At 41.5% G+C, this 72,089-nt stretch overlaps 1 long non-coding RNA gene across 2 annotated transcripts; it reads right to left on the minus strand.

The window, feature by feature from the left end:
• Window positions 1-5,414: 5,414 nt before the first annotated feature.
• Window positions 5,415-37,763, minus strand: LOC120372644. 2 transcript variants are annotated; one of them, XR_005585088.1, is made up of 4 exons: window positions 37,631-37,763; window positions 35,224-35,294; window positions 29,093-29,189; window positions 5,415-5,743 (listed from the first exon to the last, which is right to left on the minus strand). It is a non-coding gene; the product is annotated as an uncharacterized LOC120372644 (long non-coding RNA). The 2 variants fall into 2 exon arrangements; XR_005585087.1 differs by lacking the exon at window positions 5,415-5,743 and adding an exon at window positions 23,159-23,417.
• Window positions 37,764-72,089: the final 34,326 nt, after the last annotated feature.

The following is a 72,089-nucleotide window of genomic DNA, read 5'->3' on the forward strand; positions in this document are numbered from 1 at the left end:
AGGTCAATTCCTCCTGTGTTTGATCAGGAGTTGGGAGATTTGGGGGGAACCCAGACCTGCCCTCTACTCAGGGTTCCAGCCCAGGGCCCTGTGGACTGCACCTGTCTAGAGTGCCTCCTGGTACAGCTGCACAACAGCTACAACTCCCTGGGCTACTTCCCCATGGCCTCCTCCCAACACCTTCTTTGTCCTCACCACGAGACCTTCCTCCTGATGTCTGATAACGCTTATACTTCTCAGCCCTCCAGCAGTATGCCTACTCACTCTCAGCTTCTTGCACGCCTCTTGCTCCCAGTTCCTCTCACGCACTTCCTCTCCCTGGCTCCCTTTGGCCTGACTGGAGTGAGCCCTTTTATAGCATCAGAGGGGCCTTAATTAGAGTCAGGTGCTTAACTGCCTCACCTGACTCTTGGCAGGTTAATTGGAGTCAGGTGTTCTCATTAGCCTGGAGCAGCCCCTGCTCTGGTCACTCAGGGAACAGAAAACTGCTTATCCAGTGGCCAGTATATCTCCCTTCGACTACTCTGCTGTTCCCAACTGGCCTGGGTCTATCACACTATGCATTTCTAATCAGCATCCCACTGTACCAGGGAGACAACCCAAATGCAAGACTTAGCAGGGGTGTTATGTGTCTGACTGGGATGCATTCTGTGTTCCTCCCTATTGTGTCATTTTCCTAAAAAACAAAAGGTTTTCCAGATAATACTGAAAGGAAACACTTTGCTGTAAAGTGCCTCTCCTCCCCTCCCAACTCATTCCTTTCAGCTGGGGGTTCCACCACTAACTTGCACTCCAGGACCCACTCCTCCTCTTCCGCAGTCTGTCTTCCCTCTTCCCAAAAGTGAAGGCAATTACAAAAAAACACGTTAAAAGTAAAAGGAAAGAAAACCAACATAATTACCAAGTCCCATGCATGACATAAAGAAACAAATACACAATATATCTGAACCCTCATCCTCCCCTTACCCCTACTGTCTATTGTTATCACTCTCTGTGTTATTGTTATTACTTCAGATCTGTTTATAGAAGTGCCTATCCAGGGCCTGAGGTGCTTGAACACACATTACAAATATACAAAACATATATCTAATTTTGACCATACACTCCTCAGGACAAGGACTATGTCCTCTGTAATATACTCAGCACACTTAGAGCATGAATAAATTGTAAACAATAGTAATAAAGAATCGCCTGTGCTATATTTATAAGTTTGGTCTATGAGGCTGCTCCACCAATGACCCTGAAAATTATTGATGAGACAGAGGGTGGTAGAGTTAAAAAAAATCAAGCTATTCTTTCTATCTTTCTTCTAAAAAGTTTGAATCCAAATCCCAGGAGAGGTGACACAGAGCAACCTTTTTGCTTTTGATGTGGATGGGAAGGGATTTGGCTTTTTATATCAAAGCTAGTTGGGAAGAGGAGGTGGGTGGCCATGAAAAAGAAAAGCCAGGCAATTATGTGCACTGGTTTATAAGAAATGCACATTCTATGATTTTGGGAGGTGGAACACTCTGGAACATGTGCTAATGTGATTCCTCTGGAGGCCAGCAGATGTGAGCCAAACACTCGTATCAAATAAAGGGGGTGGGGAGTTCCTGTCCTAATTGAGAACACACTTGTCTGCAGGGTTCAGTGTTGGGAATTCTGACAGTGCTTTTAGAACAGAGATTATTGTGTAGGTGTCGGTATTCACGAGGCAAAACAAAAGCTGATGGAAAGAGGCATCTGTGACAACTTATCCCTTAGAATACTGTACTCTCTCCTATTCTCTTTCTTCTCATTACCCCACCACCTTGATCTCTGTCTTCCTATTAGCTGCTGCTCCCTCTTCTAGCAATCTGTTCTTACTTCTCTAACCCTCTCCCCACTGACCACTGTAATATGTTCCCCCTCGAGCAAGCCAACAGTCTCATGCTGCCCACGCACTTTTCACTGTCTCTAGTCCCACCTCCCTACTCTTCCCATGGCTGGCTTCCATGTTTGTTACTCGCTACCCATAAAATGAGCTCCAAAAGGGATTCCCTACCTATTGCTGACTCCTGGCCTGAGGGAGGAGTCAGGACCTGGTAGCATGGGAGGCTGAGTCACATTAGGAGTGACAGGTGAGGAGGAAAGTTTCTGGCAGGGAGAACCATGGCAGGTCACACTGTATGGCAGGCTATCAATGTACCTTGCCTCTTAGTGGCCAGGAGTCTTCAAAGCTTCCCAGGACACCACCACTTAGTGACACCACAAAAGTCATAGAATTTCCTACATATTAATAACTTAAGACTTAGCTATTTTTCACAGAGTTTAACTCACAAGTTTCAAAATGATATTTTGTTAATGTGCTGAGATTATATTACAATTCTTTCATGTTCAACCTCAGGGGACCTTTTTATTTAAAGATGAAGGTAAAGGGATGAAAAGATTTCTGCAAATTATCTATCTGCTAATGGTTCACTCAGTTCACTCAAAATAAAAATAATAAGATTTCCCACTAAAAACTAAGGTAGAAAAATCACTTAAGAGCCTGATCCTGCTGTTGTTGCTAGGAGAAAGCCCCCATTTTTTCTTTTCAGTGGGAGTTTTGCCTTCAGAAGGTCTGCAAAATCAGACGCTAAAAGTTTGGCTGAAAGGAAAGAGACTATAGAAAGTGTCTGTCAGCTTCAATCACTTTTTCAGAACCACCTCTCTCTTCTGAAAAAAAATTTGACTTTTCTCATATATGGGGCAATATTATGGACACACAATAAACCCTGATGATGAAACCCCACCTTATAAATGATGTATTTGGTAAATATGAAGACAGAATACCAACCTATGACTGTATATATAAATGCTTGATCCAAAGCCATTGATTTCAATGTGCTTTGGATCAAGCTCTATGTATTTAGAAGAATTTGGTTGATTCTTTCTTAAATTATTTTTATTGGTGGTGGTTTATAGTGCCAAACATACAGAGACTCCTGGAACTCTTCAAGGTCAATGATGATTTTTGAAGATCCTTCTGCTGCCAATCATGCTGCACTGAACTAGGGGATTAAGTGCCTTTTAAGCATGACATACCAGGCTCGGCTGTCACTCCATCACAGCTGTCTTAGCTTTTTGATGCTTTTCATTTCAGGCACTGCCATGTAAACCCATGCATGCAACCATGTCAGCAGGGAGGAAGAAGTAGCACAAGCAGATGACCATATTGAGAATATACATGATAATTGTGAGAAAACTGGATTAATGTCAAAAATCAGAGAGGAACAGCAATGTAAAGTGAGAACAACTAAAGGGGACATTAGGAACTCAACACAGAAATCTTTTCCTACTTTTAAAATTAGAAGATATGCCCTGTAGACATCATGACAAAGACAAGGGGTGGGTGAAACAATTCAGATAGAGTAACAACTTGCATATAATTTTGCCCAAAACTTTAAACAAATTTTATTTCAGATCCTAAAAAGTTTGGGTAACTTCTTTGCCTGTCCTCCAATACTTTTCTAGGTCATCTGCTATCTCTACACATCCAGATTATGGCCATGAGTGGAAGTGCCAGTGCCAAAATGCCTTGAGAAAGACTGTTCTTATTAGATTCCATGGCCAGATTTCCAGAAGCAATAAGTAAAGTTCTGATGAGCACCAGAAACCAGTCTAATTTTTGAACCATTTGTAATTCACCATGAAAGAGTTCCAGCACTAGACAGAAGAAAATGAGGGGAGGGAAGCATTGGATTTACAGAGCAGCTGAAAGACGATCAGCCTCAGAACAGTATGATTTTTTCCTATCCAGTATTCCTCTAGTTCTTGCTCAGATGCACTGCCAGATCAGAGACCTAAGATCCATTTACACATCTGGAGTAAAATTCTGACCCCTTTTTGAAGTCAATGGCAAAACTCCCATTGACTTCAGTGGGGCTAGGATTTCATCCTGGACTCTTGTTCCTCTGGGCCACCAAGGGTCACTTTGTGTTTCTGGAAAAGGGGAAAAAAGGGATTGAACACCTTGTGTTACTCTGAAGTGAATTCTTTCTTGAAACACTGATACAACTTGGAGCCTTGGGGATAGTAGGGAAGAGATACAAACTGGGAAAAATTGCAGGAGGTGCATTCACAGAGCATTGGACCCCCAACAAAGAAAGTGTGTGTGTGTGTGTGTGTGTGTAAACTGCCTTTAAATTAAAAATGAGATTGTGAAAGATTAAATCAAGAATCTGAACCCTTCATGAATAATGAGGGGATCAGAGAGAAGAATGGAGCCTAATTTTGGGGTTATAGACCAGAATTGTTCCAAAATTTCCTCAGAAAGTGCTGAGACTCTGTGTGTCATCACACAGTCACTGATTAGGTAGACTGTTTCCCTCAACCTTCCCACAAACACTCTGTACGGACCTTTATTCAGCTGAAAAAATTACTTAACGGAGTATAAGGGATCAAAATGAGAATATCTGACTTTTCAAATAGCTGAATAAAATAGCTATTTCTCTCAGTACGCTTCTGCATCCTTGCCTCCTTAAGCAGAACAAAGGTATCCATTATCAGAACCAATGCTGATCCTAAAGTACAAAGATAACATGGTAACAAATATTAACTTACAGTTAAAAAAAGAGAGAGAAAGAGACAGATACTGGTATGTTAAATGAGTACTAACAGATGATGCAAAGACAGAGGGCCAAATTCAGAGGTGATGTAAATGATGGTGTTTATTACACATCAGTAAATCCCTTTATCTTACACCTTCTTACACTTTCCAGTTGGCAGTATTTACATCTACAAACCTAGCCCTTCTTCACTTTCAGCACACAATTTAAAATGAACATATCAGCACATAACTTATACTGCCCCATTTATGTCACCTCTGATTTTATCTCAGAGAAATAGGAGGAGACATCCTACAACTGTTCTAATTTGTGATTAGCACAATTTTACATAACACATTATATGGCTATTGCTTTTGACATTCTCAGTTATGTTATGACCCACCACCAGAAATCCCCAGTGCTCAATGCAAGATAACTCTGCCTGCAGTAATGGTTGAGGGCAAGAAAATGTAAATTCTTGTGGTGTTTATTACACAACTTAGATCACAACTGTTAAATGGACTCGTATCATGTTGCACAGCCCTTGGCCTGAACACATTTTGCTTATATAGCACATACATTGCCAGTCAGTTGGAGACAGGTAGGATATGTTACTACTGAAAACTGTTCTGTGTAATCAGGGTTATCTATACAGCATTAAAGAGATTTTTTTCAGTCATCTTCCAAGAGATCGTACTGCATTATCCTTGGGTTAAATGTTGAAATAAATAGGCTGAGTGGTATTATGGCATCCATATAGAAATGCTATAATATGCCCACACTTGACTGATGATATAAAGAAATAAATAGCAGCAGCATAGTTCCTAATATAAATATTAATTGTCCAAAGGTATGTCTACACAGTAACCTCCTCCTGTGGTTTCAGAGCCGGGTCAACTGATTCGGGCTCCTGCTACAGTGCTAAACAGCTGTTTGGGCGTGGGCTGGTGCCTAGGCTCTCTCCCCACTTTCTGGGATTCGGAGCCCAGGCTCCATCCTGAGCCTGAAAGTCTACGCTGCTCTTTTTAGCCTTGCAGAGCAAAACCAAGTCAGGCTCTGAGATTCTCTGCCATGGGTCTTTTTTTGCTGTGTAGATGCACCCACAGGAACTTAAGTTTTTGTGGGGGATGGATTATCCAGTTGAATTCAGCATCAGTGGTCACAATCTGTAGATTTGATTCTTGGCAACAAATCTAAGTTTCCAAAAAAAACAGGAAGTTGATGCGTTTGTCATCACTTACAATCAAATGTCTGGTGTTCAACATAAGGATCACATTTGAAGCAATTTCTCTATTTTTGTTGATTTCTTTCAAAAGTAGGAAAGAATTTCACAACTTGTTGTGGTCAGCTCAACTGCTGGAAAAGAATGTTATGACTGGTGGGAGTTAGGGTTGCCAACCCTCCAGGATTGTTCTGGAGTCCCCAGGAATTAAAGATTAATCTTTAATTAAATATGTCATGTGTGGAAACCTCCAGGAATATGTCCAACCAGAATAGGCAACCCTAGAGTGCTAGTTTGAACCAGTTCTATCTTGACTGTCATGCCATAGCACTAAGATATGTGGAAGAAACTGGTGCGATTTTGCACATATACTCAGTTTGATTTGGGAAGTTTGTGGTTTCATGGATTCAAGCATAATTATCATTCAGATATAACAATCAAAAAGAGGAACTGCTCAAACTGACCCTTATAAATAGAATTCCACTGTAATTAGATGATGGAGAGATGGGTTCAAATCAAACTTGGGGTCTGAACTTGAACTTCTCATCCGCTAAGGGTAAGGCTGGAGGATCTGGATCTAGATCTTAATTTTGTGGCTTGGTCTCATCTCTAGTTCCATGGAAACATGTATGTCAAGCACTCCTGGAGTTTTTCTATAAATCTAAATTTATTTCAATACTAATTTCCAACAATTCCTGTCCCATTCCCCAGAACCCTAGAATTTAGATGGCTGCATTGTGCAAACATTAAAAACAATTAAATACAAGTATTTGAAAGATGCAGAAACAAATATCAGTGGAACTGTCTTTTCTGCATTTTTACAATATTTCCATACCACTCGGTTTACAAGATGCAGCATCTTTACTTTGGGTATGTACACACCAAAAGTACAGTTATGTATAGATAGAGCCCTGTGTTATTTGTAAATAAGAATAACATGAAATAAAGCAAAAAAAAATCATGCCTAAAACAAGGTAAAATGAAAAACTCACCCCACAATGGCAACTCCTGGTACTCCTGTCCCGTGAGACTGGGCCTGGCTCCCAGCTTCAGGCTTTGAAACCTGGTGCACCGGGTTGCAGCACCATTCATTCAAATTTGGCTCAGTCACCCAGGCTTCCGCTCCCTGGGAAGCAGGACCATGCATATCCCCTCCCCAATCAGGTGGATAAAATGAAACATGAAATTCCCCCAAGAATAAAATGAAAAATTTCAGACATTGAGGTTCCATTCCTGGCTCTACCACTGACTCACTGTTTGATCTTGGGCAAGTTAAGTACTAAGTACTATGATTATAGGAGCCAATGTCTATAGCACGTACGTATAAACCTTCATAGAAATGGCTAATTTGACTGACTTCTGAGATTAACCACTTTTTTAAAATTAAATATGTTCTAATAAATGGTAAATGTGGATACTCTGATCCGAGTTTTTCTGAAGAAAATGTTCATGAAGTAGGTCCTCTTCCTACTGACTTCAGTAAGAGCAAGATTGGGCCACTAATCTTATAGTAACTACATGTGCTAGATGCTATCTCTGTACCATATGTAAAGAAATGGACCGGATACTTAAAGAGAAAAAGTGCTCCTAATTAAAACATTTAGCTTATTTATTTATCCACATAGTGAAAAATAATAAAAACAATACTTTGCACTTCCCAAAGACCCATCATCTGAGGATCTTAAAATATTGTATAGACATTATATTACAAACCTCATTACACTCTTATAGGTATCAACAGGTAATGGATAATAAAAAGAAGGACATTTCTTTTACCACAGAAATGCATCTGTTTCAGTGTGAAACTCGGCAGCTGTTTAATATTAAGAGTTTAAGACAGGAAGTGAAGGTTCTTGTAGTCAGCTCAAACGGCAAGACAAACTGTAGGTAGGAGGAATTTTAATTACCTGGATCATTAAAGTGAGAGCCATAGAAATGTTAATGAAAAATAAAGTTGGCAAGATTCTATTGCTAACATTTCTACCAAAAGGCCAAAAATCCTTTAAAATTGTGTCTAAAAGATGTTCTCAGTTACCCCAGTGTAAACTGAGGGCTTGTCTACATGGGGACTTTGAGTTGGGTTAATCTGGTTTGAAAATGATAGCAATTAATTATAGCATACTAACTGCATTTCTCATGAATTCTGGAGGCCTCTTTCAATGTTAACTGAGTTTGATGCAAATTGAATTAGTTCAAGCTATTGCTCATGTGCACGCAATGCTACTGCACACTATTTTGGCAGTCCTTCAATTGCTATCCCACACTGCTTTGTGAGTGACAGTTACCGACCTGTTTACCCATGTACCCTTCACTGCTCTGGTGTTAAGTTTACTGGATGTCTGCTTCCTTGTTTAAAAACAGGTGCTGGCCAGAATTTGCCTGTATGTTCCTGGATTTGAGTATATCAGCATTGCTGTGATTACTCCAGAAATCTTACAACACGCCTCAAACATCTTCTTGGAGCTATGCTGGGACCCTAACTTGCATTGCCAGATGGGGAGATGCATTGATGCAACAAGCTCTTGTGGCCAGCGACTGGAAAGAAGATCTTTTTGTGGACATTGCTAAGCAGAGATCCGCAAGGAGTCACAACCAGGATGCCTATCAGTGCAGGATACAGCACAAACAGCTCAAGAGAATGTACATTAAAACCAAGGATACCAGAAAAAGTTCTGGCAGTTGAAATGTAACTTGTCCATTTTTTCGGCCAGCTGGACAGGATTTTGATCAGTTACACCACAACTAAACCTAAGAAAGTTGTGTACCCTGCTGCCCTTCTGCTGTCCCCACCTCTTCCCCCCAAGGAAGGAGGAGGAACACGAAGAGCTGTCCACTGAAAGCCAGGATCTCTTTGGGACTCAGAATCCTGACACCAGCCAAGGAGGAAACAAGCCCAATTCCTGCAGTGCAGGAATCGAGCCTACTTCCTAGCTAGAAACCCAAGCTGGGACTGAGGAAGGAGATCTTATTGAGGGACCCTTGCCATGTAAGTATCTACTGTTCCTGGTGCTCAACTGTGGCGGCCATTATTGGCAGATACAAGTTGGAGCCTTTTCAGGTATCCAGCCCTTTTCCTCCCTCCCTCGGCCCACGCTGTCCATTTGGCACCACACTCTACATGTTTTCAAAATGGTGGCTGCTCCCGCTAAAGCCCTATTAACTATTTTCAAGCCCACACCATGGAGGGTACATGTCCATCTACCTATTTTCCTTTCCCCTTCCTGTCCTGCCCAGCAATACCCCCTGCTCCAACTCCATTCACCAGCTCAAAATGGGGACTGACAGTATGGCTCTGGCCCTTCCAAGGCATATTCAAATTGTAACTCTTCTGCCAGGTGGAGCTGGCAGCGACAAGGGCTGGGTTCAATATCTGCAGGTTCCTTTTTAACAATACAACAAAGAGCTGGCTCGACCCCCCCAGCCAGTAACCTGGGAAAATTACACACCACCTGCTGGGTGCCTCTAAGAGGCAATACTTCCCCTCTTGCAAGCACTGAGTCTGTGCATAGAAAAGAAACTTTTAATAAAAAGGGGAAAGTAACCTGGCATTAACTTGGGAAAATGCCACCAGCACGATTCATAAGTATAAGACCACGAGCAAAACACCCAACCCAGAATACACTGGGCAGTGTCATTTGCCTCAGGTCCTCACCTTGTAGTGAGGAAGTCCAATAAACAAAAGTTCCTTTAATGTGTCCCTCCCCGTCCCTTCACTGCACCCCACTCACAGTTGTTCTTGGTCAGTGAAGACCCAGAGTTCAGAGGTGCATTCACGTTAGTTCACCTCCCACCTGGGGAAGCGGGGAGTCACCTTGCTTGCTCTGCCAGCTGGCCGCTCACTCCGCTGTCAGTTGCTTGTTCTGCCAGCTGCCTGCTTGCCAGTCACTCGCTCCGCCGTTGGCCCCTTTGCTGCCCGTTCGCTCCACCAGCTGCTTGGCTATGCCGTCAGCTGCTCTGCTGCCTGCTCGCTCCACCCGCCACTCACTCGACTGGAACCTATGGGATGTCTCGAGGTCCCACCACTTAACACAGCTTTCAGTGATTTCAGCTGTTAGTGGGGGAGTCTCACTGCTCACGCAGTCTGGGCAGTCTCTTTCACCAGAGACATTGTCCCATAGTGCTTAGACCTGGTTATCAGGGATAGCAGCTTTATTGATCTGCAACAAAAGAGTCTCAAAGGAGTCTTAATCAGCTCTGTCATTACATAGTGGAGAGGGGGAGTATCAAATGATGTCTAGAACCCTTAGGCAGAGCCCACACCACCAGTACAAACGCCCGACCCCACCCTCTGTCATCTCCATTGGGCTTTGGTACTCCTGCCTATTGAGTGCAGTTCAGCTGAGAGTGAGTCCCTCAATCAGGGCATGCCAAGCACAGTTTTGCTGTCCTTTATTCACATGACAAGGCCAAAACACTTTGTTACCCCTGCTCCCCAATAACAAAGTGACTTGAAGCACCCCTTCCTCCCATTGTGTTCTGCCCTCTGCTGCGCTGTGTCACCTTGAATTTTTGTTGCATTATTGTTTTAATTAAAGGTTTAATTCTGGTTATTATGTAATAGTTTGTTGTTTACCAATAAAACATTACAATTTAATTCATAAAGAATCATCAAAGCATTTTATACAGAAAACTCAAGCATCTTAAATAATCCACAGGCCTTACAAAGCACAGACACAAGGTAACCTAAGGATTGCCACAACTTGCCATCACCTCCAACCATAAGAGAGACTGAACCTCTTACTATTCATCCCACCCCCTCTGCCAACCCCCACTCTCTGGGTTAACAACTGGATGCACTGCTGCACATTTTCAGCCCAGAGATTCAGAGCAAGAGCAGTAGACATCTCAGACAGTATTGTCCTGGTTGTTTCCATTTTCTATTGGACATCTTGCTGGCTGCTCAAACCGCTGTTCAAGGCTTGCACCTCAGCCCCCTAGCCATCATTAAGGCTGTCTCCCTTCATCTCACAAATATTGTGTAAAATACAACATGCAGCAATAATGTAAGGTATATTTTTTTCTGCAGTTTCCTACCTTTTCCTTTCATACTCTACTGTCATTCTGCAACTACTGAAGTGATAGTTAAACAATTCCTTCATTCTGTCCAAGTAGCCTGTGGATAGTTTCATTAGCTAGGGCAGCAGAGGAGAAGACAGGTCTCCCAGGATAATCAATCTCCACACTATTAAAGTCTATAGTGATCCTGGGGGCAAACTGTCCTTATGCATGAAGGTTAATAGAGCTAAGTTCCGAAAGACCCTAGCACAATGGACCTTTCCAGATCACCCTGCATTTATGTTTGTAAACCTGCCATGGTGGTCAACCAGCCTTTGAATCCCATGGAGGAATATTCCTTTGCATTTTAAAATTCTGAGCCCTGACTGGGTGAAATAATAGCCCCATCAGTTGCCCCAGTACAGTTCAGGTACCTCACGCGTGCAAAACTGTCAATGTCCTGAGTGTTACCACGCTTTATAACCTGGTTATATGCATAGCATCACAAACCTGCATGACAATGGCCTGAACAATTGATCTCTCTATGGTAAAATGGCTGGCTGTGGACTGGTAGCATCTGGCAGTGGCCACCATGCAGATGAACACTTCTCCATGGGTATGGACCAACTTCTCCCTGGGTATGGGGCACAGCACATTGGTATGCTGCTGCTACAGCTGTGGGGCTAGTTCATTACATAATTCAAAAAAGGTTGCCTTTGCCATCCTGAAATTCTCTTGCTACTGCTGGTCAGCTAAATCTGCAGAATGATCCTTTCCCACCAATCAACACTGGTTTCCTGAGTCTGGAAACAGCAAAACATGGTGTGATGCTGCTCCGGGAACGGCTCCTGTAGTAGCAGTTGCTCAATGTCATGCTCTTCCTTGTCCTCTTCCCACTTCCTCTGCTGCCACTGACTCTACTGCTGCTGCTGGAGGAGATGTTGCTTATGCCACACCCAGTGCTCAGTGGTGCGACAGGCAAAGTCCAAAACCAAAACCACCTGGCTTTGAGAGATGAATTACAACTCAAGAAGCCTCTGTATATTCATGGTTGCCAGTGTAGTGGCGCAGAGCATTGGTGGTTCATGCTAGCTGAAAGCAATTTGAAACTGGCATGAACCCACCCTGCAGGGGCGGCTCCAGGCACCAGCATGCCAAGCACGTGCCTGAGGCAGCAAGCCACGGGGGGCGCTCTGCCGGTCGCCGCAAGGGCAGCAGGCAGGTTGCCTTCGGCAGCTTGCCTGCAGAGCGTCCGCTGGTCCCGCGGCTTCGGCGGATCTCCCGCAGGCATGCCGCCAAATCCGTGGGACCGGGGACCTCCGGCAGGCAAGCCGCCGAAGGCAGCCTGCCTGCCCTGCTTGGGGCGGCAAAATACCTAGAGCCACCCCTGCCACCCGGAATGAAAGCATAGGACATCGTGGAATTTTAGGATTTTAAAATTTTGGCTTCCGCTGTGCACCCCATTATGCATGGCAAGAAAAAGCCCACAATGCACACCGCTCTGCAACGAAGCAAAGGACCATGGGTTATCCTCCAAGAATGCCATGCACTTGGTATGCAGCAAGTAGCCATTATATGTACACAATGATGTGCACTCATCCCATGTGCATGCGATTAGTGCTGTTTGTGTATTGTGTGTTAACTAACCTGCCGAAGTCTTTAAAGTCATAGACCAGGACCCCATGGTACTAGGCACTAGACAAACATATAACAAAAGGAGAGTTCCTGCCCCAGAGAGCTACAGCAGTTTAAGTAAGTGTGTCAGTGGCTTTTAACACAATATTGAAGCACCGATTCAGTACTAACTGTGAGGGAAGAGTGCCACCTACTGAAACACCATCATCAATTTTTGGGGGAAAGGGAGATGAAGTGGATGACCTACTAGGTCTTTTACATCCCTATTTTCTATTTATTATTCAAGTCTTTGGAAGTAAATGAAGGAGGAACTGATTTTCAACTTTTAAAATACGCACAGGCACACATGCATGTCCAATCTTGCTCCCACTGTAGTCAATGACAAAGCATCTGTCACTTCAGTACAAGCAGAACTGGACCCCACAACTGAGATAAAATCACCTGTTGCTGACTGTTCTTTCCAACATCTAAGATTAACAAAAAATTACACCTCTACCTGATTTGTCACACCATGAAAATAAAACAGTCTAGGATGGTTTTATCTGAGGCATTTAATTCAGGGCTACAGTCATACTCTTTTTCAAAAAGTTCAGCTGGATCATAAGTTCCTCATTGGCACAGGCAACACAGAACAGCCAAATAAATAGAACAAACTCGTTGCCAACATGGCCTCTCATCCAACAGCTGTGCAGTTCTTATTCTTTTAGCCAGTGGAGATACAGTATAATGTATGTACAGAAGATGACTAAAATTTAATTTGCACCAGTTGTAGTATAGAAACATAAGCCACTACACAGAGTTGAAATAATGTGGATGGTACCATCTGTATATAATTGTTAGGGTTACATTTTCCATTACATTTTCTTCTGGAGGAAGGGGAGGATATACAACAGGGTAGCAATCATAACAATCATGCATTACAAAACATCAATCAAAAATCATACTTCCATTTACTACAGGGTGATCTGCATTTCATTCTGACACGTACAAATGGTCTATTTCTAAACAATGTCACAGAAAATTATATGGAATTAAATTTTTATTCCAAATATTGTAAAGCTATAGGCCAAACAGATGGACAGGTATGGCATTACTTCATTTGTGGCATGCTAAGCTTGGCTAAGGGCCTACAGAGCACAAATGTTTCAGTAGTCCTTAGGGGTTAACAGGCATTAAATTCAATGAGGCCCAGAAATTAAGAGATCTGGCAAGTGTTGCTCTTTGTTTTAACCCTGGAAGAGACTGCTGGAGTGGGAAAATAGCTATTCTTGATTAATCAACCTGTCATTTTCAACTCTTTTAAACAGTTTCTTTAAAGGGGAACTACATAAATTATAACAAAACCAAAAATAAAGCAAAAAACAAACAAAGCAAAAATCACAACAAAAATTGTTTTAAGAGCCTGAATTTTGTGTCTTTTTTGCAATGTAAATTAAAAAAAACTATAAACATATATAAAGAAATACTTCAGACACACCACTTCCAAAATCACCTTTCATCATAGGTCAGTTACAAAAAGCTGAAAAAAGACACACATCCACACCTTAAACAGTGTGGGACCAGGGCCTTATTAACACTTGCAAACCTGTTTAACTTTAAGCATGTGAGTAGTCCCAGTTAAATGTGGGCAAAAGTATTTGCAAGATCAGAGACTAATTCTGCAGATTAAAATGAAAATGAAAAACCATTTGCCTCTTTCACTTACCTGCCAAGTCCTTAGTTTGGGTTTTTGCATTTCCCTGCAAGTATTAATGAAATTACCAACATGAAATCTGAATGAATTCAAGCTTCTCAAATCTCTAATTAGAGCTACTGTTGAACAGAGTATTTTCCTTTACGATTCCTTGATGGCAACAACTCCTGCAAGGGAAATATCGACTGCTAAACGGGGATTTTAGCAGGGAAGCAAAAGAAAATGTGATTTTTAAAAAACGTTTCTTATTTGGTATATTTATTTGGTGGTTTAAAAATATTGTTATGAGATAGGTAAAACCTAGTTATGGGTTGAGTTAAAAACCAATTGAGATTGATAGGTGTAAAGTCACTCTTCAATTAATGTAGATGTAAGCATAAGCTCCTACACACAGGATAAAAGGTATGTGTGGACCCACCCAGGATCTCTGGACTGAGTATGGTTTTGGGTCATGTGAGTATAGGAAGAGAACAACAGAAACTGAAAAAGACAAGGACAGAGATAGAGGCAGAGGCAAGAAAGCCAAGTAGGAGCCTGTAAGAAAAGTGTAACACTGGCAAAACCTAGGGAAAGAGCTTTTGGGTCCAGTGTTTGCTAAAGAGGCAAGGGGGCTGTAAGAAAAGAAACTGCTTTTCTTCGTGGTTCCTTCTGCGTTCAGAGACACAGGACTTCATACATCCCTTCTCAATAAACAAGATTGCACCCAGGAAAATACCTGACTCCATCAATTTCTATTTGCAACTGGAACACTCCCAGGGCCCTGAACTTTGACTAGCCACTTGGGTCGAAAAGGGGCAACAATATGCAAGTAGAGCCCAAAATGTCAAAAGCAGCCTCTAAAATTGCCCCCAGAGTTTTGTGCAGCCACATTTTCTCAGTGATCATTTTTCTATGTCTGCAAAAACTTACATTTGCACATGCCATCTACAGCCATACTCTGAAATTGAGTAGAGGACTAACCACCTGCTTTGCATGAGCCAGTGCAGTTGCTGGGGCAACTTGGAGCTTTGATACATAGAAACAGTTGGGTGCAAAATAAGGGTGCAATATTAGGTTAGGGACTGGCTCCTTTGAAAATCTGACCCTTAATATTTTTCCTACTGATCTGGGAATGTAAACAGTCTGGGGGAAAATATTCTAAAAACCATTTGCAGTTCATCTTCAAAACTACAGGGAATATTTCTGGACATATACCTGTCTGCATATGGCACTTCTGTGATGTCTTTCAAGAATACAACTGCAGCCAATTGCTGCAAAGCAAGGAACAGTTAGAAAAATCGACATAAAAAAGGCTTGCCAGCATTTGCAGATCCATCATTTTAAAGTATGAAATCTCTGGAAAAACTGCTCCAGACCAAGACTTTGATGGATAGGTACTGGATGCCCTTCCAATGAAATCAAAGAACTGAGCCTTAATTGTTTTAACTATTAGAAACTGATCTGGCTTTTTGGCAAATGATGTTTATGAAATTCTACAGGAAAATAATTTATTGGCCATCATTTTGGTGTTCAGGATGAAAATATTCTTTAGAATCCTTTTTGAACCCACAGATTCCTAGAATGAAATTCAGAGCAGTGGTACATGGGTTATGCTCCTGTCCCCTTGTTCTTAAAATGTTAAAACACTGTTCAGCTTTCCACAGAACTTGGAACTGTAACAGTGCAATGCATACTTAAAACTAATTGGCAGTGAAGTGTTGCTTTAGGCTTACAAACACTGTCTTTTTCACTTCTGGGGCCTGGGTTTAGTCCAGCTTAATCCAACTAAAAATTGTTGTCTTGAAAAGTCTGAGACTGCCTTGAAATGGGAGACGTTGCAGTTGCTTGCCTAAAAATCTTCCCTTGTCAAAGGAATTGATCCACATATTCTCAGTGTGGGTTGTCGCCTTATGCAGCTGTAGGGGGCAGAATCAAAGCTGACTGCACAGTTAACTAGGGACTAGCCCTCACCTTCCAGAGACGACCTCAGTTTCGAGATGCTTCCAAAGCTAGTCCCTCTGGACTGTAAAACAAAGAATGAATCTCTCATCTGCATGTTAATACTCAACAAGATAACATTATGAACAAGAAACATTTAACTACTGCAGAGAACTTTAACAACATGTTATACAGATCTTCCTTTTTCAGGGAGGACCGGATCTAGCCCTTTGAAGAAAGGAAAATTTTTAGGTAAGCAACCACAAATTCTCCCACTCTCTTCAAAATCCACCATGTGGGACTTTCTCAGAAACAACAAAATTCCTAGGGTGGGAACAAAATAATGTCATTGAGAGAAAGGATTCCCTCACCCTAAGGAATCTCCATTGTGTGCAGGATCCAGCTGCCAAAGACGGCATCATCTGAACACTGAGTATCTATCTTGTAAAACTTGGTAAATGTATGCAGGGATGACCAAGCTGCAGCTTTACAGATTTCATTGTAAAGGGCCTGCCCTTTCCGAGTCCATGATGCTGCCAATGCTCATACTGAGTTGAGCTCTGGTGCACACTGGAAGATTGAATCCTTTGTCCCATATGCCTGTAAGGATCTGACAGTGCAGGTCTAACACCCAAGGCTATAGGCATCCTGCATCTCTGACACTCCCTTGTTGCCAACAGGGGAGATGGGTGAAATAGCATCTTGCCAGTCCTGGAAGGTCAGGCTGCATAGGAAGTCCTATTGGAACAACCAAAGCCTGAGGCTGCCTGAACGGTTCGCTCCCACTACAGGAAGTGAGCCACATGGGCCATCTGAACAATTGTGCAGACTCCCGGCTGCTGCTGTGTTGGGCCCTGCACTTTCCTGCCTCCTGCAATCCACATCCAACCCTGTTCCTGACTCCTGCACTATTCCTGTCCTCACTCCTAGCTCCTACCATGCTCCTGACCTGTGCCTGACCCATGCCTCACTCCTGACTATTAGCTACTATTCCTGTCTCTGACACCCTTGGCTCTGGCATTTGGTATCTGACTCTGGTTCTGACCCCTGTTCTTGTTCCCCAACCTAGACACCCACTCCGCCCACTAGATCCCACTCCTGCTTAGGGTTGCCACCTTTCTAATTGCTGGTAACTGGACCCCAATGGCCCTGCCCCTGTTCCGCCTCTTCCCTTGAGGACTTGCCCCCTTCTCTGCCTCTTCCCTCGAGGCTCCACCCTTCTCTGCCCCCAAGGCCCCACCCCCTTTGCTCGCTCTTCTGCCTCCCTTCCCCCATTGCTCGCTGGATTGTCTCCACCTCCTCCATGCTCCAAGCTGGGCTCCCTCTCCTCCAGGGCTGGGATGGGAGCTGCTGCAGCCTGACAAGGAGCCTGCCTGCAGGTAGGAGGCAGCCCTGACTGAACAGGGACTGGTGAGGGTTAATTACCCGGCGGCTCTCCCCGCATTGTGGTATCTGCACTTTGGGTGTCTGCATTTGACCTGACACTAACAGGCACCCTTTTCGACCAGACTTTCTGGTAAAAAAACAGGCATCTGGCAACCCAAAAGGGCACCTGGACACAGAAGCCAAAAACTGGACTGTCTGGGTAAAACCTGGATGGTTGGCAACCCTACTCCTGCTTTGACCAGTAGGCCAGACCGCTTATGTCCCAGTTCCTAACAACCCCTCACCAAAGCACCAGCATAGTCATTGTGAGACTGATGATTCTGATGCCTTAGAACTTCTTTTTCTTGGATAAAATAAGACCAGAAAGGCTGTTTTACTTACGCTCTCAATTCTTTTCAGATAAGCCTTTAAGGCTCACCTTATGTCCAGCAAATGCCATAGCTTCTTGTTTGCGGGAGAAGTATGTGGACAAAAAGAAGGCAACGAGATCTCTTATGCTGGATGAAAAATCTAATTTACTTTTGGAATAAAGGTGGGATCCACTCTCCAAACCACCGTGTCTTTGTGAAAGATGCAGCAAGATGGATCAAGTGACAAAGCTTCAAAAGCCCTTCTTTCTGAAGTGACAGTGATCAAAAAGGTCTTTTTGATAAACAAGTAATACAGTGAAACTGATTTCAGAGATTCAAAGGGTGCCTGCAGTAAAGCACTGAGCTCAATGTTCAAATTATAAGATGAAGCTCTGTGCATCTTAAGGGGGGCTCACTAGTTACTCTCCTCTAATGAGGCAACAATTGTCCTTATGGTAGGAAATGGAATATTTTCTGGATACCCTCAAAATTGCAGATAGCACAGAAATGTATTCTTTCCAGGCATTAGCCTGCAATCTGATACCGATTCTTATTAAAACTTTAGAACATGAGCAGGAGCAGCTCCAGGCACCAGTGCAGCAAGCCTACTTTGCCTACATGATACTGAATACATCTCTATCTACACCAAGCTTTGAATTTAGATCAGATCCCTGAGCAAGCCCTGTTTGTTGATTTTCTCCTCAATGCTAACAGCGTTGGAAGATGACCAGTGGAGTAACCATTTTGTTCAAGAAACTTCCTTTCAAGATTTAACTTGCTTGGATCCTGGTGGAAAAAAATGGACCCTGGGACAATAAATCTGGACTCTGATTCAAGAACAATGGTGGCTCCACTGATATATGTTCATGAGGTCAGGAAACGAAGGCCTCCTTGGCAGTGGGGTGGGGGGGCACTAAGATCACTTCCTCATCCGTCTTCATTCTGATCTTCCGCATTACCCTAGTGATACTGGGGGAAAGCATAAAGTAAGCCTTTTGGCCATCTGAGCAACAGGATACCTATGCCTAGGGCTGCTGGGTGCAGAGGCTCCCTTTTTCTTGCAAAGTATTGGTGAATCTTCTGGTTTGTCTTGGATGCAAAAAGAACCAGAATCATAACTCTGAATTTTGATGATCAATAAGAATGATTTGCTATGAAGACTCCATTCTTTGATCGATTTTCCTGCTGCTCAGCCAGTTGGCTTTCACATTTTTACTGCCCTTGATATGCAAGGCCCTGATAGACTAGGTGGGCCTCTGCCCACTGCATCATGGAGATCCCATGAGCCCTTACCAGTCTGATGCTTTGTGTACACCATTGCCAACGTATTCTGTCATTACCAGAATATGACTGTTTGGCAATGCTGGAACCAGTTGTTGAAAAGCATACTTTATTGCCCTCAGCAATTACTTTATGTCTTTCTTTTGCTCTGAGAACAACTGCGTCCCTTGAGCCACTAAGTTCTTGGAGAACACTCCCCATCCTTCCAGACTGGCATCTGTTGTTACAATGACCTCTCTGGCTCTTCCATGGCCATCCCTCCCTGGAATCTCTTTGGACTCATCCACCAAGCCAGGGATTTCAAGACAAGTGATGGAATGTTCACTTTCCGAGATGGAAAAATCAGAAAATGGTGGTGAAAAAAGAGCAGGAAACTCTAGAACAGGGGTCTCAAAGTCCAGGCCTGCAGGCCATCTGCAGCCCGAGAACCTCCCTACTGCGGCCTGCAGAGGACAGACACAGTTAGACATACTGCTGGCAATGTCTGGTGCAGGTTCCAGCCCCCCCTCCTGCCCCGCAGCTCCCATTGGCTGGGGGAGAGGAACGTAGATACCATCACTAGTCGCTGGGCAGAGGCAGCATCATTAGTTGCCGGGCAGAGTCAGCCATGGAAGCAGCATCACTTTTTTCCTCAATGACTATAAACAAGTCAAAATACCGAACACAACTATCTGATGCACACCTTGCTGCAATCCTGAAGGTTTCAACTGCTCAGTCACTGAGGCCAAATATCAACAAACTGACAGAACTGAAGCGTTGCCAGGTGTCTGGCAAATACTAAAAACTCTCTGGCAGGCGAAGAATTGTATAAAGTTGTATGACAGTTTTATTATTTCTAAGAAATTCACAATAAAAAAATACAATATAAACATTTTCTTTTCTGAACACCATCTTCAGTGACATTATTGGGCCACTGGAAGGATGTGAGGACTGGCCCTGGCCCTAAGTTAAACTGAGTTTGAGACCCTTGCTCTAGAGAGTCCTCATATAAATTCTTACCCAAGGCATTACACCTATGTAGGATACAATCATTTCTAGAATACTTGTTACTATCATCCTCGGGCAGGTAGCTGCTGATCTGATTTTGTCCTATTCTTTGGCCGGCAGAAAGATTTTGTGGCTCCTTGCATCAATGTTTGAATTATTGACTGATCACAATCCTAGAATGTCAGGGCTGGAAGGGACCTTAGGAGGTCATCTAGTCCAACTCCCTGCTCAAAGCAGGACTAATACCCAGACAGATTTTTGCCCCTAATCCCTAAATGGTGTTGTAACCAGATGCACCATCTGGTCAGCACACTGGAGGTCACAGCATGTGCTGAAAACATCAAAACATCTCTGGTTGCATTGGCTATGAATACTGAAACCACTGAGATATTTTTTAAACTCTGAACCTAAACACAATGATTTCTTAGCCTTTTTTGGCAGTCTGGCTGCCAAATTGTCAGTCTAGGACAGTATTATTCTTGCAAAATACTAGGCCAGAGTTGAAGGCTTCAGAGAGGAAGAGTTCGCCTCAAACATATGGCACAGTGATATTTCCATTCTGTGGCTGTTGGATTCTTTCGGGAAAGATCCCCTTTTATTGGGAGAGCAGTGTCTTTGACTAATGATGAAATGGCCCCATCCACTTTGGGAAGACACACAAAATCTGCTTTGCTGTGGTGCACATTGTAGAATATTTGGGCATGTCTTGACAATCCATAGACTCTTCTGGTATCTCCCATTTGGACTTAATTACTCTTTCCAAAAAGATAAGAAGGGGAATGTGTGATTCAGATTTTTCCAACCGGTTGGAAAATATTTCTTTCTTTGTAACTTCTGTACCAATCCTCTCTTCTTCTTCCTTAAGATCGTTTTTAATGGGTTCATTTGATGGCATACTCAAGTATCCAATCACCTTTCATAACATCTTTTCAAATGGTTCAGTTGGGAAAAGATCCTTGTTTTGCTTCAGCCTGCAATTCAGACTCTGAGATTGAGAATTCACACTCCTACTATGAAGAAGATCCTGATTTTACCTTGGACGACTTCTTTCCTCTCTTGGACTTAGACATTCTAGCCTTCTTTTTCTTTGGTGAGGCCCATGAAGATGAGGAGGAAAATGAATTAAATAATGATGAAGATGAAGAACCAGACAAGACAATTCTATTCCTTTTATTATGTTTTTTTTCTTTCCACTGGGTAACAATGCAGCATATAGGGGCACACACAGGAATTCATAAAAATATTACAGAAAATTCCCATTTCATCACAGCTTTTAAGGGAGACACTCCAGCTGCTGCCTAAGGCTCACAGTGTGGCAGCCTCTGAGATAAAGGCGCTTTTTGTGCCAAATCCAAGAGCTCCTAGCCCAAGAGGGAATTTCTTCCTGAAGGGGAGATTCCCTTCTTTTCCCCAGCAATGCATAATACCTGACTTCCCCTGGGGCTAAGGGAAGGAGACTGAGTTGCATGGCAAGGAAAGGGGTGAGGAGAGGATGATGAGACCCAAACTGAGGGAGGGAATGTGCCCAAAATGGTCTTACCTGCTGCTCCTTGCTCTGTCTAGGGTGCATTCAGCTGGTCCAGCTTATGTTTTCCCTGTGCTGGGCCACTGCCCTTTGAGGTAACCACCTCTGATGGCCAAAGGGCTCTCCTTATTTTTCTGCCATCCTTTGAGATGTTTGTGGCCTGACTCCCGCTGATGGGGCGTGTCTGGGGAACTGGCTCCTAGATTCGACTAAAGGCAGTCAAGGCTAAACATTTCTGACCTGGCAGATGAGGTGGCTGGAGTGCACAAGACACAAACCTCTTTTTTCTGCACCCTCTGGCAGGGATACAGGGCTAGAAGACGGCACATATGCCTCTTCAGGGTTTTTTTTTTTAATTCTCTCGTTTGCAGGAGGTGCTGGATTCACTGTCCTGCCAGTAGCTACAAGAGGCAGAACCAAACTGAGGGGGTCTCCAGAAGGTGGGGTCTAGTCCCTTGTCAGCCATCCACTCAGCTTTGATTCTGCCTCTACAGCTATAGAAAGGTGATGAACAACACTGAGAATTTGTGAACTTATCCCTGAGAGAGATGGGTTTTTTCTGGCAGAATATATTTACATGGTGATTTAGAATCTTCTTTACCAACCATGGTTTTTTAAGTCGTGTCAGTGTATGTTTGTTTATATAACAGATAGAGCCTTTCTCAAAGGCCATGTGAAGTGAACCAATGCTCTTGGGGAGGATAAGGAAAACTAGTATGGAAAACAAACATCTCAGTGGTCTAAGGGGCAGTTGAGCATCAAGTCAAAAGGCAAAAATAAAGTCTTTGATTTGTTTTTACTTCACTTCAACGAAAGACCTAACATGGTGTTGGTCCCTCCCTACCTGATGTAAATCTTTTTCTCTGCAAAACTCAGCTATCCAAAGACATTTGTATTGCAATGCTTGTGGGATGATAAAGTACTTCAGAGATAGGTTTATATAAAAATATATTATACCTATCCTACCAGAACAGTGACTCAGCCTAATGTGCTAGTTTATAAGCTATTCTGGTCTCGAAAAATCATGTTTCAAGTCCTGGCAACTGTGATCAGATGAACATTTTGTTCTTCATATGGAGCATCAAGTTTCTGGAGCTTGAGCTGCCCTGGCATGAATTCTTGAAGTGAAGGCACTAATGTCTGGTCAATTAAACCTTCTTATTGGCTTTAACAGCAAAATACAGTTGGGTTTGTGAGCAACACTCTGGCTGTGTTCAGTAGCAGAGGAGACTTCAGAAATGGCCACAGAATTTGAATGAAGTGCAGTACTTTCCAGTTATATTGTGCCCTGTCCCTGTGTGGGTTGGACCTGGTAGAGTAAGGAGCTACTGTTAGATCGCAAGCAGCCTGCTGGTAACTGGAAGCCACCATCACTCCAGGAAAAAGTGATCAAGGGAAGAGACAATTTGTTCCTGCTCTCTGGGAAATGACAGTGTTACCTCAGAATAACATGGATAAAGGTTGCCTTTCAAGGAGGGATTAGTCTGAGTACATTTGGTGGGATTGGACTGGATACATTGCAGACTACTCCAAAATCTGCCCAGCAAGGTTAAAAGTGGACTGCATGCTCCAGGAGAGAGAGGGAGAGATCTCTGAGGTCAGTTTGAGGCAGGTTGATTGCTGGGAAAAGGACATTATAAGTGTATTGAAAGTTGACCAGCCCTAACATTTTGTTATAATCAATGAAATGCCACCATGGAGAGATGAGACTAGACACTTTTTGTGATACTAACAATTCTGCTGTCCTTTGTGACAAATCTGCTTGTTTAGTGTAAATCCATGTGTTATTTCTTTATTCTATCTATGCAGGTTCTTATAATCTGCCCTTCAGTGTGGTATCTCTGTCTACTGCACCTCTGGCATGCTGACCTCCATGCTGAAAGGAGAGAAAGAGAGAGTTCTCAAATGAATGAGTGAAAGAAGGGGAAGGAGGAATAAATTCCTCACTGGTTTGCTATTTTAAATCTATTTATTGTTTCTTAGTAATACCCTGAATGTCTTTCAAGTGAGAGACCGTTTGCTGTTGACCCTGACTCTGCTTTTGGGAGGAGTTAGAGAGACAAGGTAGGTAAGGTAATATCTTTTATTGGATCAACTTCTGTTGGTGAGAGAGTCTAGCTTATGAGCTACACAGAACTCTTCCTCAGGTCTGGGAAAGGTACTCAGAGTGTCATAGCTAAATATAAGATTGAATGGATAATTTAGCATAAGTAGTTAGCACTTATTCTAAGGGGCCAGAAAGTGCTCTGTGTAGTTTGAAAGCTTCTCTCTCTCACCAACAGAAGTTGGTTCAATAAAAGATATTTCCTCACCACCTTGTCTTTCTAATATCCTGGGACCAACATGGCTACAACACCACTGCACACAACTTTAGGGGAACTTGTGAATTAAAGAGAGACTTTGCTTTATACAACAGCATGTATGTTGGGTTTTGTACCTTTATGAATGACCTAGGCGGCAAAGAGCTCAAGTCTCCATGTTGTATTTAATGCTTATTGAAGTACACACTTGAGGACCCTCTAGTAGTTTAGGGAATGAAGTGGGAGACTAATGATGGAAGAACTAGTTCAGTTTGCTAGCTGGATAAAGAAGGAATATATTTAATACTACTGACTGCTTGCTGACTTCAACCAAATTAAAACACCATGACCTCAATCTGTATCCCTTCCAATAACAATTCCAACCTTTTTTGCTGCCTATATTATAATTCTTTTTGCAAACAGGATGCATGAGTTTATTTGTTTGAAGGGCATTTTCTTTCTGTAAACTCCTGATAGAGATATTTGCCCTCAAAATTCACTTGTCTTTTCAGGCCTCCTGGGCATACAGCAGTTACTCTAAATGTTCCCCTTACAAAATATAGAATAGGTATGAAAAATGCACAAAGTTTATTCTTTGTTGACTAATCTGTCTCTATCACAACCAGCTGTCAGCAACAGTGGAATCTATTAAAATACAATAGTACAGAGTTAAAGAGATAAAAATCATTTTAGCCATACTATTTTAAAAAATTGCATTGAAAATCACATGAAAAAAATACAGAATGTAAAATTGTCTGTTGCCATCCAATAGATGAGTGTTTGTATAGTGCCTCTCCTCCTTCAAGTCCCCCTAAAATTCCACTTCTTCCAAAAAGCCTAGGAACCTCTTTCTACCTACTCTCCACCTCCCTCCCTCACAGAGGTCTGAACTAATAGGGGAGAATGAAAACAATAAACACAAATCCAACAAACTGAAGAAACTTTAAACAAAATTGTGAAATTAACAAGAAATATGCTTGATTTCACTTTTCATTCACACTTTTCTCTACCTTCCATCTTCCTTTTTTGTCTGTTCGTTGTCTAATTAGGGCACAATACTATAACTGTTATTCATGCTGGCTAGTAGTTACTCATGTAAATAACTCCATTAATAATGGAAAGGCAACACAATTACAATGGAGCGTTCAGTGCTGGTGCTCAAACTAGTCTCCTTGAGATGAATGATCAAAACACAAACAGTCCACTGGGCATAATCCATTTTGATGGTTATTAATAATATTTAGAACTTTATATCTATTTTACATTTTCAAAGCACATTAATAATAGTATATATTTTATTTTTAAGTTAACAGTATGCCAAGCACTCTATAGAAACACACATACCATGTAAATGAATGCAGCATAAATAACATCAGACAGACTGACAGACAAAAGAAAGATCCATCTCTGCTCTGAAGAGTTCATGCTCTAAGGACCTGATTCTACAACCCTTGTGCACTTTGGATAGCACTTACTCATGTGAATAGTTCAGTGGGATAAAGGAGTCAGATTCATGGACTGTAGTACCTTTCAAAAGGTTTCTTTCAAAAAGTTTGTTTCTTTCTAAACGTTTATGTGGTTTTGTTAAAGATTAGAATGAGGATATGCTTTCTGCCGGCACCAAGGAGTTAGAAGGGATATAGTATGTAATATGTAAGTCCAGAAGAATTCCTTTGCTACTAATTAATTTCCATTTGTTGTAAAGTATTAAAATAACTGAGTTCTGGTTGATGATGAAATGTTTATTTAAAGTTTTGTACTGAATATCATGTTGGGATTTGACCTTCAAGAGTGTTTGTTTTGAGGGACAAAAGTACAAAGAGAGTTCTTAGGGGATGACTTCAGATTTAGTAAACCAAATATGAAACTAAGAAAATATGGTACCAATGGATTTGCATAATTTTATGCTGATCAAAGACCTCCTTCATCTTTGGTATGACTAATAAGGAGGAAAGTAGTGGAAACAGCAGTTTATTTATTTATTTATTTAGACTTTAGGGGAATTTGGCTGTGATGCAGTCATTTGGTAAAAGTATGTAGGAGGCTGCATTTCCACAAATTTGGATGAAAAGTGTGTAAGTAAACCAGGAACGAGAGCAGCCAGACACAGAACTAGATGCACAGGGCAATTTACCTGATACAAAGTAATGGCCCAAACTTGTTGGGTTCTGAACCCCTCCCACTCCCATTTGACATTTATGGGAATGGAGTATGCTCAGCACCTCAAAAGATCAGGCTGCACCTATAGTTCAGATTATTTCTGCAACATAAAAACATGGGTTGGGTACAGAGAATTTTAACTATGTTCAATTTATAATTAGAGTTTAGCAAATCAATCATAATGAGTAATTTATTTGGGGAATTGTTCCTTTTTCTACTTGCAGACATCTGCAAGGAAATGATGATCCTCTCAAATCCATTCAATACTCACAGTTTTTTATAAACACCTTCTCACATTTTTTACTTTATGAATCAATTGTGAAAATTCAAATTTCAAGATGCACTGCTTCATTGTGATTGGTCAAATAGGTCATATGGCATTGTTTCTATTCCTTGAACAAGCAAATACACAAGCACTTCTGCCAGCAGTACTTATGTGTGCAAGTTTTAAAATTGGTTTCTGTGATTAGTAATGTGCAACTTTGAAATGTACTTTTCAGGTATGTTCTTGCCAGTAAAACTTGATTGTTCAAATGTTTACAAAAAGCAGCAGTCCATGAGAGATGTGAACAATGTACAAATCAATATTCATGGATTTTTCCCCCCTTACTAATTACAATCTTTGTATAATTTTTCAAAAACTATATTTCTTAAGGATCTTTTCATTGCAAACATATTTATGAAAACACCACAAAGCCAGTGAGTATCACACAAAATACAAAAGAAAAATAAATCACATTTTCAAAGGAAATCAAGCATTATATCTAAGATGAGACGGTAGCTAAGTCACAGTAGCTATTACATCACATATGTAGTATGTATAAAGTAAAGTTGGTACATCTCTGTTGATTCAGTTTAGCTGCTTAGAAGCTAGTAGGTAGTACCAGTATTTTGGACCTGAACCCACTGGAAGGAATTCTGAGGCCAGTCAGATATGGACTCAAACTTTGTGATTCAATCCATCTCTAGCTCTAGGGTTTTAGGTTAGAAGAACCCTTTTAAGATTTATAAGGCAATATCCAACAGGGGAAGTACAGGAAATGAGAATTCTTTTCTGAACTTCATGGAGGAACAAGTGGGGACAGGCAGATCAAGATTTGGCAAGCCAAACACACAGCAATTGCCATACTTTACCAGTAATGGTGCAAACTGTATCATCTGTATACGAAAAGAATGAACCACTTTGAGGGTATATGAATCTCTCAACCATTTGGGTTTGCAAGGCTCCTTTGATAAACCTTTTGTCCCTGCAATTTAAACCCATTTTCCCAAATTCTAATTAATTAACCCTCCCTACTCTTCCCACTCCCAGTTAAAGGGAAATCATTGCTGTGCATTACTCTAGTGGCTGTCACTAAGATTCACACATATACACTTGGCCCTTCATGGTGACCCTCTTATTCCAAAATCACATGTTGCTAGCACCTGAGTTAAAGGACAATCTCTGTTAGCAATGTCAGACCTCTGACAAACAGTAGGGAGGTTCTTATCCATCAGTTAGAGGGCAGAGTTGTGCACACACATCGACTCATTACAATTCTTATGTAATACGCAAGTATTTTGAGCCTAGCTTTAGTAATGTTTGTAAACGGCTTTGTGATCTTTGGGTGGAAGATGCTATAGAAAGGCAAATTTTGTGAGTGTGGGATATCGCTGAATCCACATTTCAAAGTAGTAAATTCAGTTGTGAATGAAACTCCAAAGCAAATCTGGCTTTCACAGACGAAGTACCCATGAGCTTCTGGGTGAAAGCATGAAACACCCCCAGAAACAAACCATGGAACAGGTCCAACCACAGAAAGAAAAAACCTAACAAGAATTTAATAAAAATAACAATCTCAGCAGCTAAATTACTGAGGTGTTTCATAGCCGAATGTAATGCTAAAACCACCCTTCCACAGCCTTGAGAAAAACTGTGCACTTCAGCAATGATGAGAACTTGATGCAGTGTATTTTCCAAAGTGCCAAGAGCCAAGAATAATATAACATCACCAAGCAGACTTCAAAGCCCAGTCCCTCCACTCACTCCTCGCTCCTGTGCATCCCTCCAGTGCCAAAGCATACATGGATCGGAGGGCTCTGCTCAGCAGCTGCTCAGAATGTTTGACAGATTTCCCAAACTCGTACAGCACTAGTAAAAGAAGTTTCCAATACCATTTGCAAGAACAAAAAAGTGTGAGAGAGGTTTGTTTATTGATTGAATGATGGATTTTGTACTTGGTTCCTGGAAAAATGTATCACTGCAATTGTGTAGGATCCTACATCAGGATATTTTCATATGGGACTGTAGCTGTTTACAGGAACCACATTGGAAAGGCTACTATTAATCTAGAAGAGAGTACAGGCATTTTAGGAACCATTTACTGTGAATGACAAAGGGGACTTCTTAATTCAACACATTAATTGCCTCACTGTATGAGCTACTGTAGATTAAGATAACGAAACGTGTCACAGATTTAAGAGCGACTGTTTTTAAATGCCAGTAAATTCACACAACAGTTACCATGTTTATACACGGTATAGTTTATTTATTTATTTAGAATAAAGAAAAAACTTGATACGGGACCGTAAACAAGTGTCAAACACCATCTACGTTTATTGGCCCAATAAAAATTTAGAAAATGGATTGAAAAAAAAGCAATAGTCTGGGGGGTTAGCTGAAGTATCCCCCAGTCAGCGATAGGGCCAGTGTGATTTTCTGGAGTTCAAGGGTGAAATTCTTCATTATGAATTTGAGGGATGCTGAGGGCAGGGCAGCAGAATGGAAGCTTCTAATGTGCTAGTTTTGTATGTATGAGTGAGAAAGAGATGTTGCCCTCTGTTGACTCTGCTCAGCTTCTGCCTGTGCCTTCAGCTTTCTAGCCAACAGCTGAGGGAGCTGAGTTTAGTGTCAGACAGGGGGCACAGAAAAATCCTGGCAAAAAGCCAGAATGCTAGAGGTGGAAGGGCATGTGCAGATATTATTCCATTACATAAATATATACATATTAAACATTCATGGCAAAGAGGTTGGTATTCACATCATCCTGTAGGCTTATTTTATGTTTTGTTTCTATAATTTTATTCTAAAATATAAAACCAAAAATCTAACCTGATTTCGTCATACATCAGACCAAGTCATCTCAGCACAGGGACGAGGTTTTCTTGAGTGGCTCAAGAACTGTTGTGATTTTTTCAGTGAATGAAGGCTGAATTCAAAGTTGGAAGTAAAATTCAAAATCAAGTGAGCGCCACATAATTTAGAGTTTTGTAATAAAATATCCACTTCTATTCCCATCTCATTTCACATCACCCACTCAGAGCTGTCAGACAGAAATGAGTTTCCACTGGAGATGGTCTCAAACAACAAGATTCTGATCTAGATCCGAATTTCAAACACACCATAGTCCACAGTTTTGTTCAGTCTATTAAAATTAGCATCAAAATCCATATTCACCCACAACACATATAGCTAAGAGCATCCTTTGTACAGAGGTTCTGGAGACCTGGCCACAATCCCCATGAAGACACTAGGTCAAATGGTGCTCCATACTTAGCATTCAAGGGTCCATATCAAAGTTTGATAGGGCTCACATCCAGTAATTAGGTTCAGCCCCATCTCTAGTTTCATTGATGATGGAATTGTATATGTTTCCCAGATATGATTGACCTTGGCTTCGGGTTTTGCCCCTTTTGGAGAGGTTTATAACTCAGCCATAAATATGCGTGTTCTGGCCTGAATGTACAAGATTGTGGCCAAAAATCAAATTTGTTAAAGAGAAGCTCACAATAATATTTTTAAAATTTTTCTTTCTATATTAAAATCAGTGTTAAAAATGTGAAATACTTTAAATAATAGAAATCACATGATCTGTGGAAATAAGCAGGATAAATGAAGAACTCTGGAGTAAGCAGGAGGCAACTTTCACTAAACTCAAATGGGAGCTGAGTGCTTCCCTCAAGACTGAATTTAGTTGCTTGTCTTTACATGTTTTTTTAAATATTGTGTACAGCACAAAATTTTGCATTTCACCACAGATTGGAATGACTCTAATGGCATTTAAAAAGATAAAGCCATCTACCTTTATGCCTAAAATTTAGGTTTTGCAATAAAAGGATTTTACAATACTTTATACCACTGGAAATGCTTTTAAGAAATATATTGAATTAAAACAGGAGTGTATTAATTTATTTTTGTGGAAGGAAATGGGGTAGGGAGTTTGGATTCAAGAACACACACTATTATAAGCCTTAAAATACTTGAAAGTCCAATAAGTTTTGAAACACTGGGGAAGTTCCAGAGGACTGGAAGAAAGCTAATGTTATGCCAATATTTTAAAAGGGTCAGTGGGACAACCCAGGTAATTACAGGCCTGTCAGCGAGACATTGATCCTGGGCAGAATATGGGACTCAATTAATAAAGAATTAAAAGAGAATTATAATTAATACCTACACCTCTATCCCGATATAACGCTGTCCTCAGGAGCCAAAAAATCTTACTGCATTATAGGTGAAACCATGTTATATCGAACTTGCTTTGATCCGCCGGAGTGCGCAGCTCCGCCCCCCGGAGCGCTGCTTTACCGCGTTACATCCGAATTCATGTTATATTGGGTTGCGTTATATCAGGATAGAGGTGTATTAACACGGGCTTATGGATAACAGAGCTTGTCAAACTAACTTGATATATTTTCTTGATAAGATTACAAATTTGCTCGATAAAGATAATAGCATTAATGTAATATGTTCAGACTTCTATAAGGCATTCGATTTGGTATCAGATGACACTTTGATTAAGAAACTAAAATCACACATTAAATGTACTGAAACTGGCTAACTAATAGATCTCAAAATGTAATTGTAAATAAGTGATCATTACAGAGCAGGTATTTTTCTAACGGGGTCCTGCAAGGCACTACACGATTTAACGTTTTTATCAGTGGCCTGGAAGAAAATATAAAATCATTACTGATAAAGTTTGCAGATGACACAAAGTTTGGGAGAATTTGTGGTTGCTTACCTGAAATGTTCCCCTGCTTTGAAGGAACAGGTCAACAGAACCTCAGGGTTTGTTGTATATGAGCACAGCATGCAGGACAATCAGCTGAGGACTGAGTAGCTACTTTGTAAAGCCTTGTAAATGTATGCAGGGATGCTCAAGCTACAGCTTTACAGGTTTCTCAGATCACAATGCCGCCACTGCTCATACTGTATGAGCTCTGGTGCCCATTGGAGGATTGAATTCTTTTGTTCTATACACAACCATGAGACTGATGATATAGATGCTGTAGCACCACTTTTTCTTGGATGAAATTAAACCAGTAAGGGTGGTATTTGTCTTACGCTCTCAGTTCTTTTCAGATTAAATTGCAAGGCTCTCCTTACATTCAGTTTCTCCTTTGGGTGAGAACGATGTGGACAAAAAAGGCAATGAAAACCCTTTTGCTCAATGAAAAATCTTATTACATTTTGGAATAAGGGTGGGACCCATTCTCAGAACCATCTTATCTTTGTGAATGATGCAGCACGATGGAGTGATTCACACTGTTCTTTCTGAAGTGCTAGCAATGAAAAAGGTCTTCTTGATAGACAAGTAATAATGAAACAGATTTCATAGGTTCAAAGGGCACCTGCATTAAGGCAGTGAGCACAATGTTCAAATCCCCAGATGGAGCTCTGCACCTTATGATGACACAATAGCTGCACTGCTCTAATGAAGCGACAACTCTCCTTATGGTAGGAAATGGAAGATTTTCTGGATGCTCTCAAAATTGCAGACAATACAAAAACATGTACTTTCTAGTTATTAGCCTGCAACCTGATATTGAAACTGTCTTGTAAAAACTCCAGAACATGAGACTTTTTGCCTACATGATCCTGAATATGTCTCTTTTTACACCAAGCTTTGAATTTAGATTAGATTTTTGAGTTCGTCAATTTTCTACTCAATGCTAACAGAGTTGCAAAGTAACCCCTCTATTCTAGAAACTTCCTTTCAAATGCTAAGCTGCTAAATTTAACTCGCCTGGATCCTGGTGAAGAATTGGACCTGGGATAACAAATCTGGACTCTCATTCAGGTACAATGGTGGCTCCATTGACATATTCATGAGGTCAGGAAACCAAGACCACCTAGGCCATTGGGAGGCCACTAAGATCACTTCCTTGTCCATCTTTCTGATCTGTATTCTCCTAGAGATGATGGGCACTGGGGGAAAAGCATAAAGTAAGTCCTTTGACCATTTGAGCCACAGGGCATCTATACCTAGCACGCTCGGTTCCCTTTTTCTTGCAAAGTATTGGTGAACCTTCTGCCTTGGATGCAAAAAGAACCAGAATCAGAACTCTGAATTTTTTGATGATCAATTGGAATGATTCGTTGTGAAGACTCCATTCTGCCTGATAGATTTACCTGCTGCTCAGCCAGTTGGTTTTCACATTTCTCGTGCCATTGATATGCAAGGACCTGATAGACTGTAGATGGGCCTCTGCCCACTACATCAATGCTGCTTTCTTTTGGAGATCCTTTGAGCTCGTATACCCCTGATGGTTTACGTACCTTATCTGTCATTATCAGAATTTGACCGTTTGGCAACACTGGGGCCAATTGTTGAAAAGCATACTTTATTGCCCTCAGCTCTAGAAAACGTATGCCTTTCTTCATGGGTGGTGGGTATAATAGGCCAGGGAAGGCCTATCACTAACCCGCTGCCGGATACCTAGGCTGCAGTGGCCTCGGTCCTTCCCCGAGACTCCCACCTCCTTCTCCACTCCACATCCCACCTATCCCACTTCTTGCCATGTCCCTCCTTCTCGGGTGCTGCAGAGGATGGCCAAAGCAACAGAAGGCTGTCATTCAAACAGTTTGATTTTTAGTGTGGCTACAATAAGCAATGTGGCCTTGTCCTTCCCTCCTCTCCCCTCCCCAACCCGGGCTACCTTGTCCGTTATCTCATTTTTTTAAATTAATAAAGAAAGAATGCATGGTTTCAAAATAATAGTTACTTTATTTCAAAGGGGGGAGGGTGGTTGGCTTACAGGGAATTAAAATAAAAAAGGGCGTGGGTTTGCATCAAGGAGAAACACACACAATTGTCACACCAAAGCCTGGCCAGTCATGAAACTGGTTTTCAAAGCCTCTCTGATGCGCAGCGCGCCTTGCTGTGATCTTCTAATCGCCCTGGTGTCTGGCGCAAAACAATTGTCTGCCGTTGCTTTCATGGAGGGAGAGGCGACTGATGAAATGTACCCCAAACCACCCATGACAATGTTTTTTGTCCTATCAGGCATTGGGAACTTAACCCAGAATTCCACTGGGCGGCAGAGACTGCAGGAACATGATCTAAGTAAGTTGATGCTAGGCATGGTAGTAAGGACACACTCCGCCGACTTAATGCGATTAGTGTGGACATACGCAATCAACAGTATAAAATCGATTTCTAAAAATCGACTTCTATAAAATTGACCTAATTTCATAGTGTAGACATACCCCTAGATTTGGGGTTGGGGGATCTGCAAAGTCTTTTTTGATTAATCTGAGGGTTACATCATGGCTTTGTCCAACGGTTCCCCAAATGACTGGCTTCCTGAATATTTCGAGCCTACTATCGTGATTCTGGTCTGTATATTGCCCCTTGCCTTATAGTGAAAGATTCAAGGAGCACAACCTGTTTAGCTTAACAAAGACAAGATTAATGGGTGACTTGATCACAATCTCTAAGTACCTACATGGGGAATAGAAATTTGATAATAGAAAACCCTTAAATCTTGCTGACAAAAGTATAACAAGAACCAATGACTGGAATTTGAAGCAAGACAAATTCAGACTTGAAATAAGGTGCACGTTTTTAACAGTGAGGGTAATTAATCACTGAAACAATTTACCAAAGGTTGTTGTGAATTCTCCATCAGTGGAATTTTTTAAATCAAGATTGGATGTTTTTCTGAAATATATGCTCTGGTACAAACAGAATGAATTCAAGAAAATCTTATGGCCTGTGATATGCAGGAGGTCAGACTAGATGATCACAATGGTCCCTCCCTTCTGGCTTTATAATCTATGAATCATTTTTACACTGTGTGAGAATTAAAGTGAAACTGTCCAAGCTACTTTTTAATGTCAAACTCTGAGTAAAATGCAATATTTTTTAAACATTCAAATGGTAAAATAGTAAATATGACTTTTTAAAACATTCTTTCTGTTTTAATAATCTGAGCTGCTCTTATTACTAACAGATGGAAGGAAAATATTTTAACATGAGGTTTATGTGGACACCACATCCCTTTATAAACGCATATATAAACAGACATTTGTATTTATCCAACAGACCAGAATGAATCTTTTGGGGGACTTTCTGGGGTAGTGAGTACTTAAGACTAATTTTTTGTAAGTACCTATTTACCCAAGAGCCTAAAGCAGCACTGTAAGGAGCATGGTACAGAATGTGGGTTTTTATAAACTTTCATGAAAGATCAAAGGGGGAGGAGGGAAACAGGCAGGAACTAACAGGCAAACATGTAATAGCAAATCACACCTTTCAGAAACTTAAAGCTTTTGTGACACAAACTGTCCCAGGAGCTGGGAGGCTGAACTTCTATCCTGAACTCACACAAAGGACAGAGTGAGGGCCATAACTTGGAATTTCCTGGCTGTCGTCAACTTCTGTCACAACCGTAACGTTATTTCAACATGTTTTCGGCTTTTAATTTTTTTTCTTCTCTTTGATATAGTCTAAACTAGACATAAAATGGAAAAAAATGTACTATTTCCACTGAGAAGTGATAACTTTGACATCTGCTTCCAAGTGTTATTCATCACCACACAATGCAACAATCTGAGAGCAAGTACAATGTACCTTTTGGAAAAAGTGACTCTCTGTAATTGCTTTTCATAACAAAGCCTGCCTTTTCCCCTAATGATTAAGGCTTTATGGACATTTATAAAAGAAAAGCATAACAGCCCACCTACACTTCCTAGCAAGTAGCAGCATTTGAATTGTTTGCATTTTAGGGTCAAACACTCCACCTAAATTCACAGATGGTGAAAAGGGATCATTAACACACACCCAAACCCAAACCCACACACTCCTTTTCCCATGTTTTCCATCCACCCCTATTCCTGTGTGGGACCATTTCACCGTTGTGACAAACTTTGACAGCAGGTAAAGGAAATCACTGGATATAATTTTTGAAAGGGATGATGTCACTTAAGTGGTCTTATCACCTTTTAGATTTAACACTTACTGGCTCTTCTTTTGGCTTGTTAGATGGCTTTGGGGAAGTCACTTCACCTCTCCGCATCCCTGTTTCCATGTCTGTAAAACAGGGTTAATAATTTATGGACCTGAAAAGAACACTGCAAACGTTGAATAAAAGGTGCTCATATAGGTGCAAAGCATTATTACTAGGCCAAATACTGTAGGGTACTTACTCAGCCAAATTCCCATTGAAATGTATGGCCTGAATATGGTGACTGCAGGATTTGGTCGGCTATTGTTACTGAGACTTGTGTTATTGTAAATAAAATGAAATGGGAAAGGAGGGTGCCATTTCCAGCAGCAGACACAGAGCTGAAGACAGATGAGAAGGGCTTTAACAAACTCAAAACGACAGTGAAACAATGTTCATGGTTTTGAGAACTATCTCCAGAACATAAAGTGACAGATATTAATGGCAAAGGGGTATGCTTGCCTTCCTGTCCGAAATGTTGTGTTGTGCTTCTGTTCATGGTTAAACAGGTGCCTCTGGGCACCTCTAAGCTGAATAAATTTCAGTATTTGATGATGGGATTCCTGCATTTACAGTTTAAAAAGTGCTTTGAGGTCCTTTGGGATGAGAAATACTGTTACCCTAGGACTTCTTGATGCCAACTGGCAGAGGGCGCAGGGGGCTTACGGGTTACAGGAAACTCAGAAGTCTGGTATTTCCATTCTGTTTCACAGAAGAGTGTCATGTAAACCAGTGTCTCACTGGACATCATACTCTTTGCTAAATGTATGTGTGGATAATATGTAAGGAGAAGGAGATATGTATATATGTTGGAAATTATGTACTTGTACTGAAAGAGAGGTTACTCAGAGGTAGCGTGCCTTCAGACAGACGTCTCTGGACAGGCGGTGGGAGACACTTAGCTCCCTAGCTGCCCACGCTGTATTGTGTGTCCTACAATAGAAGTCTATTAGCATACTGAGTCCGATGCTAATGAAGAGCTTGTGGGGGCCTCAGAAGGAAAATTAACAGGAAGAGGTAAACAGCAGGGGATGATGACAATGATGCTGTTTTCAGGTGAAGATCAAAGGTCTGAGCTGATCCAGCTGTGGGTGCAGAAAGACTCCCTGGCATTCTACCTCAGGGAGAGGCAAGCTGCCAGCGGGTTTGAGCTCATGAAAGAAGGGCCTCAACCATCCTGGTTGAAAAATGTTGTCAGAAGGACTTGGGTTAAGCAGTATCTTATTAGACAAGAGGCAACTCGTTAGTTGAGTTTAGACTCTAGAATGTGTGTTATGATTTTATTTGATATGTAACCCTTTGTTTCCAATATTTTTGTTTGTGGTCATTTGAATGTGTATTCTCTGTTAAATAAACGTATACTTGCTTTCTCTGTAAACAAATCTATGTGCTGTGTGTTAAGTGGAGCTGTATTCCAAGGTGTAACTAGTAAGCTGCAGTGTACTGTTCCTTTGAGAAAAGCAGGTCTTGTAATTCTGTGAGTGTCTAGTAGATAAGGGGCTGGAATGCAGGGGCATGCTCGGAGGACTTAGGGGTTGGAATGTACCTATCTCAAGCCGGAATGTGGTACAGCGAAACATGCATGGGCTGAGAGGGGAGTGTTTGTGTTGCCTGTGGTGGAAAGTCAGGGAGCTAACCCTTGGCAGGCGCAGAACAGGCTCCCTCACATTAAAGGCAGGAGATAGCGAGAAGCCTAGCAGCCCTGAGTACCCTTAGGAAGTATCACAGATGTATAGTACTTGAACCCGTTACACCACTGTCTTGGCACCTAGTGGAGTAATTTACAACAGTGCAAAGTGGTATTAAATGGTACTAGATTAGAATGGGAATGTTTTACACTCACTTTGTACAGGAATAAATAACTCCAGAATGTGCACGGCTATGGAAAATCAGACCCATTAAATAATATTTTCTGTTATTTTACTAGCTATTAAACACCAGGGAAGTGGGCAAGCTGGATTTAATGTTTTTGAAAGACTGTTAATACTGATAAAACCCCAAATTGAACACACTTTTTTTCCTGATCCCAGACTCCCTCAGAGCTCTAACATTGACAACATCTTATTTGCTTTACCATGTAACGTGTCCTGGGTGCTGGGTATATGATGGTGGGAGAGTCACACATGAGTCATGCCCAGACCTTCTGCTCTGTTCTTCTGAGCTGGCAGGGTTCTGATCCCTCTGTCACTGGAACATTCCCTTTTCCTTAGATCACATCCTTTCTGCATTAGCTAATGGGAGGTTTCTTGCATCCCGCATAGGAGTCCAGTGGGAAGCCCAAAACAAATTTCAGTAGCTCATCCCTAAAACTTTGGTGACTCATAATTCTTTGTGAAAAGATCATGTGGAGCAACAGGATTTAGGACCACCATAGTTGTCTTCTCCACCCATCCTTTTTCCTTTGTAATTTTGTAAACCTCACCTCTCTTAATTTCTCTGCTTATGCATCTTTCCTTGTTTCATTCTTAGTCTTCAACTTTTGCCTTTGTCTAACTTCTTGTCTGCTTTTTTTTTTCCTTTCGCTTTCTGGCTTTACTTCTCTTTTCCAGCTGTGCAAACCAAGAGAGGAATGATTGTGTAACGGATGCGAAAGAGGAGAGCTTGAGACAGAGAGACATTTTCTGCTCTAGTCTCTAACAGATGGGGGAGCATGATAAAGAAACCTGCCACCAAAGCAGAAATGGGCAGTTATGACAACTGGATACAAGGCTTTAATTCCCAAATACAAAACTTTGTTCTGGATAAAATGTAGCTATATCTGACAGACTGCCCAGGAAGACTTTGGTCTCATGGGTATTGCTCATCATGCCTATAAAGTACTATTGCAGTAAACTAATTGTTTCTTACAAGCCCATCATTCAGCATATGTCAATATCATTAGCTTCTTGTGGTAAAGACGTCAGAGGGGGTTTTAGAGAGAGGCGTGGTCTACTGGTCCAAGCATCAGAATGGGTGCCACTCCCAAGGAACTTCACTCTGTACTTTTGGGCAATTGACTTACTTTCTTTTGGCCCAATTCAGCTCTGATGTAAGCTGGCTCAACACACACTGCTACAATATGACTTCATGGACCTTGTGCCAGCTTTCATCAGGACTGAATTTGGTCCTTTGTCTGTTTTCCCTCAGAATAGTGTTAGTAATATTTACCTGTCCCACGCAGCTCTTTGACCAACACAAGTGCTATACACATGCTAAATATTATTAGTCAATATGACACTCCAATGTGGATGTTCATGGTGGCACCAGTTGTCTCAAAGTAATTTGTTGGCAGGTAAAAGTCATAAGGGCAACAGACTACCAGTCAAGAAGTGTGGTACAGATGTTTATGGAAGGCACGGAAGTTGACTTTGCTACAAATAAGCTTGGGGAAACACTGTTGTATTCTGAAATTCTAAAACAAGCAAAACAATTTCTCCCCCAAGATGTATTTGTAGAGATGGAGTATCATGTTTTCTGCAAGCTTGGTTTGGTAGTCTGTTTCATGGATGAATAAAAAAGTTGGGCATTTTGTATGTTGGAATGACTTTAAAATGCTGGACAAAATTAGAGCTTTATGATTGACTGGTAATGAAGTCATAGCCATGTCTTGACTATATAGTAAATACACAGGTGTTGACAACACTGAGCAGAGTAGCTAACTGTCTACCTTATTTTTATGTACTGTATAAATACCGTTCCATAATGGCAATATGACACCTCAGACCATATATTTCATGGCAATGATTACACTTCTCGTGTGGTTAAAGTCATTAATGCTGTGGGCTTGTGTTTTATAACACTCTCCAAGGTGTGCTCTCTTCACATAGAAAGGCAGTGCCTGTCATGTCTAATTGCTTAATTATAACCTGAAGTCTAGTTAATGTAACAATCGGACAACTGTTCCATACAATACCATTTAAGGTCCACTTTCCTCAGGATACTGCTATCATTCCAAGACACTGTCTAGTCTAATTGTCTTTCTGTCATTTTGTATAATAAAATCTTAAAATGACCAAGTCTAAGTATTAGCGTTTTTTCTTGACTACTTAATACTAAAATTATTTTAATTTCTTTCCTCATAATGTTTGCCAAACATATGGCTAGAGAAGTAACTTTACCAAAACTTCAATGACATCACAATTCTGGCCTTGCCAACAGGAATTCTGAGCTAACATGTTAACATGCAGAACAGATGAAGAACAATAAACACCAAGTGAATGCCTCAGTCCTTTGATATTTAATGTTATCCTGTTATTTATAGAAGTTTAAGGTCGAACTGTCTCATTTGGTCACAAGTAGAATGCATTTGGGAGAATTAAAATTATCAGGAATTGAAACCAGAATATGATTGGCCAGAATCTGACACGCCAAAGAAAGGAAAGTGAAGGAAGCTCCTAATAAATCTGCCCAATTATGCCAGGCAAATGTAGTATGCCCATACCCCCAACATCAGTAATTTTAACAGAACAGACAAATACCTAGATGATACATTACAAGACTAGCAGAAATATATGTTTCCTTCTGATTATCTTCACGTTCATGGAGCATTGTTCAAGATTTTAGCCTCCAAAATCACTTATTCAGATCTGAACAAGAGCACTGGATCCAAACTTTTTATCACTTTTTTCTAGCTTATGAAAGGTCAGATTTAGACATGAGTATGGATTTGAATGTCACAACTCGAGCCCACCTCTAAGGTCAGTAAAGGACTGATGTTTCATATTCATTATTTTGTCTGCACTGTTTAGACAAACTTGAGATAGCCAGAGACAGGAACTAGCTACTACACATGCATAAGAAGATAACAAAAGAATGGCCATACTGAGTCAGACCCCCAATGGTCCATCTAGTCCAATATCCTGTCTTCCAACAATGGCCAATGCCAGATACTTCAAAGGGAATGAACAGAAGAGGGCAGTCATCAAGCAATCCATCCCCTGTCATCTAGTCCCAGCATCTGGCAGTCAGAGGCATACGGACCCCACTGCATGGGGTTGTATCCCTGATCATCTTGGCTAACAGAGCCATAAGTTTATCTTATTCTTTTTTGAACCCAGTTATAGTTTTGGCCTTCAGAACTTTCCCTGGCAATGAGTTCCACAGGTTGACTGTGCATTGTGTGAAGAAGTACTTCCTTTTGTTATTTTTAAGCCTGCTGCCTATTAAATTTATTGTGTGACCCCAGTTCTTATGTTACGTGGAGGAGTAAATAACACTTCCTTATTCACTTTCTCCACACCACTGATAATTCTATAGACATCTGTCATATTCCCCCTTAGTCATCATACAGGTTCACAATGGCCCCAACAGGAAGTGATTTGCCAGGTTGAGTGTATGGCTAAATTCCCAGCTACCTGGCATACATGCTTCCCACCACCAGCATACACTAGCCCAGTGTAACAGGGCGGTACTCACCCCTGTGGCACCTCCTACTGGTTACTCCGGGAATTAGCTCTTCTTCCAGTCCGGAGCGCCCTCTGCAGGCTGGTGATCCACCTGTTCTGCTCTCGGCCCCGTGTCCCTCCCTGGACCCGGTGCCCCTTTAACTATAACTGGGTCTCCACCTCCCAGGGGAGCCCCCACCCTACTATCCCCACTTTGCCTCAGTAGTGGCCACTGACAGTCATGGTCTAGCCCCACACCCTGGGGCAGACTGCAGCATCGGCCCACTCATCACAGGCAAAAGGGGTTTGGACCTGCTGCTTTACCTACTCCTGGGTTGTCCCCTGCAACCCCCAGTACCTCTTGCCCTTTCCTAGGCCGCAGCCTGGGGCTTTCCAGGCTGGAGCTTCCCTAGCTCCTCAGCCCTTCCCCAGCCCTGCTTCACCATAGGTACCTTCTTAGCCTCTAAGCAGCCAGGTCCATCTCCCTCTGGAAGCAGAGAGAGACTGACTGCTCCTGGCTTCCCTGCCTTCTTATAAGCCCTGTTCAGTTTGGGGCGTGGCCTCCAGCTGCAGCCACTTCCCCAGTCAGCCCAGCCAAAAAGCCCCTTCCCAGGGCTGTTTTAAAGCCCCAAAGGGCAGGAGCGGGTAGCCACCCCGCTACACCCAGGAATCTTGTGCTTACTCCACAGTGTGCCAAGACTGAGTGGATGGACCCATCTTCCTTTCTATTTTCCTGCTTTAAAAACCTAAGAGCTGGGAAGATGAATATGAAGATTAGCTTACATTGTAGCACCGGGGTATTGTCAAATTCTAGTCACAGTCCTGAATATCAAGCTAAGGAACAATTACAGTCCCCTTGGAATTTCTCACGTTGTTTTCACACATAATGGGTTGTCCTTTATGTTTAACTCCATATAAACAGCAAGATCCAAGGATTCCTCTCCTGCTGAAATCCCAGTTAACTCCACATTTCAAGTGTATATTTGATTCTACAATAGTTCCATACATCATCCTAAGGGCATTGACAAAGGTGAAGTTACTTTAGAACAGAGCTGGTGAAAGTTTTTACTGATGATTTCTCTTTTACAGAATTTGCCATTAAAGTCAACACATTTCAAATGAGTTTCACTTTGAGTCTTTGGATTTGTTTCAAACTCAAAACTCAAAACATAATGTGTGGGATCAACCCCCATGAAAATATCCTCACAGCCCTCTGTCAAAGGCAACCACAGAGTTTTGCCTGGCCCTGACTGTCACTTCTCATGAGAGATGAGTTGAGGAGAGTGATTGGATCTGGTTTTCTTTACATTAGAGTTTGTGGTTCAAGTCTGAGGGGTAGGGTTTAGGTTCAATAGTGCCATGATCTCCTGAGCTTTCCTGCCAAGATTTCAGCCTTGAATACCCTCAAGTGGATAGTTAAGAATTGCTTGGTAGTGTGTTACCCAAAGAAGATTCTGCTTTAGCTCAAGAGGTGGGTAAGCAAGTTGAGCAGAAAAGGTCTGAATTCCATCCCCAGTGTCACCAAGAAGTTCTGAGTGGCCACAGTGTGCAGAATAATGAAAATCAAGAAGTTCTGGTGGGTATGGATTTGTTAAAGTACCATAAACAAGTGATAATGACAATCACTTGTGATTTAGCAGGTTTTAACACAACAAAATTTATTTAGTGATGGAATGAATTGAAATCTTTCAACAATTTATGTGTTAGGTTCACTCCCTTTGGGGCACCTGGCATTGGCCACTGTCGCTAGACAGGATACTGGGCTGGATGGACCTTTGGTCTGATCCAGTATGGCTGTTCTTCTGTTCTTATGACTAGTAAGTCTATAACAAGTCAGCAAATGAGGTCCATGAACAGCTAGCTACCATGACCTCTCTCTTGCTTCCAGTATGACACTCACATTGCATTGAGCTTCCAAGATCTGAATACAGATCAGCCATTTAGAACATCAAAAATTATGCTAAATGTCACTCTTTTGAAAAGATCTGGGTTCCGGCCCATGTTTGCAAGTTAACGTTAGCATATTCTTTAAAAGGTGTTGACATGGAGACATTACTGAATTCTCGTACAGCAAGGGTGACTTGCATGGATCATTTAGTACTGTCAAAACAGACTGTTCTGTAATTAAGGGTTTGTTGTATATGAGCTCAGGTTGCAAGAACCATAAAGCCAGGAGTTTCAAAGAGAAGAAACTACAAACATATTTCTTGTGTCTTCTGGGAGTGGTTCTGTTTAAAACTTTCGTACAATAAAATGTTGACTTCTCCATTGCTTTCTGCAGGAATAATTTGGTGAAGAACAAAGAAGCCTGAATAAAAGAAAGGCGTTATTTATGATTAATTTATGTGAAAGTGACATATATGTGTGTGTGTGAGTGAGAGAGAGAGAGAATCTAATCATTACAGACTATAAATTTTAACACCAAATGGAAAGTAGCCAGTACTACTGAAGGAAATGCTTGACTTTTAACTTTTGGTCATTTTTATTTTTGAAGGAGTGTTGAGAGAGATTAAGAGGACAAAGAGAATGTCTAGAATGCACAAATCAGCATTTATAGAGCAATGCTTTATTATTTATAATGTTGTTAAAATTGTTTAGACATAAGCTTACAAGGAAATCTAGATTCATGTTAGCAAGAAGATAATTGCAAAGATCTGCTATTATAAAAATGTTAAGAAAACTGGCAAAACACTCAAAAAGTAATTTGAATTTGCAAATGTTCAGCTAAAACTTACATTTTTATTATATCATTACAAGTGAAGTATTCATACAGTACAAATTTCCCGTTTGGGATGATGTGTTAGTGACTTTAAGAGACTATAGGTACCTCTAAATATAGAACTGTAATAGTTGTTCTAATATTATATATAGAGAGATATATTGTATAATCATACATATATTAAAAATAGGAGTTTTGATAGCTTAAAATATGGTGTATACATATACACAAACAAGTGTATTATATATATGCTTTTAGGAAAATGGAGTCTCACCCTGCTTCTACCACAGTACAAATACACTAAATATAGTCCAAATTTACACTGTTCCTTGTGTTTGCCTTTAATGTTAATTTACAACATAAACCTTAGCCTAAGCTTTCTTGTGAGCTTGACCGTCCTTAGGGCTTTTCCCTGCAGCAGCCCTCTGTTCCTTAACATTATTTCTTCTTCCTCTGAGAGAAAATGAAACTAATATGTACTCTCGAGATGCAGCCAATAAAACCGACCTGGTCTTGTTGCCAGGATAAGTCAGCAGAAGAGCTCTGCATCTTTGAAAAGCTGAAAAATGATACAAGCTAATACGAGTTGTTAAAGGAGCCACGTCAAGGTTCCTGTACACAGAAAGGCTGGCAAAACTCAAGTGCACAGTGGAGTTCTTGTTATAAGCTTTGCCTCTATCAGGAAGGATGATTTTGACATTGTTTCATTTTTCCTGAGGGGATTGGGGAAGTGCACTCTACCACCATGACAGCAGAAAGAAAGCAGCTGAGAAGAAAAGGCATTTACAATTGCTGCTGTGAAACAGAGGAAGTTTGGTATTTCTGCAGTTTTGCTGGCATTAAAAGGGACATGGTTTTTCCTCTTAGATAATCTATCCCCCCATCTCAGGGACATTAATCAAAATGCATTAAAACCTAGCAAAAAAAAAAGGTCTGTAAGTGTCATAAAAAAACCAAAAGACCACAATGTTCATCGTCCGATGTCATGGACACACTCCTTGAGCAAAAGAACAATGGAAAGGTGCACCAAGTGCTCATTACACATGTTCTTTTCCCTTTCCTTTAGTTTGGCAATTAAACATTTTATTTACCCATATTGTATCTCCACCCAAGAATAATGACCCCTCCCTGTGCTGGACACCCCAAATATATTCCATTAGTTTTGATGACTTGGTAAAAGCTACAGGCAAATTTAGTGACTAAGTCAAGGTCAAGATGAAGGGAGGAGGCACTTAAAAGCAAATATTGAAGTCAATGCTGAGCCTTTTATTCTTGTTAAAGGTTAGAGAATGGATAATTATTTAGTAGTTTGCAGTTGGTTTCACATGAGTTTATGAGAGGAAAATAGCTGTAAAGAAATGGCTTAATATCTATGAATACATCTTGCAAGCAGAAGACAAGGCATTGTTGGCACTGTTCCCTTTAGCCCTCACCTGCCAGTGACAGAGATTCCTGTACCTCACACACAAAAGGCTGTACTCTCCTCCCACTGTGCATACATAGCTCTCATTAATACTAATAGGTTCCAGGCACAAATATCCAAAGAAGACTCATCTGGAGGTATGGACAGAAAATTCTCACTTGAGGAGCTGAATAGGTTTAATATGGGAAACCAGGTGCTTAGGGAGGTGACTAATAATGGCAACGCACACAGAGCAGAGTGGGAATTAACTTGTTTCCATTACAGCATATTAGCAAAAATGTTAGATCTCAATCCTCTTTCCCTCTACCATGCCCAAGAAGCTAAGTTTGGCACAATGTAGGTTTCACAGAAAGAGAAATCATGCCCTCAGGCCACTGGAGACACTTTGCAGTCTCTCATGCAGCCCTGAGGCGGTAGTAGCCCTTTTTGGTTCTGCTCACTGGCTCTGTGGGAACAGTGATTAGTGTTTCTACACAGTAGGAGATCTACCACAACTCTTCTTATGCCCTGCACCCTCCAACTCAAATCTCCTAAGGGAATTAATTGCCCACAAAGCTGGACTCTGTGGTGCACAAGGGACTACCTGCAGAATCTCTATAAATTCTGTTCCTCCTGCATTCCCAAGATGCAGAACTACAGATAGGCAAGGTTTGGCCCTTAGACATGGCATAAAATGTAGAAATGAAGTGTTTATCACTTTAAGGTTAAAAGGATAATAATAGTTCGCTTTTATGTAGGGCTGCTCACCAGTAGATCTCAAAGGAAGTCAGTATAATTATTCCCATTTTACAGCTGTGAAACAGAGGCATAGAAAGGTGAAGTAACTTGCCTAAAGTCACCCAGTAAGACAGTGATGGGAATAAATCTAAGGTCTCCTAAATCCAAGTCCAGTGCTCTGTTCTCTAGGCCACACAACCTAGGATTCGTATCAGGCTTGCATGTAAAGATGCCAAACCTCTGAACATCAAACATTCTAACTTCTTAGGTTTATATGTTCAGCCTTTTCCATAGCCTGGGCTTCCCATGAAAGAAATGCTTGCCCACTCATGGTCTCAGGTCAGGATGAAACATTTAAACTGCATTGTTGGGTACAACGAAAATGAGTCAAGGACAGGTCCTGCTGGCATTATTATTACTGAGGTGAGTGAGAGAGGCGACATATCAAATAGATATTCAAACTATTAGTGGAGTCCGACAGCAACCTCCTAGCATATCCTGGAGGAAATATCGCATTGCTGTCTCTACTCCTTGGTGGCAGAGTAGCTGTGCTGATTATTAATGTTGGCATTTTTAATTCTAACAGTGCCGTTCCTCCACTTTAAAGTGAAGGGTCTGTCAGCATTTGAAGAATCTCTCTGTTATTCCAGGGGTTTATAATTCAGCTGTAAATATTAACTACGGAGTTAATCAGTCAGATGAGGAATTGCAGGTTTAAAAAATAAATTCATTTAGCCAAATTTAGTTATTAGCAAAAATAATTTAGTTCTTTTGGAGGCTTTTTCAATTAAAATGTGGGGGTTTTCTGGAGGAAAAAGAACTAAACCACTTAGGGCCTAATTCTACTTCATTAATGTCAATGAGAGTGGTATCAGACCCTTCAATGTGCTCAGTTAAAAAGAAACAGTAACAGATTACTGAGAATGTACAGTCTACTCTTGTTATTGAAACAGTCCCACAGATTGCAGGACAAAGGCTTTGGCCAAACTACTCATTCACAGCTCCCACAAAAATGGATACACAGTAAAAGTTCCTCTCAGGTCAAGACCACATGGAATAAGAATTCCTTGGACCAAATTCTTATGTAGCCTTGGACCTAGGCTGCAAGTAAAACTATAATACTAGGCAACCTCATGGCCTTTGTCATGCTACTTGTTTCTGTTGCTGAAGACCACCAGGAGGAGGATAATAGGGATGTGCAGTAGGCCAAGATTTTAGAAAATAAGAGTCTAAACTAGCCACCTAACATCATATTTAAGCACCTAAATAAATGACCTGATTTTCAAAAGAGCTGAGATCCCAGCAGCTTCCAGTGAAGTCTGCAAACTAGTATCTGGGCCCTTGTTGAGGAGACTAAGAGGGATAAAATTCCTTCCTAATACTCAGATGATCAGCTCAGATAGGAAGGTCATAACAGTTGTAGATAGCAGTAATAGTCATTCAGACCATTCTGAAATCCAGCAAAATAAACTGAGGCTCAGCAATCTCTTGTATTGGTGTGTAAGCCTTATATAGATGCCAATATAGATGCCAATATAGATGCCCAGTGGAGATGTGGCTGATGTGAAATCTCTTTGCCAAAACAAGCTAGGTTATTGTTATAAGAAACTCAAACAACAATAAAATAGCGACTCAGACAGGAAAAGGATGGAGGAAGACCTAATTAGAACAGGGAAGAGGACAGAAGCAGTGAGTCTACTAATGACTCATAACAGTAACTGGTAATAGTGTGATTAATGCAGCTCTCCATTCACACACAGAGTCCTGCACTAGAAATGATATTGACAGAGGAATGTCTTTCAGTGATGCCCCATTGCTATATTTTATATAAATTTTGCATGGGAGGCCAAAATCAATGCAACTTCCTCAAAGCAGTTTGGCATGGGACTTGTTTGGACATTGTTTCTCACAGATATTCTCTGGCTTGATACAGAAAAGAAGGAGATAAAAGAAATCATCTGGCCTGTTAAAGAATGAAAAAGAAGAGGTCAGTCTGATGATTACTGTTTATAGCTGCATCTGTCTGTCTGGCCATCTTAGTGTGACAAGTGTCAAGTTCCCAAGGAAAAGGAAAACTTTTCTTAGCTCAAGGGACTTTAAAGGAAAGAAAACTGAAAAGTTTGAACGTCTCTCTAGTTTTGAAAAAAGATGAGGCGTCTGTTTTACCTGCACATGTGGAGGGACGTGAGGTCACTGATTGATGAGTTTCTGTCAGGATTTGCTGACTTTGGAGAGAGCAATCTGCCAAGTTAGTTCTGAGTGCTGCATTTTTGTTACACGAGATCCAGACATTATTGACAATGCTTTACCATTGGAATTAACTGACTCCAGTACATCTTGGCATTTTACTCTACTGGAATTCTGCAAAAAGCTAACCTCAAGCAACTTTAGTGGCCTGAAATGTCACATGCCACATATTTTCTCTAGTTCTGATCACATATGTACAGCTTAGGAAAGGTACCATTTACCCTCTTTAACCAGAAAATGTCAAAGTACCTTATACATATTTGCTACAAGCAAATTTGTTTGATTTGCTAGTTCCAATATACCTTTTGAACATATACATTAAAAAGACTCAGTATCATGTTTCCCACTAGTTATGCCAGAGTTTAAATTTCATTACATAATAATCAATTAAATATTGGCAAGAGCCAGCATTATCTAGTGGTTACAGTATGGGTCTGGTAGGAGGCTGGCTTCTAGTCCTAACACAGCTGAAACTGTGTTGAAATTTGTGTTGCTGAAATTATGGATTTTTTTTTCTGGTGGGAGCATCCTCTTATGGGATCATTACATGGCCTTCTAAGTAGAGCTGGTTGAAAAGTGGGAAAAAACCCAAAACATTTCATGTTAAAATTTTTGAAACTTTCTGACCAGCTGCACCTCTAAGTTACTTATCTATCTCTATATCAGAATGAATGTTTGGCTATATTTATCACCCACCAGATATTTCAGTTGCACTGATACATAAGGAAAAGCAGACACTTGCCCCAAATCATTCGCTACATCTAGCTTTCCAGGGCAACAGACAACCTGGTCCCCCATTTCAATAATTTCCCAGACTATATCCTATTTTTGCTCAGTTGAGTACAATAACAAGGAGATCAGGTGGGCAGAAGATCTGCAGTTTGCTGAGGTCATCTCCACAGTCTATTACTTCTATTGTGGCAGGTCCAGAGATATGGAAACTAGGTGGCTCTTTCTCTTAACAAGTGGCCTTAAAATGTGAACAAAAAGTGCACCAGGCAAGGCTTAGGGGAAGTTTGAGAACCAAGCAGTGGGGAACTCCGTGTTGAGAGGATCTCTTCATTTTGAAATGACCTGCCTGGAGTAAAAATAGGAGAACCACTGCTTGACTTAAACACTTAAAATAGCCTCCAAGCCAGTGGATCTCAACCAGGGGTCCAGGGCCCCATGGGGGGCTGCAAACAGGTTTCTGGGTATCCTCCAAGCAGGGTCAGCATTAGACTCACTGGGGCCCTGGGAAAAAAGCCAAAGCCCCCCTGCATGGGGCTGAAGCCCAGGGCCCTGAGCTCTCCCACCTGGGGCTGAAGCCAAATCCTGAGCAACTTAGCTTTGCAGGGGCCCTGTGGCATGGGGCCCCAGGCAATTGCCCTGCTTGCTACCTCCTAACGCCGGCCCTGGCTTTTTTATGCAGAACATCAGTTGTTGTGGCACAGGTGGGCTGTGGAGTTTTTATATCACGTTGGGGGAGGGGAAGCTCAGAAAGAAAAAGGTTGAGAACCCCTGCTGCAAGCTTTACAGTGCAATGGTGTTCCCCCTTTAGATAAAGGTCACACTTGCTATGCAACTGAGTTTTGCTGTTCCTTTGGATGGTTGTTCAATAAAGGTTTTTATTGTATTCCTTTCCAGGCATATATTTCCCTCCCAATGGAACATGGATATGAGCTAAATTTTGAGAATTGCACATACACATAATATGCAATTGCAAATATCATGACTGAATATGAACTAGTGGTAAATGCACAACAGAACGATCAGCTAGACAACTAACTAGGTTTATATAAATATTTTATATTTATAGCGAGTCTTTCATCCCAACATTCCCAAATTACTTCAGTTCTACTGAAATGCATCACTGTTGTGACCGATAGTGGCAGCTAATCAATACAATAAATTGTTCGAGGGAAAGAAAATTTTAGTAAAAGATACTGTGCAAACCCTACTCTTATGAAAAATGCCAGGAAATCTTTCAAGTCCATAAAGTGGAGACAAAACCTGAGGGAGGGTTTATTTTTCTTTTCTTCCTTAATTCTCACCCTAGACCCACTTCTCCGCTAGAGTACACTGAATGATACTCAGTCGATGCTTCATCCTTTCCAGTACACTGTTAAGAGCAGTTGTTGTGCAGAGAGCTGCTAAGTGCTAAAACATAATCACAATGCTTTCCAAACATTAATTAAACTGAGGACAGGTGGAGCCATAGAGAGGGAGAAACAACATAAAGGTGCTCTTTGCTTCAATGTGAAATATCTATTGCAGGTATACGGCAGCAGTTATCAGCAATAATTTAGCGGTGGTCACTTTGGGCCAAATTCTGCCCTTAGGTGTGCAGAAATTCAAGTCAATAAGAAACACACACACACAATTGTGAGCAGAACCTAGCCATCCGAGGACTTGAACTGAGCAATTCTGCCACTCCCACCCCTTGGAATCACTGAAGCCAGATCCAATTATCAGAGAGCATATCTATGGATGTTACTTAGAGTACAATCCTATTCTCTTTACTTAGGAAATACTGACCATGAATTCATTTGGAGTTTGCCTAGGTAAGGATTGAGTGCATACTGAATATAGGATTCAGGCTCTTTCCCAATGGGCATTTTGCTGGAATAAGGAATATTGAATAGGACCCTTAGTCACAAAAAAAGCAGAAACTTAGCAATAAACACCAGGAAAGAAGACCAGTAGCTTTCCATATGTTATATATACACTGATACGATACTTCAGCTGTCGTTTAATACATCTGCTTAATACCTCATGGAAGGGCTGTGGCTTCTATTCTAAGCTATTGTCTTCCCATTCCCAACATGTGGGCTGAATGGTAATTAGGTCTGAACGGGGTAGCAAATTATAATTGAAAATGTTTCTTTGGGGAATCCAATATCTTTCGACGATATCAAATATAAACAATACTTAAAACCATTACAGTGTCCCTTTTGGGACTTCAGTCTCCTCCAGTTTCACCAAATTGCCAAGAAATGCTATTAAAATTTGGCAGAACAAGCAAAGAAGCACTATATCACCATGTTTTGCTTTCATGACATTTTTAGAGTACAATGGGCCTCATTCTGATCTTGCTTACACTGATGTAAATCCACTGACTTCAATTGAATTACTCCTGGTTTACACTAGTATAAACAAGATCAGAATCGGATCTAGTGTATCTAATTTAACTTTATCCATGGGAATATTTTTCATTGGATTTTCCGACTGTTAAATGTGTGATCAATGTTTCTTAAACTTTAAAGAATTTGTAAATCAGCATATATGTTCCTTTCCAACTCAAAGTGCTGTGGAGATACCAACATCGACCTCACGCTGGTTTTATTTTATAACACAAATTAATTTTTAAAGTGTTTGAGCTGCACTGATGAAAGGTGCTATGACGTATAGAGTCTGAGCATTAATAAAAATGAGAGTCATCTCCAGTGTCCATCTGCAAGTTTCCTAATGATAAAATTGTGCCCATAAAATATTTTTGACAGCGCTCCACATTTGAGGTTAATATCAATGTTGAAGGTGTAGCAGTTATGGAAGAAGTAGAAATTTGCTCCAGAAATCAAAGGCAAAGAATAGTGCTGGTCAGAAATGGATGGTAGTGGAATCAGTACATAATAAGAATGAATGTAATCAGATTACACATGCACATATAGGAAAACACAGATCTTTAAAAAGCTAAAAATAATTAATCAAGGCAAAAATGTGTGGTGGGGACACTGAATGGCTGAGGGAATATAACTAGCAATGGGATGTATAGCTTTTCACCTCTAGGTTGCTTGGTCAAATCCTGCCCATGTGAAATCCACATGAAGGTCTAATAGCCATTTAAAAAATAAGAGCTCCTAATAAATTCAAAAGTAAATATTTGTATTTAATTACATATTAAAAAATCACTAGCAAGACATTTGATTCAGGACAGTGTTCAGGTTTGACTGAAAAATAAATATAAAGAGCCAAACTTTACATGGTGAAGAGACTGATAGAATTTAAACCCTACTAGGATGTGTGTCATTATGTAACTCATGCCTGCTTGGTGTTGTGCTCTGTCCCCCTCTAGTGGCACCTAGCCCAATAGCGATTGATGAGTCTGCTACAGCCTTGGCTAAAAGCTGAATAGCTGTTGGCTCATACAGTAAGCTTCAGAGGTCTCAGGTTTGATCCCACCCACCAACACCCGGGTTCTGTCAGCATTGCAATTACATATGAGAAATGTTTAGAGGAATAAGTCCGGACAAACGGAAGGTTGGAGTCTGTGTGAATAACCAGAGGAGAAGAGAGGGATCAGTGCAACTTTCACCTAAAAATGACGAGTTCTATATTGCTGGTAAAAGCCCAGGGGTATAAGTTTAATGTAAACAGGACCTAATTAAATTAAAGTTTGCCCATATTGAATTCTTTAAAATGATTTCAAGCTATTTGACAAAAAATGTTGAGTTTGTATATTTTTGTTCAGTGTTTTGCATGATCACCATCTCTTCCAGCCCAAGCTACCAAGGTGCTAAGGCAACTTGCCCCAAGAACAAGAACATTCCCTTCCTGCTTCAGAGATTTGCTCCAAAACTTCAATATTTAGTTACAATTAAGATTTCTTTAAATCAGTCCATTTCTCTCTCCATTACTATCTGTGTTACTTGTCTAACAGTCACAGATAAACTAAATCAATTATTCTGATGAGGATAGTATTTTCTTGACTAATAAATTCATTAGATATGGATCGTCCCACTGAGTTAGGCCCCAGTTCAGGAATACACAAACACATACTTAAGTCCATCGCTATTTATGATATCACAAACAAAATCTATAGTGCTTGTACCAAAAAGTTCACTTTAAATCAACTGTTTCACACCTGGTAACTAAAACAGATTTTTAGTGCTGGTTTATCTTCCATTTTTGTCTCCATGCTTCAACCTACTGTGCATGCTTGAAGTGGAGAAACACACTGAGGATTATTGAGCCACTAGAGTACAAGATCATATCCAGAGGCACAATTGGTAATGATACCTCTAACTGAATAATCTGTAAAAGGTGTGGGAAGGCTACAGTGCCAGTGCTCAGTATCTAGACCTGTGTATCTCTCTTGCCAGAAAAGGGAAGACCTTGCAGTAAAAGCTTTAGAAGGTCATAGTAATTCAAAACTTTGTTTGAGTTAGTTATACCTATATGAATTCTATAACAATAACTGAGAAGCAACATAATCCGTGAGCTGAAACATCTGTTCCAAGGCCTCTTGGTAAGCATGTTTTTCTGGAATATCCCCTTAGTAATGTTTTCTTAAAGTTTGTTAAAACAAGTCAGGTCTGCCCACCCTTGTATGTCTTGTTTGATTGGTTTCTTTCCAAGTATGACATGATCCCTGTCCATATGGTTTAAATTAGGGTGAGGCACTTTGCAATGCTGTGACAAAAAAGGGTAAGTCATAACAAAATCAACCAACTGCATTAGCATGTTTAGCAATACCACAGATACGATTGCTTAATTCTACAGATTGGAGCCACATGAAGAAAAACCACAGATCAGACCCTGCAATGGCTTGTGAAATATTTCCCACACCATGAGAGTAACATTCAGTACATTCCTTTGCCTTTCACTGATGTTATCCTTTGCCTCTACAGTCCTTTAAGTGTTAATTTATCTTCAGAATTCTTAAAAATCTTTGATGCTGCCGCTTAGTCAATAAAATGTTAAATGTTTTGGCAGAAGCCAAATGTGTTTAGTTTGCTTTCCTCTGATAATTACACTTCAGGCTACCTAAGCTTTCATGTCTCAAGTTCTGAAACCATTATGTAATTGATTGTTGTCATTTACAGATGCCTCAAAATTCACATAAATTGAAGAGACTGTAATTAAGAAATTTTACAGCTTAGGCAGTTCAGGAATTAAAACATCTAATGGACTCAATATCTTGTATTGACATCAATGGTAGTAACTGCTGAGTCCTTCAAGAATGACATGGTTATTACAACAAATTGTGGGCCTTATGCACAAATGGTTGAATCTTGGTTCCATTTCAGTCAATGGGAAAATGTGACTTCAGTGAGACTAGAACTGGCCCAAAATGGAACACAACTTACTCAGACACACACAGGTCCATAAAAAGAATTTCTCAGAATGAAGGAGACACCCTGAATATTTTGTCCACAGACCTCTATGAAAAGGTGGTCTGAGGTTAGTCTCAGAGACTTTGGTATAATGAATAAATTATTAGCATTTACCGTGGGAGGGGAGCTCTTGGGTGTGTTATCAGGGAATCGTGTGACCATGTTCCAGAAGTGATGACAGTTCATACATTTTGAACAAGCACAATGGAATGAACTGAACACATTGTCACAAAGCAGCTCAGAAACCTGTCAATAGGTTTAACCCAGTGGTTCTCAAACTTTTGTCCTGGTGATACCTTTCACACAGCAAGCCTCTGAGTGAGGACCCCCCCCCATTATAAATTAAAAACTTTTAAAATATATTTAATACCATTATAAATGCTGGAGGTAAAGCAGGGTTTGGGATGGAGGCTGACAGCTTGCAAGCCTCCACGTAATAACCTTGTGACCCCCTGAGGGGTTCCGACCCCCAGTTTGAGAACCCCTGATTTAACCACATCACAGACCCAGAGTCCATTTTTACATTGCAGCAAAACTCCAAGTGGACTTTTCTACGAGGCCAGATACAAGTGCTGGAAAGGATCTTTACAGCTTGGCATTATTGCCACCCTCAGAGGAAGAATAGTATGATGAGGTGGGAGAAGCAGAACAGGACCACAGCCTGTCTAATGGATAAAAAATGTGGGTAAACTATTTTTAGATGAAAGCATTCTGCTCACATTAAGCTCAGAACCAAATTTAAAAAGCAAGAATAAGTTGAGGGAAAATATGCAAAAATATTTTAATAAAAAATGTTTATATGCAGAATTTTAAGCACATACCTACTTGCAGACCTGCATGGAGTAAAAAAACAACATTAGGGGCCTGTTTCCACTTCCACTGAAGTTGATGGGCTTTTGCCAACCCTTTCAACCATAGCAGGATTGGGTGCTATGAGGCAAATTCAGATGTGATGTAAATGGCAGTGTGAACATCATATTGATTAGTGGGATTAAGTAAATTCAAGTGAGTGTAATTCACATGCGCAGGGTGTAGTTTTAGCAAGGCCCATCTTCCTCTAATACTTTCTTGTTGGCTGCTTTATCTGTTACAGCCTTGCCCTTCTGCATGTATCTCTGAATATGGCTCAGTGCCTATAATTTATACCAGTGGCTCTCAACCTTTCCAAACTACCGTGCCCCTTTCAGGAGTCTGATTTGTCTTGTGTACCACCAAGTTTCACCTCACTTAAAAACTACTCACTTACAAAATCAGACCTAAAAGGACAAAAGTGTCACAGCGCACTATGACTGACAAATTGCTGACTTTCTCATTTTTACCATATAATTATAAAATAAATCAATTGGAATATAAATATTGTACTTACATTTCAGTGTACAGTGTACAGAGCAGTATAAACAAGCCATTGTCTGTATGAAATTTTAGTTTGTACTGACTTTGCTTGTGCTTTTTATGTAGCCTGTTGTAAAACTAGGTAAGTATCTAGATGAGTTGATGTACCCGCTGGAAGACCTGAGTATGTCCAGGGGTACATGTACGCCTGATTGAGAACCACTGTTTTATACAGTAAAGATTAATTGTGATCTTCAGGTAGAGAACAGGACACAGGGAGGGAAAAGGGGGTTTGAAGTAAGCAAACCAAGGCTGATGTATATGGGCATCTCTAAAGAGTTCTAGTCCCAGGAGACGTATGGAGGCCAAAAACAATTTTATTTTTATTTTTTGAGAACCCAAATTTAAAATCAATTGGCTTAGCTAGAAAAACATGTTCTTGTTACATTCTGATGAGTTCTTTCTTTCTTTTAAATGGAAAGAAAATGGTGTCTGCACTACTTGGTTGGAACTATGGTATTGCTCTCTCTGAAAAAGGTGATTAAAGTGGCACAATAAAAGCTGTGACATGGGGAGACAAAGGGCTGGAAAGCTGCATATTGTGTAATAGGAGTGTGTCATTATTGCTAGGCAGATATTACATTTACTTATAGAATTTTTATTTTAAATAAATGCTAAATTTTATGGGGTTTTCTGTTTATGAACAACACACTTATTAATTTTAATTTATCAAGAAATCATGTCATGCCAACCTAATTTCTTTCTTTGACAGGGTTGCTGGCCTACTGGATGGGGGGCAGGGAAGCTGTAGATGTGCTATACCTTGTTTTTACTAAGGCTTTTGATACAGTCCCACAACACTCTCATAAGGAAGCTATAGAGGGGTCCCTCAGAGATCTGTCCTGGGTCTGGTACTATTCAATATTTTCATGAATGACTTGAATGGAGAGAATGCTTCTGAAATTTGCAGAGGATACCAAGCTGGGCGGGGTTGCTAGCACCTTAGAGGACAGGATTCAAAATGACCTTGACAAATTGAAGAATTGGTCTGAAACCAACAAGATAAAATTCAATAAATACAAGTGCAAAGTACTATACGTAGGGAGTAAAAATCAAATGTACAACTACAAAATGGAAAATAACTGGCTAGGCAGTAGTCTGTTGAAAAAGATCAGGATGTTATAGTGGATCACAAACTGAATATGAGTCAACAATGTGATGCAATTGCAAAAAAGGCTAATAGCATTCTGAGGTATATTAACAGGAATGTTGTATGTAAGACAGAGGAGGTATTTGTCTTGATCTACTTGGCACTGGTGAGGCCTCAGATGGAATACTGTGTCCAGTTCAGGGTACCACTTTAGGAAAGATGCTGTCAAATTGGAGAGAGTCCAGAGGACAACAAAAATGATAAAAGGTTTAGAAAACCTGACCTATGAGGAAAGGTTAAAAACTGGGCATGCTTAGTGTTGAAAAAAAAAGACAGAATGGGAACCTGATAATTTCCAAATATGTTAAAGGCTGTTATAATGAGGTCAATGATCAATTGCTCTCCATGTCCACTAAAGGCTTAATCTGCAGCAAGGGAGATTCAAGTTAGATATTAGGAAAATGTTTAAGGATAGTTTCTAACTAACTTTCTAAGGACAGTGAAGCTGAATAGGCTTCCAAAAGAGGTTGGAGGATTTTAAGAACAGGTTAGACAAACACCTGTCAGGGATGTTTTAAATTTACTTGGTCCTGACTGAGCGCAGGAGACTGGACTAGATGACTTCTCAAGGTCCCTTCTAGCTCTACATTTCTATGATTAAAAGATGTGATTTGCTCATCTTACATAAGATTTTCCTCACAAAAAGTACATAAATGGATAGAGGTTTCCTGGAGGGATGCCTGCAAGACAGTCTGTGAATATACTATGCCCATGACTGCCGTATCTGAGTACCAACTGGAAGAGGTAAGCAGTTAAACAGACATCTATTTTGGTATTCAATGTTAGTATGAAATAAACCTAACTTATACTTGGGAGGGATGGAAATGGGGTGTTGCAGGGAAAGCAACGAACAGGAGGGTATAAAAGAAAGCAGCCCTTCTGCCCCACAGCATTACTTTAATTTGTATCCACACCATTCACAACATGTTTAATGCTGAAGTTACTTTATTCATATCTGTACCAGCCACAACTTTCAGCCTTGAAGTCAATGGGAGTTACGCCTGTTTATGTTGAGGCTGAATTTTGTGTCAGTTACTTATTTTACATACCTACTGAATTCCCAATTGGTGCAAGCTACTCTACTTTGTCACTGTGACATTACACCCCATATTCTTCATAGAAATATTGTTATGATATGAATATGGCATAACTAAGATACGTTTTATGCAAGATGGGTCATGCGAAGTATAATTGAAAAGGTTATGATCTACTGAATGTGTATCCAATTTGTATGCATGTATCATTTCTGTATCTAAGGTTAGGAATATTGACTTTGTAACAGTTACAACTGTGTGTGTATTTGGGGGAACGCCCACCAGACCATAGGCGATCAGCCTGAATGAGCCATTTAAGGACAATAGAACTTTGAAGATACTAATCTCCCACCTTCCTCAGGAGCTTCCTGGGAAGTTGCTTTGACACTTCAGGGTCATCTGATGATGTCACCTGCTACGGAGTACCACCTTGGACACTGCTGGTTATTTTTCCATTGGAAACAAAGGATTTCTGCCTTATGCAAATTCTATTTAAGGCTGGGGAGTAAATTAATCAGGACTGCCCAGGAAGGAAGACTGCTAAAATACCTGAAGGGAAAGGCAGGGTTGAGTCCAGACTGAGGCAGGGGGTCCAGTTTGTAAAGAGAAATAACTGGAACTCTAAGCTACCGAAACTCTGCAACTTGCCTAAAGCAAAATTTAGGGTGAAATTATATTTTGTAACCTGTTTCTTGAGCGTATTAAGCTTAGTTTGTGTGTTTTGTTTTAATTGCTCAGTAATCTGCTTTGTTCTGTTTGCTATCCCATTTAATCACTTAAAATTTACCTCTTCGTAATTAATAAACTTGTTTCTTATTTATAACATAACCCAGTTTGTGCAATTCATATCTAGAGGGGCAAGACGCTGTGCATCTCTCTTTTCACATTGAGGGAGAGGGCAATTTTTATGGGAGGCAGCCAACTTTTATTATGTAAAAGAAAACCACTCAAGTGTAAACGCCACTGAAGTACAGGATGTACTAATGGGAAAATTACATTGGATGGCACAGTATTTTAGTCTGTCTTGCTCTGAAAACTGCCTCCCAGTGTTGCACTGGCTGAGGACAATGAATTATTGCTTGAACCAAATATTATTTGTGGGATGATACCTAGTTTGTATAGTTAATCTCCTGTGATTCACCACATCAGGCCAGTCTATCACCAAGCTCTTCCATAATTAGAATAATAGAATAGAATCATAGGACTGGAAGGGACCTCGAGAGGTCATCTAGTCTGGTCTCCTGCACTCATGGCAGGACTAAGTATTATCTGTTCTAGAATGTGTGATCAGCAGCTCTGATGTGCGTTTTTTTAAGCATGAATTCTGTGTACACCATCCCCTATGGTTTGCGTTGGTTTTTTAAGCTTTCTGTAAGAAAAAGGTAACAGCTAGAAGTGACACAGATCTTTAGATGGTTGCCCAGTCATAATATTTAGGACTTCTGTACTATGTTAGCTCTTCAAAATCACTGTACAAACATTAAACAAACATAATCTAAAGCCTTTCAGCTTTTGAATGACTAGGAGTTGACAAAACAGAGCTATTCCCTACTGTATTCTCTGCTCCCCTGAACAAAAAGATTTTATTGAAAATCAGCATCTTAAAAGAACCGTTAAGGATCTTTCAAAAGAACAGGCCAACCAATGTTGCTTTAGTGACACCCTTGTTACCTCAGGTCTGGTGTTTGTTTAAGGCTGGTGTAGAATGAAGGGAGTGATTCCTGTTTCATTTGCATGTGTAAATCAAGCAGACCTTCCTTATTTTTTTCCTTAAAGTGCTCAGAATTTAGAGGAGGAAAGTGAATGAGATTCTGCTTATACGAGGTGTGAAAAAGCAGAAGGGACCAAAATCTATTCTTGTGCAAAAAATCAGTTCTCCCTGAAGTCAATAAGGCTACACAGGTGTAACTGTCAGCAGGAATTGGCCTGTGTTCTCATTCCCTTCTGGAATCACACTCATTTCATGCTTACCCAACATTTTCCACTTGGGAAAGAAGTTAGTTTGAGGTGGGGCAGAAAAAAGAGGACTAATTTCAGGTTTATTTAGCTTTAGTTTTTGGAATGAAACTCAAAAGAAATCAAATGTGAGGTACTTTTATGATGGAATGAACTGCTAAAGAACCAGCAAATGGACAGAAACTGCCTTTAGCCTATTCCGCCTGTTTTTCTATCATAGCCTGCTAAGAGGTGGATTTAAAATCCTTGAGGAGAGGGGAGGGAAAAGCCTATAACATTGGGTGTTCAGCTTCCTCCAGTGCTTTTGCAACCCCTTAAAAGTACAAAGATGCATTGGCCTGTGGAACTAGGCTGAGAATAAGGAAAGAACTTGGTTGCCTGTGCATCCCAGTACAGAAAAATACATCAAAGAAAAAAATTGGATTTCTTTGATTTTTAATATAGTTAAATACAGTATTGAACACAGTGCATCATAAATCTGAAGCCCCTCAATGGAAGGTAAAGTACTGATATCCAGAATGGGATGTTTTGTTTTGTTTTTCCTACAAATGTGTGGGAATTCGTTCCTTATACATAGGAGGGGCAACAGTTCTGGCTGGAGCTGGATAGAGTGTGTGCAGGTTCTGTGCAAACTTCCCACCATACTGCTCTGATACTGTCTCTCACCCCCACCCCCAGGCACTCACCAGTTGTCTAGAAACAGGACCCAGCACACACAGAAGATGATGATAATGGGCACTGAGACCCAGGAGGCAGCATCTTGGAGCTGCCTGCCAGCAGGGGCGGCTCCAGGCCCCAGCACGCCAAGCACGTGCTTGGGGCGGCATGCCGCACGGGGCGCTCTGCCGGTCGCCTGGAGGGCGGCAGGCGGCTCCGGTGGACCTCCCACAGGTGTGCCTGCAGCGGGTCCGCTGGCCCCGCGGCTGGGGTGGAGCATCCGCAGGCGTGCCTGTGGGAAGTCCACCGGAGCCGCAGGAGCAGCGGACCCTCCGCAGGCACGTCTGCGGGAGGTCCACCGGAGCCGCGGGACCAGCGGACCCTCCGCAGGCACATCTGCGGGAGGTCCACCGGAGCCGCAGGACTGGCGACCGGCAGAGCGCCCCCCATGGCGTGCTGTCATGCTTGGGGCGGCGAAATCGCTAGAGCCGCCCCTGCCTGCCAACCTCAGCCTCCCCCACGGCTGACTGGATATGGAGGTATTGAAATAACACGTGTGAGGGAAAGGGGAACGGGGACAGGGAGAAGATGTGTAGGAACCAGGAATTCCCAAATTCTAATTTGAGTGTTAACAATGTCTCACACTGTGGCCTTGGGCAAGTTGCATAACCCATCTGCTTCCATTTTCTCTTCTATAAAATGGGGTAATTCCTGCCTATCTCACATAGGCATTGCAAGGATTAATTAGTAAAGGCTGAATTGTTCCTGGCACTTGTGGGAGTACACAAGCAAGTCTGCAGCAGATGCAAGAAGCCTTCTCCTTGTAAGCCATCCCAGACAAGAACCAGGCACAATTATAGTTCCTGCCCTTCCCCCCTAGGGCACTAGCTAGTCACCCTAAATGAGTAGGTAGGTAGCAAGACCATGCCCTTCAATCCCCCTTCACTCACCTATGTGTTAGAGAGCCTTGGTGGCTGCAGAGGAGAGTACACACTGCACTCTCTTGAGGGGTGGTGCAGATGCATGCTTGCCCTATGCATGGGAGGCAATTGACAAGAAGACTATGATGAGGCAGGTGGTCTGAAATACTGACCTGGTTTCTCTCCTATAATCAATGCAAATATCTATTATTCATTGATTCATAACAAGATGGCTGTGTAATTATTAGTCTTTTTCTTGGTGTGCTTGATATCCATTCTTGTAATTTGGCATAACCCCACTGATTTCAATGGAGTTATAACAATTTACAGGACCTGAGGACTTGACCCAATATATACAAAGTTTTACAGTAAAGAATTCCTTTTCTTATTTACAGCACAAGAAATACAGATCAGTTAGATAACCGCATAATATATAACCAAGATATTCCCTTCTGCAGGACTGCAGCCCGTCTTCCCAGTTAACCTACTTTATATTGAACGTAGTCTGTCCCATGTTCAAGATTTAAACAAGAGAAGCATTATTGTTCAGCTGAAACCTAGTCAGACATTCACAGACTCTATTACAAGCAAACCTCCTTAAGATTCAGTAGCAATCAAGATGGATTTGACCTTTTCACGTTTGCTATAACGGTTCTCTGGAAATTTTAATTAAACATAGCATGAATAAATTGGACATGCATCTTTCCCACTGTAAACCAGTGATGGGTTCTCCCAAGAGAATGAACTATTTCTTTTACAGAAATGTTGTTTTCATTTTATCATTGGTTATGACGTAAAGCCTCCAGAAAACATAAGAGTGGTCTGGAGCCTGCTGTAAGGAGCTGTAGGCGCAACTTATTCCAAGAGAACTGATAATGGTCGGCTCTGAAGATGGATGAACCAGGTTAGATACAATTAAAACTGCATCAAGCCACCAATATAAATTAATTTAAAATTTGCTCTGTGACTACAGAAGTAGAGTAGAAGACACCCGTTTTGTTTTTGTGTTTTTAATTTAAATTTTGTACATGCTTATCCATCCATCATATGTCTAAATGCACCAAATTACTTTTTATTAGTAGTATTGTGATAGCACCGAGAAGCCCCAGTCCATGCCCCAAAGAGCTTACAATAAAAGAGCTGTACCTAAGTTATCTACCCCACAGGAACAAGTCAGGTTTGGAAGAGGAAATACTGAAATAAATGCTGTTCACATGGCATAGAAACACTGTATCCAAAACCAGAGACTAATGGAAATGCCTGAAGTATCTCACAAGATTTTCCAACTGGAAATATTAGGATAGACTTCAGGTCCACTAAGGTTCACGTTTTACTAATCCAAAGCCCAAATTTCAAGGGAAAAACATTGGTGCTGGCCCTGAGTTTGTGTTTCATATTTCCTTCCTTCTAGTTGATTTTGATTATTAACAATATTTCTAAGGGTAATCTACTGAAAACAAATTGATTTAAATTTGGCTTTTTACATTCGCTTTCTTTGACTTTTCTTTTGATACATTTACCAACTTTTCTTCTGAAGACTATGTTACTGCAGTCTAAAATAGCACGGTCAACCTTTAATACTCTAGAGCAGGCCTGCACAACTCGTAAAGCGGCGAGGGCCATATTACTCCAAAGAAAACAGCTGAGGGCTGAACCCCCCCTGGCCCGCCGAAACACCCCCACCCAGTGCCACCCAGCCCCCCTGAAATACACCCCCTGCCCCAGCGCCGCCCGGCCCTGTGGAAACAAACCCTCCTTCCCCAGCGCCGCTCCGCCGAAACAGCGGTATTGAACCTTGGTAATATGTTATAGCGGGCCCCTGAGGTAGTATAATTAAGGTAAAAGAAAAATGTTTTTTTGCTAGAAGTAGAATAAGATCTTCCCCCTACTTTGTAATCAGTTGCCCTGTTGAATGAATGAGGTGTGAATGAGGAAAGCAGGCACCTCCAGACAGCTGCAACCCTTGGAGAGGGGCTGGGAGCCAGACCAAGGACAATCAAACTTGTTAAGTGGTCTGACTAGAGAAGAGCAGACATACTGATGGCCACGAGGGTTAGAAGCAAGCCCCTTCCTTTGGGAACACCTTCTTTGTAGTATTGGGACAACCCCCAGCCGAGAAAAGCAGCAAAAAGGACCAATTTTTATGAGACACAAGATCAGTAGAACAGGTCAGCCACCGACTCGCCGCTCGCCTCCTCACCCGCCCCCAAGTATAAAGCCCCCCTGCTACTGCCCGCCCGCTTGGCTCATCATCCCCCCCAGCTCGCCTCCTCACCCCAAGCTGCCTGCTCGCTCACCTTCTCAGCCCCCGTCCCCAGCTGCCAGCTCACCTACCCGGCTTGCGTCCTCACCCCCAGCCACCCGCTCGCTCTCCTCCTCATCCCCCCTCCCCCGCCACCGGCTCACCTGCTCCCCCGCCACTGCCCGCCCGCTCGGCTTGTCATCCCCCCAGCTCGCCTACTCACCCCTCACTGCCCACTCGCCTCCTCAGCCTCCCTCCCCTGCTGCCAGCTCACCTACCCGGCTTGCCTCCTCCCCCCCAGCCACCCGCTCGCTCTCCTCCTCATCCCCCTCCCCGCCACTGGCTCACCTGCCCCTGCCACTGCCCACCCAGCTCGTCATCCTCCCACCCCTCCGGCTCACCTACTCACCCCCCGCCGCTGCTGCCGCCGCTGCCAGCTCACCTGCCTGTCCGCTGCTGGCTTGCCTGCTCCCCCCGCCGTCAGCTCTCCTGCCTGCCCGCCGCTGGCCTCTTACCTTCTGCCGCTGCCCCTGCCCCCTGCCACTGACTCACCCTCACTCCCCAGCCTGCCACTGGCCTCTTCACCACCCCACCCACCCACCCACCAGCCAGCCGTCCGTCCAGCCAGCCAGCCAGCCTGCGGCTTGCCCCACCCTGCCGCTTGCCTACTCACCCCCCACGCAGGGCCGGCTTTAGGAAGTGCAGGGCCCAATTCGAACAGTTTCAACAGGGCACCAGCAGGGATGACTTAAAAAAAAAACACGTAAAAAAACATGTGGGACTTGTACTCACCGGGTGGTGCTCTGAGTCTTCGGCGGCACTTCGGCGGCGGGTCCTTCACTCACTCCAGGTCTTCAGCAGCACTGAAGGACCCGCCGCTGAAGACCCAAAGCGCCGCCAGGTAAGTAAAGATTAAAAAGGCACCTCTAGCCAGGGAAGGGATTCTCACTGGGTGCGGGGCCCTCTTAGGCGCGGGGCCCGATTCGGGGGAATTGGTGGAATAGGCCTAAAGCTGGACCTTGGGCCGCACATGCAGCCCGTGGGCCATATGTTGTGCAAGCCTGCTCTAGAGGTTTAAAAACCTTCACTCCATTGGGATTCTGACAGCCTACTGAGCTTTTATTTGTCTCCCAAATTCCTCTAGAGGTCCTGCTGCCTTCTCTGTTCCTATAGGTGGTTCTAAGTTTTGGTGATCTGAGGTCCAAGTTAGTGATTCTCAACCTTTTTTCACATGCGGACCCCTAAAAATTTTTGAATGGGGGTACATACCCCTTTGGACATCTTAGACATGGTCTGCGGACTCTCCAGGGTCTGCAGACCACAGATTAAGAACCACTGGTCCACGTGACCTCTAGCTGCGTCCCGGGAGCATCTCCTACCAAAGTCGCCAAGTACAATACATATGTTTTTTATTTCAAAGGAATACAGGCTGTTCAATACTGGTTCAGTTATCTGTCTCCTGCAGTGATCCACTGGCCAAAGGTAACAATAAACAAAATAAAATATATACGTAGCCATTTATTTAATATTTAAACTTTGTCTATTTTTTAAAGATTCCCACAGAAACATTCAATTTTTAATGAAAAACCAAAAACCCTTTTGGTTTTCTTTTTCAGTAAAACAAAAAATCAGTTTTTGAAACTGAACTGTAACTGATTTTTTTTCTGAAAACAGAAAATTTTAACCATTTTTTTTGTTTATAGTGTCTGGTGTTGTGGTGTTTGTTTTGTCAAAAACCCTGTCACAATTTTGACCAAAATTAAAAATTTCAGTGGAAAACGTCATCATTTTTTGTTAAAGAAAAAGTTTTGACAAAAAAAGTTGTGCAGTTGCAATATGAATATTTTGGGAAAAATCCACCTTAACCATTGCAACAGTCAACTGATGCCCTCTTCTGAAGCCCAAAGTGCCCATTTTAGTGTGCTTAGCTGTAAGTGTGATCATTTCCTATGAAGTTATAACAACACTGTTTTTCTCTAGAATCTTTCATCCACAGATCTCAAAGCACTTCACAAATATTAAGTCTTACCAACACTATGAAGTCAAGGTCAAGGTCGCACTGAGTGAGACCAGAAACTCCAGTTCCCAGTCCTTTGGTTTCACCACTGGACACTGCTTTCTCCAGTTTTAAAATATCCATTTACACGAATTGGGCTCAAACTTTAGCCCCTCAGCAGCCTTTTTTGTGCCACTCTGATTATGAGATATAGCCAACTCAAGCAACCAGCCCTGTGCTACTCCCTCCTAGCCACTGGCATAGCGGGGTATGGCTGAAGTATTCTGTGCTCTGATAAACAGTGGCTGGCAAATCCATGAGACAGACGCAGCCAGGGCATACTTCAGAGACAGCCAGAGTGCCCCAAAGGTCAAAGCACAGAAACTAGCTCCTCTGTGGGCTCCCCAACCTTTGATGTCTCCAGTGGAGTCTGGATGCAGCAAAGGACTGGGCATCTTGCTCTTTTTTTAAGGAAGTGCTATCACTGCTCCTGGGATCCTTGGTAAATATTATTAGTAGGAAAAATGCTAGCGGGTATAAAGCATGACTGAACTCTTGCTTTCCCCTGACCCTCCCTGTACTACATAAGTAAAGGTCAGGCATCCAGATACATTCTAAGGGATACCAAAAAAACTGAAAAGCATGCTGGACGCTTCGCCTTCTTTGAACACTGTATACACTCATATAAAGAGAGTTCTAAAGTGTCATTTATCTTGTCTGATACTCAGGCATTTGGGAACCCCGTCCACACATTCCCACAGCCCAACCGCACCTTCAGGTGACCAGAAGAGCTGTAGGCAGGGCTGCAGTTCTTCCTGCTAGGGGCCACTTTGGCACCTGCTCTGCAAGCTCCCTCCCCTTCACTGCTCCCTCTGCTGGATTTCAGAAGGGAAAGACCAGCCAGGAGCAGTGGACAGCAGTAGCAGCAAGAGAAGGCAGTGGCAGTAGATGGTGGGGACATGAGGTAAAGATGCTCACTGCTGGTCCCAGGCTCTGGCCTCTCACTAAGTCCCACAGAAATCCCAGCTACCAACCCCAAGCAGGCCCAGGGTACCTCCCAGACAGCATTCATAAACCACAGCCCCCCTATTCCTGACACCCTTGCATCCAGCCAATACCAGAAATCTCAGCACTATTCAGACACCCAATACCCTACCCAAGCATCCTCAAACACCCCAAAACACATGCACCCAACTAACCCAGCAACCCCAAACAACTTCTAGCATCCATCTACCTACCCCAGCACCCCTAAACACGCTGGTACCTATTCACCCACATAGAGCTGTCACATTTTTGTTATCTCCATATTCTACCACTGCCACTTCATGGGGGAGAGGCACTGGCTATAAGCAGAAGTTTATGGTAATATATATGCAAATTATTAACAGATCTGCAAATTAGTTCATTAAATTTATGTAAAACATCACACATGGAGCTGCACAACACTTGAGAGATGTGTATAAATAGGGACCTACCAAATTCATAGTCCATTTTGGTCAATTTCACCCTCATAGGATTTTTAAAATAGTAAATTTCATGATTTCAGCTATTTAAATCTGAAATTTCATGGTGTTGTAATTGGAGTTGTGGGGGGAGGGGTCGCAAGGTTATTGTAGGGGTTGGGTTGTATTGTAGGGGTTGCAGTACTGTTACCCTTACTTCTGCACTGCTTCTGGCAGTGGTGCTGTCTTCAGAGCTGGGCAGCTGCAGAGCGGCAGCTGTTGGTCGGAAGCCCAGCTCTGAAGGCAGAGCCACAGCCAGCAGCAGTAAAGAAGTGAGGATGGCATGGGATGGTATTGCCACTCTTACTTCTGCACTGCTGCTGGTGGGGTGCTGCCTTCAGAGCTGGGCACCTGGCCATCAGTCACCGCTCTCCGGCCGCTGAGCTCTGAAGGCAGCGCAGAAGTAAGGGTGGCAATACCGTGACCCCCCTACAGCTCCCTTTTGGGCAGAACCCCCAATTTGAGAAATGCTGTTAGCCCCTGTGAAATCTGCAAAGTATAGGACAAAAGCACACAAATGACCAGATTTCACAGTCCGTGACACTTTTTTATGGCCGGGAATTTGGTAGGGCCCTATGTATAAATATAACTGAACTAGCTGTATATGCAACATGACATGGGTCCATAAAAGCTGATTATTTTTTTGAAACACAGGATAATAAAATGTCTTAATTACCTTCACACACTAGTATTTGCTGTAATTTCACTCACCAAGGTCAAGTACACACCCAAAAGCTTGTTTTTAAAGATGCATTTATTTACTGTCTGTTGTCTGGATGGGATTTACAGTATCAAAAGTTAAATTGACTTAAGATGTGGTTCCACTGAGGCCTCTTAAGTCCATAAACTAGTTGCTTAATGCTGAGTATTTCCTATGGGCTATTTTAGCCTAATGTTGTTAGTAGTTTTTTTAAAATCACATACTTGCAGTTATATAATGTTGACTGTTATAGAACAGCTGCAGGTTTGTTCTAAACTGCCCACAATAAAATGGGGGCAATGGGACTAAAAGGTTTGAGTTTCAAATAGGGTTCAATCTAGTTCACCATCACTACTAAAAGCAAAAGGTTTATTAACCTCATGGCTGTGATTTACTGTTAGTGTGTGTACAATTTTTGAAAAATCTCAGGAGGTCTGTAAACTGCAGATGTAACCATAGATTAATGCCCATAATCCCTGGTAAAAGTTCTGCCCTAACACTTTAGCTATAAGTAACAAAAATACTTTCTCTTACTAATATTCGTAATACTGCTTCCATTGTATTTTATGGTACTTTTGTGATTTTTAGTCATTCCCATGGTGGTTTGAATCTAAACATCTTGATGATTGAACTCAGCTGGTTTTCATTGCCAGACTGCAGCAGTTTTATTTTATTTTATTGTATTACACGCATAAACACACACCCCCTCTCATGCTTCCTATAAATCTGTAAGAAATGCAAAAGAAAAGAAAAGAAAAGAAATTGACTTAACTGTTCAAGATTTTCCCACCGCCGTGGATCCATTTGGAAATTTTTATCCATTGTCAAGTATTTGACAATAGATCATGGTGCTACTGATCTAGCATCACACCTGCTACTCCACATTTGCCAAGACTATTTTGGGGGGAGAGGCGTCTTCTGTTTCTTTTTCCCCTTGACTACATCAGATGTAACTTACTCTTTCTTCCTACATTGAAAAGTTGCCAGTTTTCAAGTGTCTCTCGTTAACTTTTAAAACCTATGCTCTGCTAAAGAGCAGTTATTACTTTTTTCCTGGCACCGACTGAAACTGCCATGTCCACATAAAGGCACAAAATCCTAATAGCCACTCAAGGCAGATTGGGAAACAAACACTAAACATGACACATTAAATCAAATCTTTGTGCGCAAGAGGTTTAAGATGTAGATACCAGTTTGTGCTCTTAAAAAGTTGAATATCAAAAGCTGTTTAAAAAAATTACTTGTAAGAGTCCAAAACAGGAGAAAACATATGTAATGTAGATGTTGTTTTAAAGGATGCAGTTTTCCATAGTAGTTTAAACAGAATACAGAATGTCAGGACTTTTGTTCCTTGTCCTTGGGCAATTCACTCAAATTCTTTGTGCTTCAGCAGTTTAACCATCTGTCCTTACATAGTTCACAAGGTTGTTGTGAGGCTTAATTAATTAATATTCATATTGTCTTTGGAGATCCTTGGATGAAAGGTGCTAAATATAAAGTATTTGTATTAGTAAAATATAATTAGCATATAATTTTAACATAATTTGAAACAATCAGATTCTCAGAACTCCAAAGTGCAGAATTCCTGGTTTTTCTTCAAGAGTGACACTAAAACCCATCTTGAAAGAGCCAGTCCCCCTGAAACGGCTATTTACAGAATCCTTTACTGCCTTTTCATTTGTGAACCAAATTTCTTCAAGGCATTTGTCTTTACTAAGGACCAAAGGCCAGATTTTTGTCTTCAAAAGTAACTTCAGAGTAACATAATTGACGTCAGTGTACCTGAGATCAGAATTTGGCACTAAATCCAAGAATGAAGTTTAAAAGCTAACCTCTTTTAGAGGTATCCACGCACAATAAAGTATCTTACATTTTTAAACCACCATTTATAGGTTATAAGTTTCACTCCAATATATTGTTTTCCCACTGCTATACTGAGCTAAGTAAAACAGGAAAGCTCCTTCCTGTAGCATTTCCCATTGATGGTCAGTATCAAAAGAATCCTTTTTCTGACTTAATGCTTGGCAAAAAAAGACTGAATGGGGGAACCTACAGGCCAAATTCTGTGCTCAGTTACATCTGTGTAACCCCAGTGCAACTGAGCATAGAATTTGGCCCCGTATCTCCACTCTGGGCTCAAGGGTTTGTGGTCATAACACTGAATGGGTAGGGAAAAGGGCTGGAACATAACATTTTAATTAAATCTGATCCAACTCATTAGTATTCAGTACGGCAGCACTTGCTGCTCAGGTTTTTAATCTCTCATTGCCCAGCTCATGCTGGAGTTTGAATTTTAAAATGTGATCCCAGCACAAGTAAGAAGTCTATGAAATGGAAGAAGTCTGAGAAGCATCTCATCGGATTGATGGAGATGTGATTCCCAAGCAAACAGACGAAGACCACGCGCTGATTCATACCCACTGAATGCAGTTAGCCAACCAACGTAGTTAGTGAATATTGCTAGTCTTCTAACTCACTTGGTAGTCTGATACCATGTTAGGTAGACTAAGCCCAACATTTAGATTTTATGAAATAATTTTTAATTTAATTTTTAATTTTTACATATAGATTTTTTTTAATGTTATGGAATGAGAAATATTCCTCAGCACCATTTGAAGGACAGACACAGCAACGCTGAGACAGAAAAGAAAACGGAGTTTAAAGAAACAGAGCAGGCCAGTGTTTTTGTCCAAGCGGAGGGCACGCAGAAAGCAAATAGCATAAACATAAATGGAAAAATAAATAGATTTTTTTTAACATATGAGGGACAGTTCCTCACCTGGTATAAATCAGCTGAGATCTGGCCCTCATTTTTTTAAATATCTAACTGTTCTTTCTAACACAGATTCTTCTTCTTCCTCTTATTCACTCCCTGTGGAGCATAAGGCACCAACCACTCTCCTCCATTCATTTTGTTCTTGAGCGATTTCATCCCACTTCATTCCCATACCTTTCATTTCCTCTTCAATGATCCTTCGCCACGTCCCCAATGGTCTACCTCTCCTCCTTCTTCCTTGTGGTCTCCATCGTAGGGCAATACGAGGGTGTCTGTCAGCACCCATTCTCAACACATGCCCCAGCCACCTCCATCTTCGTTGTTTGGCTTCATCCACTATATTGTTGATGCCCGTTAATCGGCTCACTTCAACATTGGTGATACGCTGCGGCCAATGTATGTTAAGAATTCGCCTAAGACACCTTCCTTCAAAGCCCCGAAGCCGACTTTCTATCTTCTTGTTGGTCCTCCATGTTTCCGCCGCATAGAGCAACACAGAGCGGACGTTCGACCTGTAGATCTCTACCTTGGTTTTCATTTGCAAGATGGTCGACCTCCAAATATTCTGAAGTCTATAGAATGCATTTGCTGCAAGACCGATTCTGGTAGATATCTCCTTCTGAATATTGCCATCAGCCGATATGTAACTACCAAGATATTTGAAGTCGTTCACCTCCTCCAATTCTACGTCACATAACACTGTCTTCGTCGAGCTGGCTGTTTTTACTTTCATTATTTTGCTCTTACCGGCATGGATATTAAGTCCTACGCACCTTGCTACTCTGTCTACTCTATCAGTCTTCTCTTGGAGGTCCGTCTGAGAGCTTGAAATCAGGGCGATGTCATCTGCAAAGTCACAGTCTTCAATATGACCAGAGAGTCCCTATGCGATCCCTCTTGGCCTATCTTCAGTGGCTTTCCGCATCACCCAATCTATGACCACAAGAAATAGAATGGGCGAAATAACACACCCTTGTCTAACTCCCGTTCTCACATGGAACCACTCGCTCTGCTGTCCTTCATGGCGAACACAACACTTATTGCCGGCATACATATCTTTGAAGATGTTAATCACTTTCGAAGGGAATCCATATATTTTTAAGATATTCCAGAGAGATGGATGGTGGACACTATCAAATGCCTTCTCGAAATTGAGATAATTAATGAACAGTGGCGAGTTCCATTCAAGAGATTGTTCCATTATCGTACGTAGTACAAATATCTGATCAACGCATCCTCTCCCACTCCTAAATCCTGTTTGTTCTTCCCTCAGGATCTCTTCTACTGCTTGTCTTATTCTCTGTAACAGAACTCTGCAGAAAATGTTCCCGAGCACTGACAACAAGTTTATACCTCTCCAATTACCACACAAAGACAAATCACCCTTCTTTGGTAATTTCACGATGATACCTTTCTTCCATGCTTCAGGTACCTTCTCTTCTTCCCACACCTTGTTGAATAGCTCCTTTAGAATCCTGGCACTCATATTCAGGTCGGCTTTTAGCATTTCTGCGGTTATTCTATCTTCACCTGGTGCCCTGTTTGCTTTTGTCTGTCTAATAGCCTCTTCTATCTCTCGCTCTATGATAGGCCCACATTCTACCTCCATCTGAAAACTCGTTTCCTCTATTTCAACTACCTCTTCAGGATTTGATCTATTTAAAGTCTCTCTAAAATGCTCTGCCCATCGATTGATTTGTTCTTTCTCTTCTATCAATATTCTCCCATTCTTTCCTCGAACTGCTGTTGACCTATTGCTGAACCCTCCTGTCAAAGTCCTCATGATTCTATACACAGTTCTTGTGTCGCCCTGCACAGCTGCTGACTGTGCCTCTCTCGACAGACTGGTAATATAATCCCTTTTGTCTTTTTGGGCACTTCTCTTCACAGCCTTGTTTTTCTCCCTATATTCTTTGTTCGCAGCTTTCTGTTGTTCATCCCTTCCAGTTAGCATGTGTAGTTTTTCTGTCTTCCTCTCCTCAATGAGTTTCC

Source organism: Mauremys reevesii, linkage group 9, assembly GCF_016161935.1.
Source record: "Mauremys reevesii isolate NIE-2019 linkage group 9, ASM1616193v1, whole genome shotgun sequence".
Classification (NCBI taxonomy): Eukaryota; Metazoa; Chordata; order Testudines; family Geoemydidae; genus Mauremys; species Mauremys reevesii.